Source organism: Calonectris borealis, chromosome 15 (genome assembly GCF_964195595.1).
Source record: "Calonectris borealis chromosome 15, bCalBor7.hap1.2, whole genome shotgun sequence".
In the NCBI taxonomy this organism is placed as follows: domain Eukaryota; kingdom Metazoa; phylum Chordata; class Aves; order Procellariiformes; family Procellariidae; genus Calonectris; species Calonectris borealis.
The window spans coordinates 18,581,772-18,650,956 of record NC_134326.1 but is presented as its reverse complement, the minus strand read 5'-3'; the positions used below and the strand labels follow the sequence as shown (position 1 = coordinate 18,650,956).

General features: G+C 43.2%; 3 protein-coding genes across 5 annotated transcripts in view; 2 read left to right on the top strand and 1 right to left on the bottom strand.

Annotated features, from left to right (window-relative positions):
- Positions 1–17,186: 17,186 nt before the first annotated feature.
- Positions 17,187–40,663, top strand: RAD50 (RAD50 double strand break repair protein). Its single transcript, XM_075164501.1, has 26 exons — positions 17,187–17,260; positions 18,323–18,499; positions 18,925–19,008; positions 19,250–19,401; positions 20,022–20,207; positions 20,356–20,560; positions 21,040–21,168; positions 21,923–22,088; positions 22,960–23,153; positions 23,719–23,925; positions 24,811–24,993; positions 25,197–25,354; positions 26,264–26,439; positions 27,119–27,356; positions 28,756–28,945; positions 29,880–30,006; positions 30,243–30,436; positions 30,743–30,853; positions 31,432–31,524; positions 31,605–31,718; positions 32,500–32,627; positions 33,455–33,679; positions 36,747–36,832; positions 37,246–37,388; positions 39,715–39,848; positions 40,184–40,663. Exons 2-26 carry the CDS (start codon positions 18,371–18,373, stop codon positions 40,368–40,370), a joined length of 3,939 nt encoding a protein of 1,312 aa, XP_075020602.1. The 5' UTR covers positions 17,187–17,260; positions 18,323–18,370; the 3' UTR covers positions 40,371–40,663.
- Positions 40,664–55,505: 14,842 nt separating this feature from the next.
- On the top strand, positions 55,506–57,882 carry IL4 (interleukin 4). Its single transcript, XM_075164855.1, has 4 exons — positions 55,506–55,637; positions 55,889–55,936; positions 57,404–57,535; positions 57,778–57,882. The coding sequence occupies exons 1-4, from the start codon at positions 55,506–55,508 to the stop codon at positions 57,880–57,882; spliced, it is 417 nt and encodes a 138-aa protein (XP_075020956.1).
- A 1,919-nt stretch (positions 57,883–59,801) lies between these two features.
- KIF3A (kinesin family member 3A) overlaps positions 59,802–69,185 on the bottom strand; it is a 21,488-nt gene continuing 12,104 nt past the window's right edge. For 2 of the 3 annotated variants that reach the window (XM_075164504.1, XM_075164503.1), the window contains 9 exons: positions 67,616–67,772; positions 66,539–66,719; positions 66,109–66,219; positions 65,266–65,391; positions 64,068–64,121; positions 63,854–63,922; positions 63,523–63,647; positions 62,848–62,994; positions 59,802–61,269 (listed from right to left, as the gene is read on the bottom strand). In XM_075164504.1, coding sequence (XP_075020605.1) covers positions 62,946–62,994; positions 63,523–63,647; positions 63,854–63,922; positions 64,068–64,121; positions 65,266–65,391; positions 66,109–66,219; positions 66,539–66,719; positions 67,616–67,772 — 872 coding nt within the window. In that variant the 3' untranslated portion in view covers positions 59,802–61,269; positions 62,848–62,945. Of the gene's footprint in view, positions 61,270–62,660; positions 62,995–63,522; positions 63,648–63,853; positions 63,923–64,067; positions 64,122–65,265; positions 65,392–66,108; positions 66,220–66,538; positions 66,720–67,615; positions 67,773–69,185 lie in introns of those variants that run through there. The other variant, XM_075164502.1, reaches the window with a different exon arrangement.

Here is a 69,185-nt window from a genome sequence, read left to right as displayed (position 1 = left end):
AAAGCCGTTTCTAAAAATAGACTAAATGAAGTAGACTAAAAAGAAGTATTTTTGCAGATGGACAAGCAAAAAACGTGAACAAATTTGTTCTTTCCTTTTTAACTGTCCTTCGTTTAAAAAGCTGATTCAGAAAATCACCCCGTGTGTGTTCTGCAGGAGATTTACAAAAACATAGAACAAGAATATTTGCTGTCCTTGGCTACTTTTATATCACAGCATATTTTTCTTTGACTCAACATTTGATTGTTTTTAATAGCATTTTATATCTCACAATAACACTTAATATCTTTAACACCACTTTATATCTTATAATAGCTACATTTAAAGTCATTGTTCTTAAATACAAATAGAGTATTTTAGGAGATAAGAATTTTAAAGCTATCTCAATTTCCAGTGACTAAATTTATGAAAAAGTTAATTTTATTTTAAAAAAGGAGTTCTACTTACATCTATATTGTCTGGAGTTTCAATCCTCAGATTCTGAAAAATAATATATTAATTAAGCCTTTCAAATATCACCTTCATTAACACTAATAAAAATAAAATGTCACTTAAATAGATTGTTTGACTTTCAAAGAAGTTAAATATTCAAGAACAAGAGGATTCAGTAGATCAGATTTTAGATTAGTAAAGTGGAAATTGAACTTACCTGCGTGTCCTTTGTCATTGACTCATACATTTGCTGCAGTAATGTCAGTAATTCAGCCATGCTGCTCATCTGGGGAGCAGCAGAGATGCCTGCAGCCAGCAAAAGAAGGTAGAGATGGGTCTTCATCCTCCTGATGTGCTTAGAGAACCTGTAAGAGCTTCTGGACCAGTCCTCTACCATTTTATGGTCTCTCTACGAGGAAATAACAGATAAGGTTGATTTTTGAAACTGACAGAAAAAAGGCCATTTGTTGAGACTTTCTGGAAGAGAAAGGTTCCAGTAAATTTGGTGTTTAACCTTGGGGCACACTCCTTCCCTAATCATCATTTCCACAGAAGTACATAATAAAGACGTAAGGATGTGGCCTTTCAATATTAAAATCAGTAAGACATAGAATGACCCAAAGCATGACCAGGCAGTGCTGCCTCCACGGCACTTCTCTAGAAATCGGAGCGTCTCTGATAACAGCGTGCAATCTTCTGATACGCAATAGAGAGAAGATTGTGGTGTAAGAAAAAAAACACAAACTCCCACAGAAAATATGTGGATGACTGCTTAGAAAGGGAAAATGACAGAGTTTGTACAACACTTGTGGCAAAATTTTGTCAAAATGCAGGTATTCTGTAAGAATTAATTAATTTACAGCAGGAGAAGCCACTGCCCTGGAGCACGGGCTGGAGCGGGAGGGTGGCCCTGGGGATGGGCACAGCAAAGTGGCTCCTTTTGGGTGGGGAAGGAGGGATGCAGGATGCTCTGAGCGTGTCAGCCCAGACCCCGCGGGCGCAGTTGGGGCCAGGGAGTTGGTTTTGTGCTGGGATGGCGGTGCCCTCGCTGCCCCCCTCGCCGGCTGCGAGCACCGGGTTTGCGAGGGTTGCATCAAAGGTCTTAATTCCTTGAAAGCGTTACAGGTTGTTACCTGGCCAAATTAGCCAACTCAGTGACTTGTGTTTCCCTCTTTCCTGGAAGCTGGGAAAAGCCCTTTTCTATTCCTATTTAAAAAGAATGGTGTCATTTTTCATAAAGTGCTATCATTTACTTTCTGCTTGTGGGTTCCTGCGAGGGCAGCATCCGTGGCGGCAGGCGGTCCAGCCCCGTTTCTGCTGGGCAGGAGCAGATCTGCTGGCTCCACTCTGCATGGCCCAGTGGCTCGTGGCCTGGTGGCTTGCAGCTCGATGCCACCGCAGTTATGAGTAAGCGCCTTAGTATCTCAGTACTTTGAATTGGGGAAGTCAAAAGTCAGTAGTGGTTGTGTGGCTTAGCTCAAGCTAACCTGCAAGCTGATTGCTGCCCACTTCACTACACCCAGTTTGTCATCTCTAACAGGAATAGTGGTTTTTTTCACGCTGTATGCTTATCTGTAGAGCTTTCTCATCACACGGCTCCGAGGACTGTATCCTTGCAGGAACATGGACTCTGCACCAGTGCATTGCTGAGAGCTCTGTGGAGAACCTGCCTGGTGCTACCAGTCACCCTCGGGCTGAATTTGTAAGTCACGCAGCCGAAAATATTAAGCCCCGTTCTTGGTCTGCTATGTTTTTGGTGTTTTACAGCTTGTTTTTCTTGGTATCCCACGAACTCATACTGATTTTTCAAGCAAAGCCATCTTTGGCTGGCACCTGGGCTGTACCTGCCAGCCAGGCTGAGGTTTGACCCCACCGCTGGAGACCTCCATGGACAACTTGGTTTTGAATTGCTGTGGGACCTCAAGACTGGTTGGGAAATTTTGCTTGTTCACCTTTTCCATACCGCAGCAGTTCCTGTCCCCGCTGCGAGGGATCGCCCACGGAGCCTACGTGCCGGGGCCGCCCGTCGCAGGCAGCACATCTGTCTCCACTTCTGCTCCTGGCTGGCACAACTGCCGACAGATTGTATGTCTCAGGCCTTTCCTTTTCCCTCCTCTTTCACACTTGGGATTTTCAACCACTTCTGCAGAATCCTAGCGCTGTCCCAGAAGCTTCTATGAACTGTATGATTTATTTTTTCTCCGGCTTGGCAAATTTTCATTTTTTGTGTTCAGGAGATAATTCCCAGTTCCCAAGAATTATAGGGTAATTTTGTTGCCCATATCAGTAATGTAAACTGGTCTTTCAGCAGGCCTTTGGCTAGCTCCCAAAGGAATGAGACTGGTTCGTCACCATTGTATGACCACTCTGTCTTATTGCGACGTACTCCAAAATCGTTAGACTTTGCAATGCAGGGGATTTTCTTTTCCTTTTTTTTCCCTCTTCTGCTTGAGATAACAGAACTGCTCAAGTGCTAGTTTTTCTCTCTAAGCTGGCTTGGTGTCCCTACACAAACTGTAGTCACATCTTCCAGCCTCAGGTTCATTATTTTTCAGATGATTTGGGGTTTTTTACATGTGAATGCAGCGTTAAGAAGCTGAAGGACAATGTAAGAACAAAATAGGGGAATGTAAGCAACAGGTCCTGACCTTCTCAATGCTCTACACCTTTGATCCCTATAGCTCTAGAATTTGTCTGATCTGTGAGTATGGGCAGAGCGAAGGCACCACAAACACTGGCAGAATTGGTAAGAATAAGAATAAGAATAAGAATAAGAATAAGAATAAGAATAAGAATAAGAATAAGAATAAAAAAGAATAAGCAAAGAAAATATTTCTGAAGAAACTCTGGAGGCTGGAGAAAAAGACAATAAATGGAAATCCAAACTGTTGGATTAATCCAAAGTGACTCAGTTTGAATTTGGAATGATCAGGAGTATGGAAGTGAATAAATAATGTAATTAATTAGTGAATTCATGAATTCTGATACTAACGAAATAGGTATTTCAGTGGGAGTCAGGGTGTGACAAGCAATGTTGATGTTATGGCTGATTTAGGAATATTGTTGAAAACAGAATCAGATGATGCCACAAATGTGAAAACAAAGCTATCCTGAAAGCTGTGCAAGCTGCTGCTGATGCCAGAGCTGCCAGCTGGGATCATCACTTCTCTGCATCGAGAAATGGCGATTCCCGCGGGTACGTGCCTGCATTAACAGGCTTGGCAGGCGTGGTGAATGCCATGTATGAATTGAGCAAGTCCGTCTGCCATCGCAGCGTGCTCACCCAGCCCGTAACGGGCAGGCTAATGCTTAAGACTTGCTTAAGCATGAACTTTTCTGAACCTGCACGTGGCTCAGTTGCATTGCCAGCAGCTGGGTGGCTGTGGGAGCTGCTCACCGCTTGCTGCCTGGTCCCCAGCGCAGGATTGATCCTCTGGCTGTAGCAGTGCCAGGAAGCCCCTGCAGAAACCACGGCAGCTTGAAACACTGCAGTGCCCAGAGGAGGTGGACCTAAAGTGGCACACAGGAACTAGCGAGCTATCCTACGCTACTGTCGTCTTCGTATCTTTTTGCTGGCATCATTAGCTGGAAGCTGCAACTTTTGCAGTAGCTGGTTTTGCTCCTTTATCTAGATAAGCATGAAGTTACGATGTTCAGATAAGGCTTCTTTACTGGTGCGAGTACGTAATGCAGCATGGATATGGTGCAGGGGCTTGTGCCTCTCTAGCCTGCCAGGCTCAAGAAAATGGACATTTCTGAAAATCAGGGAACAGACTTCATTTCCTAGCCCGTCTTTCCCCTGAAGATGGCAATGGCTGCTCGAAGCCACCTGCGCTCCTCTGCCGGGACAGGTCCCAGGGGAGGAGGAGGACTCAGCGGAGCAGCGCTGCAGGGTGCAGGTAGCGCTCCGGGTGCTTCGGGGTAGGGAGCCCGCTGCGATCCCCCCCACCTCCTGCCCTGAGGTGTCAGGAGCAAGGGGGGTCCGAGGGGTGTCCAAGGGGTGTCTGAGGGGTGTCCTCTGGTGCCCCAGCACTGCTGGCCAGGGCTCCCAGCCCACAGGCGCTGTTGGGGGGATGTGCTACAAAATGGTGTGTGGGTGTTTCGGTGTTAAATGGGATGAATGTGGGGGGGTAAATGGAGCCCTAGGGCAGAGTGACATTTGTGACAGACTCTGCGTTGTGTCCTTTTCCTCCCTTACCTGAAAGGGCAGGCTAGACGTATGAGGAGATCATGGGGCTTTGGAGACCATATCTTGTTTTTTAAATCCTCCTTATAAACAGGCAGCTTTTGACTAATGTAATCTCGCACATGGAAACTACATTTCATCAGTTAACCTCATTAGTAAATGCTATGTCTCATTTGTTAAAGATAAGTATTTCCTGGGCATCCCTGAAGCGGCTGCAATGTCCCACCTGAGCAGATGCTCTATGGTCTCGTATGGATTTCAGCTGCAGCCAGTGCCACGTATTTGGCCACATAAAAAGCTGCAACCGTGGTGTGTGGGAACCCCCCCGACTCGTTCTTCTCTCTGCTCCCGGGAAAGCAGTGCCGCTCAGGACCGCAGGGTTTGCCTCCTCCTGAGCTGGATCCAGCCCAGAGACAAGTAGGTGACTTGGTGGGGCCAGGAGGGCTCCCTGCCACCCACTGTCGTTTCTATTAGAGTACGAATATGCTTTTACTAACCTGCAGAAATGCTCTGAAATGCTTTCTCTCAGTGGTTATGTTTCAATATTTTGTGCGGGGGGCTTAGTTTAAAGCAACCCAGCTGAAATGGAGTTTTCTCTTATCCTGGCAAATTTTCTGACCCCAAACTGACCCATCTCCTGGGGTTGTAGAGACTGTTTTACCTGTAGTTACACTCTCCCCTCTTCCAGACAGCAATAGAGAAAAGCCAGGTGAGTGCAAAAAAGCAGGTCACTAGCAGGGGGCCTTGAGTCATATTCACAGTATTTAGGGAATGAATACGTAGCTATTTGCTGCCTTCCGCCAGTGCATGCCCCTTGTTAGGGTGGCTGGTACAGCGAGGTACGTATGCATGTCCAAAACCAGGCAGGGATGCTCCAGCAGCGAGCAGAAATCCTGCTTCATGCAATGGAAATAAAAGATAAACCCCTGGACTTTGTTCTTGCTATAAGAGCATCCCAAAGTCGTGCTGCTCATAGTGCAGTCCCTGGAGCACCTCTGCTACAGAAACTGCTCTGGTGCTTTTTCAAAGGCCAGTCCCAAGCCAGGGAAATTGAGAAATTTTGTAAAGACTGGTCTTGACCTAAATTACACAAAGTAAAATTTTTTCTTAGGAAACAGGCTGTTAGGAGGAATGTTGTTTACAGTTCTGTAACAGTCTGTGACTGGGAGTGACTGCTTTCTGGAAAGAACATGCGCAATATCTGACCAGTTTTTGGGGGAGAAAGGTTTTAACTCCACTTGGGGAGATCGGAGCCTGCCAAGCAGAGGTGGACTGGGTCAGGGATACACTGGGAATGATGCCCTGGCTGGTTTTTGCAGTGTTAGTTTAAACCTAGTATATAAGGTTTATTAAGTATGTACTAATTACTTGATGTACCTAATTTATTAAGTATGTATTACCAAATATGCCACAAAAGCAGAAAGGATTTTAAATGCAAGAACTAACCAAGGCTTTTGTTTCCGCAGATTTTCCCTTTTTCACACAAAGTGATCTGTAGCAGGAAACACCTGGTTTGCCAGTCTCCTCGGTGGTGCTAAAAACACCTGGAAGAAAGGAGAAAATGTTGGCCAGATGACCTTGACTTATTTATTTGCAGTCCACTATTGCTGCTTCTTAAAGGCGAGCCAGGGCAGAAGTTGCTCAGGTGGGCGAGGAGAGCAGCACAGTTCCTACCTAGCACCAGACACTGCCAACAGTGGGACACTGTCAGATGCCACCCTAAGCCCAGCTTGACCAAGCTGTTGCACAATGTGGGACACTTCCTACAGAGAAAATGAAAGGCAGAAGAGAAGAGGAAAGCCAGGGAAAGGAAGATGACCCAGAGGAGCCAGCTGTTGCTCACGACTCAGCCAAAACGAATGGAAATGCGGTTGTCATCTGCTGCTTGCTCTCTGCCCCAGTCTGCAGCAAAGGCATGATCACGGGCCGGCCCAGGCTGCACTAGAAAGCTTTTCCTCATCATGGGCAATGCCAGTGGGAATGGTAGCTAGAATAGTTAAAAAAAAAGGCTAAACCCTTGTCCTGTAACTCCCTGAAGTGACGAGGCAGAGGAGCAGTGCCGAGGGAGCGGTGGGATGCTCACCTCTTTGGGTCTCAGCAATTCCTTCTGGCAGTTTTAACATCTCTTCTGGTTTCTAAAATTCTTTGGCTTCCCCAGCCAGAAAATCAAACTGGTAGGAGCTCAGAAACCTGTGATTATAGTTCTTTCAGCTTAAACAATTCAGTATATTTGTCTGCAGTTTTTTGTTTCTTTGTTTTCTGGTTTTTATCGTCGAAGCGAGGCGCTGGGTTTCAGTTCCCACCTGCAGGTTCAGTTACACCCTGCAGAAGGAGTCTGCCTCGGCGCGGGGTGCCCTCTGCAGCCAGTGAGAGACCCTCCCAAAACCAGACTTTGCCCGAGTTTGATTTTTTTTTGCCTATATTTCTTGAAAATGAAAGCCTTAAGGCTTTTCCTCTTCACTCGCAGCAGTGAACAGCATTGTGTATGTTGAATGTGAATTTGAGAGGTTGCACAGCCAGCCTCGCAACTTCCTCTGCCCTTTCGTGTGCAGCCTTTCCCTCCCAGGACTCCTAAGAACCTCATTCCTGTGTCTTATGAGTCTGGTTTGAGACAGCACCTTTTCTTTCTCTTCTGAAATGACCTTTCAATAGGTTGGGCAGATTGCAAACGGATGATGCACCACGCTGGCAGCAGAGTCCCTCTGCACACTGAAAATCCATTTCTCCCACTCAGGGTGTTTTAAAAATGCTCCCAAAGACTGAATTGTCTTATAATCCTGACACTAGTATTCCTGAAGAGCAAATAGCATGAAATGAGAATTACAGGTGCTCCAAACTCTGTTAACCTGTACTAATGCAGGAAGTAAAGTGCTTCCAGAAGAGCAAAATGGAAAGAAAACAGATTTCCCTGTGCTCTGCCCTGCCTGGACGGACCCACCGCGAGGTGATGTGAGGAACAGTGAAAGAATACGCTTGCAGGTATGAATCAGCTCAGCTGATGAATGAGCTGATGAATGAGCTCAGCTGATGCATGAGCTCAGCTTACGCAAGGTCGCATGAAACTATGCTGTAATTAGAGCTCTCTTCTGCTTAATTAGTTAATTAAGCTCCAGTGTAGTCTTTTAAGCAGTCAGTAGTATTTCTCTGTGCTTGCCTTGTGAGTTTTAACCTGGTATGGGTGAGCAATACCGTCTCCACCTGTAGGTACATCACATTATGGCTGACACTTTTAACAGCTTTTAGCATGCTTTGGAAGGAAAGGTGAGTTTTTAGGATGACCTGTAGTAACGTTACAGTCATTCAGCAATGGTTGGTTGGAAGGGGGTTTTTTGTTTGTTTAGATTAAGATAATATCGTTTCTGCAAACGTTGCGGTAAAACACCGACTCTGCTGCTATTTTTCAGTTTTATGCAGAAAGCTGGAATGAACCATAAATTAAAAGAAAAAGCTGATGCTCTCTGCCTTGCATCAATTTTAGCAGTCGTGCATGATTTACAGTTACTTGTGAAAGCTGTTGTTCAAGTACTTAATACCTCCTCTGTACGGGTCAGGTTTCCCAGCTTATTGCGTCTCCAAGGATGCGCTGTGCCTCCTCAGGAGCTGCGTCAGAGGAGCGCTGTTTAGAGAAGTACCTTCTCGTGTTCGGTTCTTTCAAAATTCACCGTTTCGCTGCTGCCTGCTCTTGCTAAACCTCCGGCAGTGACTAACGGCATGGGCATTGGCTGGTGGGACGCTGTCCTTTGCGTTTCCTTTTTACCGCTGTATTTATTTGCTCCAGCTAAGGTTTATTAGTTTCACAACCCAATTAGCCACTATCACACTGCTAATAACAGTGTCTGATTTCATCCTAGCTTTTCTTAGTCACCAAGAGGGCAATCACTTTGCTGTGCACCCTTTCATTTCTTTACTTGTCACGTCTTGTCTGTCTGTTATGATCTTCACAAACCTTCTGGTTCCTTGGACATATTTATGCTGAATTACTTATTCATGTGGTTTACTTCATTGGCAAGGGTCTGTGACTTCCCAAAAATACATATATGCTAAGTATCTTTGACTTAAAACTTACACAATGCCTAGCTCGGTGAATCCACTGCATTTCATTTGGAAACCAATGTACACTTCCATACATTAGCAAAAGTATCATTTTCCTCTGACACTTCAGATTCTAGAAAAATGTAATATCTTTATTTAAGAAAAGTAACTCACAAATACATTCTTCATTTCATGAAAAATATAGCTTGAGGGGCTCCTGAGGAAAAAAACAAATCCAGCCTAAATTAGACATCCTTCGCTACTACTGTTATTTCCTTTGTTACAATTATCATTACCAGATTTCTACTGCAATAACTCCTGAGAGACTGGCTCAAGGTCTGATTTTGGCTTGGCACTGAGCCGACAAACACGAATTCCTCACTCTTTGCTCCAAAGTTTGACGATAATGTGGGTTGAAAATAAATTTGGAGTAATATTAAAATAAATATGATCTGCTGTCACAATAAATATATTAAATAAAGAAAGAATGTGTAGCGTGCAGGTATACTGTACTGCAATTATGTTGTAGAATTTCAGGAAAACACGCTGATTTCAAACTTAATTATGCACATATTTAAAAGATAGCCTTTTCTCATTTTTCTTCTCCTGCCTTCAGAAAATAAAGATTCTGACAACTTTGTAAATGTCTACAGGAGAGCACATTAATGGATCTGCCTTCTAATCTGTATTTTTTTAATTTCACTCACATAGTTTTATTCAAGCCTTGACATATACTCTAATTATTATAGTGCACAATACCCACAATAGAATTAATAATTTTAAGTTCTTTTATTCATTATCACTTTGAACATTATGACTCTGTACAAATATAAAAGCTCTCTATAAATAAAATAAATATGTTAATAGCTGCAATAAGATATAAATATCTGATAATACAAATAAAAAACATTCATGTTAATGTTGTGTCGTGACGCTCTGTGGCAGCTTTGCAGTATTCTGTCAGAACCGGCTCTAGTGTTGGGTAAAAGACGTCTCCGACTAGCTGGGTTGCCAGCACCCATCAGCAGGGCTTCTAGCATTTCTCGTGCAGCTTTTGAAAGAACCTCTCGTAGTGCTTCAGGGCGTTCTGCGGGGACATCTCCGCCATCGGACAGGAACCGTCTTTCTCAGGTTTCTAGAATAAAAATAATAACAGGTAATAGTGATAATAAGGGAGAGAATAAAAAGAGCATATTGCTGCAGAGTTGTCAGTGGTTGTTCAAGGCGATATTTAATCAGACGGAATGAGAGATCTGCACGAATGAACAGAAAGACGACTTTTGAGAATCAGGAATACTTCCTCCTGGCTGACTTTGCTTACTGAGATGTGGCTTAGGGCCTTTTCTTATTAATCTCCTGGCTAATGACAAGTCCAGGATTTGTCTAAGGGTGATGTGATGCATCTTTTAGAAAACCGTAACTTCCATCCAGACTCTATGAATTTCAGGTAAGTATTTTCCACAAAACCATTGCTGAGCGGCAGCCATAATGCTCAACAGTGCCAAATCAAGAGAGTATGGAGATAGTATATGAATTTTGCTATTGACTTCAGTTGACCAGGATGCTGAGTTGCTTAATTTCATATGTTTTGAAAACAAAGGAGCAGTCCATTCACAGTAATTTCACATTTTTTCACCTGTTTATTACAAATAACTGATGAGGAACTTACCGTACGTGCTTTATTTAAAGCTGATATTATGCGGTTCATGATTTTCTCCATCAGAGAAATGTGCGTTCTCATTTGATCATTCGTAGAGTAAACTTTCACCCGTTCTATGGTTCTTTTAAGGTGACAGGGAACATGGCTGCACTAAAAAAAAATACCAAAAACCAGCAAAATTATATTCTGCCAAATGAGTTAAGTTTTATCTTTCATTAAATTCAATAACTAACTGCATGCACAGCAGAAACAGAAATTACCTATTGTCTACTGTATTTCTGTACACTTAGGGAAAGGGATACTTTCCTACGTTTTCCAGGATTTGATAAAAATCTATAGCAGGAGATAAAAAAGTATTTAACATCATAAAAAATCATTATAAAGGAAAAACAGAGAAAAGAGTTGTAGAAGAGGATTAAAATCTGTGGGGATTGCGGTTTTATCAAAATCACACTGAGTAGCCCGAGGAGATTAGATCTGCTAATTGCCTTTTAGAGCTACCATCTCCATGCAGAAGGACAGAAGCACTGTACTCTTCTATCTATAAAGTGCTGCTCTTCACCTTCTTTAAAGTTGCAAACTCTAAATATTTTTCCTCTAAATATAATGCCTCCCAACAACAGGCTGCCTGTTCTTATTTATTTTTCATGAACCTTTTTTCAGTTCATAGAGCCTGAGAAATCAGCAGACCACAGGCTGAAAACCACTCATCAACAAGGCTGTGTGCGATAACTTGTCATGCCTGCAAATTGCTTCCTTCGGAGACAAACTCCATTATGCTTTATAACACTCAACTCGTCTGTTTGCCGAGAGGTAAGGACATTTTAGCGTTTCCAGTACTAACTGTACTCACCACCTTCTGCTCTAAATGACAGCAGGTCACATTCAGGGTCTGCACCTCATATAGTAATGTCGAGAACAGCCTCAGTATTAAGCTCTCTGCGAGAGCTCCTGAGATTGACCTCAGTAGGAGTATAACCAAGTCTCAGAGACCCTGGTCTCAGAATTGGTTATTTATTTCTGTAACTTTTTGCATACAAGGAACTTAACTGAATTTGATAGAGCTGCTCATGAACATACTGTTAGAACGTGTATTCCCTTTTTGTGAGATTCGGTCTTTTTTAGTAGTCTAACTCTCTCTTTCTCTCAAGATCTGCTACAAAGCATCATCATCTTCCAAATGATTAACAACAGCAGTAATAAAGAAGCTTTAAAAGTCTTACCTGAAATTTCCTGGCAGGTACTGGAAGAAAGATCTAAAATTTTAAAAAAGAGAATAGTGTTAGAAGGTATTTCTCTTCTGAGTGACTGCCACATTGTTAAGCATCTCTAACTACATATCGTCTTCATCAGGCTTTCTATTTCTGAACTTCCTTTGGGGAAACAATTGCAGCACCAGCTTCTGAGGAGAGGTTGACATGCAGTGCCTTCAGCATCTCAAGTTTAACAAACAAAACACAGGACACACAAACTAGAGCTGAAACTAGCCCAGACTCAATTTTATACTTCCATCAAAAGAACTGTAGAAAATGAAGAAGAAAAGATAATGACCCACCTCCTTGCTTGCTAGATCCACTAGAGCCTTTAATTTTGCTTGAAATTCTTCTGTTGCACTGCCCATTGAGCCAGATAAGCAGCAACTCAATAAGAAGATATAGAGCAACAGCATTTTCGCCTCCAGGAAAGCTATGTTTGATTTATGTCTTTTTAACACCACACGCTGCCTATATATACTCATGTACACCTTGAATATTAAATTGAAGGGAAAGTTTTCTCATATAGGAAAAGGCACAAGAACATAGTGTGAATTATTATAGGCACTGTGGGATGCCTCAGTGGGGACAGGTTGGGGGTTTCCTTCCCTCTGACATCAAATAAGGGGAAAATACCTTTGTAGATAAGAGATGTCATTTTCTTACACGATATCAAAAACTCATCACAGGAAATAGGAGTATTCCTTGTATAACACACATCTTTATGTGGTTCTATTCTTACTTTTGCATCATGTAATCAGATAGATGGAGATCTGGAAACCTAAATAGTTCTTACATTCCACTCAGTAATATGACATCCTTTGTCCCATAGGATTTTCTAACACAATCAGCAGTTCTAAGTATAGTAAAAAATAATAGCAAATTCTTAGACATACACAGACCCTAACAATTTGACTTCTTTAGCCTTCCTCCTTCGCCTTTGCTGTTCTGTGAAATTCAGCATGTAATACATAGCTGGGAAAAGCATGGGTTTAATCAGCAACAGCCAAATAGTAAAAGCATGGTGGGCATTAATGGCAGAAATTAGCAGTCCTGGCATCAAGTCTGAATTTGAAGAAGTCCTTCAATGTTAGTGGAAAATCTCTATGTACTGAAAAATACTGAAGTGCGTATAAATAGCTAAAAAATACTTTCAGATGCCTGGCAAGTGCTTGTGAGAGGGTAACAGTCACTCATTAAAAGGTTACAATTTTCCAGCAAAATCAGAGAAATCACTCAACAATATGAGAAGAGTCATCTGGTTTTCCATAGCTTGAGAGTCACAGAAACAAAGGAGACCTTGTGCACAGCAAATAATTAATTTCTCAATACATAATTTAATAACAGATCTGTTTAAGTCTTGTTGAAAATGTTGCTAAACTAAACTTTTAAATATTTTTTAATATTAAAATACCTATTCTTGACCTAAAATTTAGCAAGACAAGTATAACTAGAGGTTAAAAAAACCCTCTTGAAAGGAACTTTTGATCTAAATGAAAAAGCTCCTGAAAAAGCTTTTAACACTAGGCTCATAGAGCATGCTATTGTCAGAGCACATCCAAAGGAACACAAGAGGCCCCCGGATGAAAATGTTTGGATCCTGGAAGAGCACAAGGGGAATAACACAACAGATACTTACATTCCTCCGTAGAAATCAGCATTTGACTACTCTTAGAGACAGAACGCTGAGTAAGATGACTTTTGCCTGACGTGGTATGGCCACTCTTTCCTAAAGGGAAAGGGATAAAAAGCGTCTATGATAAACTAGGCAGAAGAAAAGCAGATCTTCTGAAAGGTTTCCCTTTCCCACAGTGTGGGAACCATTTTGTTATATTTCACAAATAGTGATAGTTTTATTAAAAATTATTAGTACGGAAATTAGCATGTGTGTCATATCATATGCTAATAGAGTATATATTTTATTATATTTAACAAGAATTAAAGGAGTAAATGTTTATTCTTGTTATACTGACCAATAATCTAATTTTTTTGGGCTGTCATCAGCATCTGAATTGCCAGCAATGTCTTAGCCGGTTTTGAAATAATGAAAAATTTTGCCCCAAACTGATCACACCCATGGTGACATACCTCCTAGGTATGATTTGAGAGAGAAACAAGATGCGCATGTTTTTTTAATAACAGAAGACTTCTGTCCATCGTCCATGGATAGAACCATGGCAGTTCTTTGTATCACAGTATCAATGAGTCTTGCAGAATTTGAATAAAGAAAGAGTTGTGACATTATGGAAGGTAGGTGGGAGTAGAATGGAAAAAATGTATGAAGGCAACATAGGATAAGTGTCTCCCAGTAAAATGCCATGCACCCAACTGTAGAAGAAACAAATGAGATCAAAATGTAAGGTTCCATTTCCCAGCTGAGTGCAAATATCTTGTCTGTCAGATTTCGCGTCCGCACTTACCCTGTAGGGTAGAGTGAAATCAGAACTGACAGTACATAGGAATTAAAAAAAAAAATCAAGTAAATGAAGATATCACAGTGGTTAAAAAAGTGTCAGTGAAGGATGGGCAGTTGGAGTAAAAGTACTGATATAAGATATTGTGAGCTAGGCGGTGCAGTGAGTGAAGAGCACCTTCTGAAACCATGGGGTGGACTGCAAAGAAATGAGAAGGAAGACAAAACAATTTGGCTGGGCCAGCAGCTCAGTCTTGCTGGCGGAGTCAGGCATCTGTGGCATTCCTCCAGGCCTGACTTGGAGCTGAACTGAGTTTGCAAATCAGGGGATGATAAAATCTACATCCCTCAATTCTCTATGAAGTGGTGCAAAGTCACACATAAAAAGCAACTCGGACTAGTGAAGGCTGGCTCTTCTGATGTGTTGGCCTTTAGAACAAGTTTGGAAAGAAACACATGTTAAAGACATAGAAGTAAAATGGTAGAATAAGACAAAAGACATTGATTGCTATAGATGGATCATGCCAGAGTGACCAGATATCCTTGCTTGATGAGCGTTCATCCTATAAGAAGACAAGGATCCTAGGTATCTGGGGTTTAGTAAAGCACTGTATCAAACGATAACGTATTGGTTAATCTGGAGAAGATGTGAAAGTATTAAGGCAGATGAATAGTTTACTGGGCTATGGTAAGAGTTGTGTTGAAAAGGAAAGTTATCAGGCTGAAGTAGGTAACTAATAAATGGCCTCAAGATGTAGTCTCTGTCAGAAAATCAGCAATATTAAGAGTTTATGTTTTCACGGGTACACAGAAAAGGATAGATAATGGTTGAGGACTTAACCAGAAGCAGCTGAAGTTTTTTGTATTGCAGGGAAAGTGGTTATTTCCCCTTTCCCTATTTTCTTCAGAGTAAGAAATAACTTACACATTTTGAAGTGATTTGAACTTCTACTTCCTCGTCCTAGAGAACATCGGCAGGAACAACAGCTCTTGCAGCAGTTTCTGTCATTATATCCGATAACACACATGCATATTATCCATTGATTTCCTGTTTAACTGTTTCAGTTCTGTTATTTCGTGCTAGTTTTGTAACTACTTGTTTTGCTGTTGAAAGCAAGATCTGTATTATACTACCTACCAAATGGTATAAAACACGCACCCTTGCTAAAGGTATTATGTCTGTTTTCATTTTTTCTTGTTTCCTCTTATTTTTCTCTAAAAAAAAAATTCAGACTTAGCACTGTGGCTTACAAAGTGTATAAAACAGGCAGACTTAGTGGCAAAAAACTGCATGGAATTTCGACTACATTATTTAGTAATCTCCCTTCAGATACATATAGGAGGCATTTCTGAATGCTTTCTGATTGTGTTTGGTAATGAGGTAATACTGTTTCTTTACAAACAGCTTATATTCTATTTCCGACAATTTTTGCAGGCAGGTGTAAAATATGGAAAAGAACACTATATGCCGTTAAGTAAAACACTTCTACTTAATGAGAGGCCACCTGTCTGGGTTTCATACTCCGTGCATCAGGACGGTATTTGAATGATCACAATGACCTGTATTAAATCTCTAAAAGAGGACGCTGAAGTACGAGGGCTAATGCCTCACAACAGCTGCCCTGTGCAAGAGAAGCTGTTCTCCGTGGGAGGACGTGGCGGTGGGTCCTCACACATTTCATCTACTCTAACAGCACTTCTCTGTATGCCCAATGCTTTTTTGAGTCCTGCTAAGATGTTAACTTCAAAAATATCTTATATCACTTAGTTTAGTCATCCTTTCCCTATTTTTCATATGGATTTGAAGGGAAGTTCCCCTCAAATTAAACCTAAATGGAGCAATCCTACAATCAGATATATGACTACACTTTATCCTCTTCCTGCACCGAGCACAGAGATTGATGTGGAATTTCTGCAGTTTGTATTCTAGATTTCCTATTAAGGAAGGTGAATTACCAGATCACATAACACTTCAGACTTGTAAACCATTTCCTGACTCTCATCTGCCGCTGCGAGAGAGGGATGCATCACACTTACACTACCGACAGCGTCATGGTGAACCACCGCTCACCCACAGCCCCGAGGACTCATGCTATTGCTGGAAATACTTGAGCATACACAGTTGCTAACCGGACTGGCATTGCTACAGCTAGCCAGGTAGCTGTCGCAGCTCCGATGATGCTGTGCCACCTTTTTGCATGCCAGTCGTTGATCCTGTGCTGGCTCTGATTCAACAGCGCGTAACGGGCAGAATGAGCAGACATCAAAGCCAGCATCGGAAACGTGGTTTCTGAGCCAAAAGCACCAAGCTGGATTGCTGCGGGGATCCGCAGATTTGCCTTAAAAGCGGGTCTGAGCCATACAGCCTCACGCTCCCCACAACTCAGTTGCCCCCGGGTCTCTTCATCACTTAACCAGGCTGTTGGAAAAAGGGGCTTGTCTGTGGGATGATCCACTGTCACTCAGCTCCGTCTGATGACGGGGCTGGAGGAATTTGTCATCCCACAGGCGACCTGTCTGCTGTGAGGGCGAGGGCTGGAGCTGGAGTTTTCCACTGCCACAGCTGCCGTACCAGCACTGCGGGGGCACCAAGCCATGGCAGCAGGCTGGAAACATTATTTTGAAACCCTCTGAAATTATTGTTTTACAATCGTTTTGTGTTTTTAATAAAAGCACTAATGCCTTCTCTATGGGGGTGAAAATTGCTGGGTGCCACTGTGGGTCCCCAGGACAGGGCAGGCAAGAGAGGTTGGGGGAAAGGGGCCATGGGGACAAGGAGAGGGGCTGTGGGGATGACGAGAGGGGCCGTGGGGACGAGGAGAGGGGCGGTGGGGATGAGGAGAGGGGCCATGGGGACGAGGAGAGGGGCGGTGGGGATGACGAGAGGGGCTGTGGGGATGACGAGAGGGGCCGTGGGGACGAGGAGAAGGGCCGTGGGGACGAGGAGAGGGGCCATGGGGACGAAGAGAGGGGCGGTGGGGATGAGGAGAGGGGCCGTGCGAAGAGCTGCAGCGGGGTTTCCTCATCGTTGCCCCCTTCCCTCCTCGCCCCACACGGCCTGTGGAAGAAGAGGGGGCGGCGGCCCAGGTGAAGCGACGCGTTCGGGCCTATCTCAGGGGCCGCGGGGCAGCCCCGGACCGCGGCTGCGGGCCGCCGGGCTCGGCGGGGGGCAGTAGCGAGCGCGGGCCGGGGCGGGCTGCCGGGCGGAGCCCGCCATTGCCGGGGCGTGGCGGCGGCGGCCGCGGTGGCTGCCGGGGCGCGCGGGACCGCGGCGGTGAGCGGAGGTGAGCGGGCTGGGGGAGCGGGGTAGGCGGCGGCGGGCAGGGCAAGGGCCGCCTCCGCTGCGGCGGTGCCATCGTCTCTCCCTGGAAAATGTCCACCCCCGCTGCAGCGCGGGGCTCCGGGCGGGAAACTCCCGCTGCCCACCTCTGCCCCGGCAGCGGGGTTTCTCCAGGAAATGCTCTTTCTCGCCCGGTGCCCTCACCGCTGCCTCCTGCCTTCAACCGCAGCGGTGGCCTGGCGGGGCCGAGCCCCGCTGGGCCTCCCCTGAGGCGCCTCGGGGGGCCCGGGAGGTGCCTGGGCTCGGCCGTGCACGGCGGAGGGCGGGGGGGGCCGGGGAGGGCCCTGAGGGGAGGGTGGGAGCGCACTGAGCAATGCGCTTTCGGCCATATGAGACACAGCTGAAATACACAAATATATACGTGTTTACCATGGGTCAGTGAGGGGCCTTAGGGTAGGAGTTGCCTCCACCAGTTACCCCAGCCCTGCGACAGGGGCAGCTCCCACGCGTGGACAGGCCCGTGGGCCCCGCCTGCCCCTGCAGCTATGGCCGTAAAGTCTCCTGCTTTTTTTCTTCCCCCCTCCATATCAGGACAAAGGTGCTGCTGGATGTCCCATGCAAATTTGAATGCGGCCCTGTGAGAAATAGAGGCGGTAGCGAAGCTCGCACAGTGTTGGGTATTGCAGTACAACAGTGGTTTTTTAAAGGGAAAAAATATTGGTGCCTCTGTTGTGTTTGGGGCATTCTGAAAGCATGTGCGGGGGTTTTGTGATGTGGAATAAAGCGCATTTCTCGTATATTTCAAGGGTTGGTTTTGGACATTGTTTTTGATTTAATGATAAATAGCATGGCAGTTCTCTTAACTTGCAGTGGATTAGCTTCTCAGCTTAAAACAAATGAGAGTTTTGCCTTCGTACGTTCTGTATCTTGAGCCATAACTGAAGAGCCTTAGCTGTGTTTTTAAAGATGTTCATAATATTTTGTGCTTGTATAGATGTGTTGTCAGCTTCCAGTGATATACTGTGATTTTTGCCTTCTGGATTTTTCACGAAGCTTTATTTTACAGGATTTATAACATTTACACTTCTGACTTTGGAAGAGAAGTTCTGCAGAAATGTCGAAGATTGAGAAAATGAGTATTCTTGGAGTGAGGAGTTTTGGGGTAGAGGATAAAGACAAACAAATTATCACTTTCTTTAATCCGTTAACTATTTTAGTGGGACCAAATGGTGCAGGAAAAACGGTAAGACTTATTATTTGTTTGGTTTTGCACTGTAAATAGCTCTGAAAGCCCTCAAAATACAAATAATGATCTCTACAGAAAAGTATTGATAATATTGCAAAAATCCTGCTGTTTACTATAAATAAACAGTAAAATAAACTGTAAAATACTGTGGTGTTTAGCATTATTAGAGATCTGCTTCCATGCCTGGATTTTGCAGAGCACAGGTTGGTATTTTTCATAGGAGAGTGATCCAGATCCTGATGCAAACGGATTTTGCAAAGTACCATATTCTCATGATACTCAAAAAATAAAATGTTATTTCTTTCTCCTCGCATATTTAACTAATTTGTAAATATTTGGGCCGTTACTGTGTTTTTGCCTGTAGTCCATCTTGTTTACTCTAAATTGCCATTATAACTGTATACTTATTTCTGTTTTCTTAGACTATCATTGAATGTCTTAAATATATATCCACTGGAGATTTTCCTCCTGGCACCAAAGGAAACTCATTTGTTCACGATCCAAAGGTAAAAGTCATAGTGACTAGATTTTATGTGTGTTTACTCCTAAGTCAAATACTTAACTGCACTCAGTGTTGTGATGAGAAAGGGGATGCTCGAGTTCTAGACAGACATGAGCTGACCGTATTGTTTCAGGAAAAACAAAGAGCTGGGGGAGATTAGAAGATTACCCACAGCTGGAGAGGCACGTTTTCATGTGGATGTTGAGAAGAATTTCCCTTATTCAGTTTTTTTGTTTCTACTAAAGGTTGCCAATGAAACAGATGTTAGAGCTCAGATTCGATTGCAGTTTCGAGATGTAAACGGAGAGCTCTTAGCTGTCCAGCGATCCATGGTCTGTACCCAGAAAGGCAAGAAAACAGAATTTAAAACACTTGAAGGTGTCATTACTAGAACAAAGTAAGTTTTTTTTCTTACTTTGGCATGAAGATCCGTTTGGGTTTTGTATATTTTTATGTATAAGACAAGAGGAAACTTCATAATGTATTCCTTGAAGTAGCTACCAATGCTCTTAGATTAAAGCTGTGTAGTTTCATCACTTTATCTATTAGTTGATTCAAAAATCCTACAATTGATAGCCACTACTTTAATAACTACTTATATCTATTAACTTGCATTTACTTGATAATTGTATTAATAATGATAGGGTTTGAAAGTAGCATTGTGTGGAGTATGTAGGTTTTACTTCCTTTAGCACCATTTTCAGTTTCAGATCATTGTTGGCCCGTGTTTAACTCCGATCTCCACTATTTAAGAAGTGTATTCACTTAACTTCGTTCAGGATCGTTTTTGCTCCCTCTGGTGGTTCTGCATAGTTCTAACACGTTTAACAGTCTTGACTACAATATTGACAGTGTTAAATGCATGTCTTGAACATGGTAAATATACGGTTAAAAGTTGTTACTCATTAAGTTTTTGAATTGATATGTTACAATGATCTTATACTGTTAAAAATGCAGTTTACTTTTAAAAGGATTTGCTGGTAACTTTTGGGGGGATTTTCTTTATCTTCTACATAGGCATGGTGAGAAGGTCAGTCTGAGTTCCAAGTGTGCAGAAATTGATCGAGAGATGATCAGCGCCCTTGGTGTTTCCAAATCGGTGATTAACAATGTCATTTTCTGCCACCAAGAAGAATCCAACTGGCCATTAAGTGAAGGGAAGGCCCTGAAACAAAAATTTGATGAGATCTTTTCAGCAACAAGGTTTTTTTCTTTACTGTAATTAAATAAAAAATAAGTAAGAAATGTCTTCTCTAATAATGTAGGTGTTAATGAAAATGTCTAAGGCATTGTTTCATACATCAGTATTGCTATATTGCCAATAGGATCTGAAATTTTGGTTTTTTTAAAGGTATATTAAAGCACTGGAAACTCTCCGTCAGGTACGACTGAAACAAAGCTTGAAAGTAAAAGAGTGTCAGACAGAACTGAAATACCTAAAACAGAATAAAGAAAAAGCACAGGAGATCCAGGATCATCTTAGCAATAGAGAAGCTCAGCTGGCTGCTTCTAAGGAGAATGTAAAATCTATTGAGAGTCAACTTGATCCTCTAAAGGTAATTTGCATGATGATTATGTTAAGACTTTAATACAAAACAATATATAAGTACTAAAGAACACAGAAGAATGTGAAAGCTGGACAAACTTCTTGATTAAAATCTTACATTTTTATGTTGTGTTACCTAATCCTTTGCTCTGAAGCAGAATCAAGCATACCTCAACAAACCTGGCAGATGCTGGTCTAATCTGTAAACAGTCATTGGAGGTTTAAGAACATAGTTTGTGAAATTCTTGCAGCAGCATTGGTTTTTTGTAGCTTAATTTAAAATCTCTCTTTCTCCAATTTAACAGGTAACTAAAACTATTATAAACTGTATCTAAAAAACTCAACTAAAACTTAAAGCCCCCTATTTTTAAAAAATACTATATAAAGCTGAACGTTTCACACTTAGACTAACTATATTGTATAGAACAATTGACTATGGGATTCATAAGCTGGTGAGATATTTTACTTACAGCATTCTTTCCTTTGCAGAGTTCTCTGGCAGCCGTTGAACAGAATCTCATAAAAGTAATGAGGCTAGACAACGACATAAAAGCGCTGGAGAGCAGGAGGAGGCAGATGGAGAAAGATAATCAAGATCTGCAACAGAAGATGGAAAAGGTTGCCTTTTAAATTCCGTGCTGCCGTATTTTCTGCTGAAGAATCATTCTCTTTTGCTACCCAGTGAACTAAGTATATCTTTATTATGCATCAGATGTTGGTGAAGAACATTTTCATAGCCCCTGTAGCTCGCTTGATATTATCAGATAATGCAAATATGGCTCAATAAAGCTGTATTAGTTTCTGTGTAATTTGGGTTAAATTGCTTTTTGTAACTTTTCCTTCCAACATAGACTAGCTTGCTGGGAAGGCAAATACTGACAAAAGTTTTCATAAAAGTGATAATTACTGGTAACAATGCCCTGCAGTGTAACAGAATCTACCTCTTGCTGTATGTTGATGATAGCCAGCACTTGTTTTGACCAGTATGGGGTGGCTCCTTGCGTTAATACTACTCGTCTCCCTGAAGACTTTTCTTTCTTTCTCTTAAAATAAGAAATAATCGTCAGTCTTCTGTGTGATTGTGACAAGGCATTTAAAACTATTTTGAAAAATGGAAAGAAATTCCTTAGTGGTAAAAATTTAGATTTATTTATTTAATCAGCCTAAGAAAAATAGATTTTCCAGTTTTGCTTGTGGCATATTTCATTTTTCTTAATATATGTCTTAATACAGAAATTCTGTGTGGGAGGTGTTTATGTCTTATTTCTTGAATTCTGTTATGGTAAAAACTATACTTTTTTAAAACATCATTAATTGGCTTATAAATTTAGTTAAAAAGCTAACTTTATTCTGTATTGTATTTGGTGTACAGGTTTTTCAAGGAACAGATGAACAACTAAGAGATAGATACCAGAACCACCAGAGAACAGTGAAGGAGAAGGAGAAGAGATTATCAGACTGTAAGCGTGAATTAGATAGAGCCACTAAAGAATGCCAGAGATTTAACAGTGAGAAATCAGAACTACTTATTGAACGAGGTATTTTAGACTTCATCTATAACCTTGTATTTATTTTTTAATGTAATTAAGATCTGAAGTGGAACTGATAATAATTGAAGGGATTTAAACTGAACAAAACCCCTAAAATGTGTATGAGTTTGGGGTCAACTGCACAGTATGGTATGAGACTCTCACAGGTGGACAGGTCTTGGCATTCTCCCTCTGGAGTTTCTAATGTGCACTTTTTGTTTTGAGGTATTACAACATGTAATACCTTTATTCTTAAGAGGACCGTTCTTTATAGAAATATTACAAATAGGTGATTTATGGTGACATAGATCAATGTCAGCCTAGCAGTTTACAACATAGTTGTTTTCACTGTCTGAGCTTGTACTTTCTTTAGGTGACGAAAATGCCTGCTAACCAGATGTGATTGTATAAGTGTGTTTTAACGAAGAAAAACGTGAAAGCTGAATGCTTGGCATGCTTAGTCTCGAGTGGGGGCTGGGGACTAGTCAGAGGGCTTTAGGATAATATTCTTTCATATATCGTGTATTCTCTTTTAGATGTACTACGGGAATTTCAGTAAAGCTGTAGTAGTTGAGACACAAAATATATGCTTACATAAAGTGTGTTTGGGCTTTGTTTGTTTATATTTATCAGAATAATATTTTTAGTGTTTTAAGAGGCTTTCTTTTAAATTCTTGATTTATTTAGTTAATAAAAAATTAGTTACCTGAAATAGGAATCTCTCAAGCTAAAGCTTGTTTTTACTCTGGAGCTTTTGGTGTTGTTTAAAAATACTTCGGTTTCAAAGACTTTAAGAAAATAGTTGCAGCTGATTTTGAGTCCTGAATGTATCTTCTGCCTCGGTTTTTGAGCATTTATGTCACGTTTTCTTTTTGTGAAGGTCGTCTTCAACTACAAGCAGATCGTCACCAAGAACACATCACAACGAGGGATTCATTAATTCAGTCTTTGGCAGCACAGCTGGAATTAGATGGTTTTGAGCGAGCACCTTTTAATGAAAGGCACATTACCAATTTCCATAGGTTGTTGAAGGAGAGACAGGAAAGAGATACAGAAGCTGCAAATCATTTGATGGTAAGAATTTTGTTGTTTTAGTAGTGTAGTTAGTATTGGTTATTAGTGTGTTATTGGTCCATATGTGTCTTTATGGTCTTGGGGGAGGAAAACTGAAGCCATTTTTTTCTTTTAGAATTCTTTGTTCTGGGTTGCCTTGAATCTTTCCATGGAAATTACTTTTGGAACTAAGAGTGGTCATCAAGTGATCTGAATTGTCAAAGCTATTGAACAGGCAGTTCTTCAGATAGGTTTTTCTCAGCAGCCCTCTCATGCAGGTGGATCACTGACAAGCTAAAAAGCCTGAGGAAGAATTACAGTGGGCAACTGGTTTAAAAATAAGCAACTTTTTGTTGAAGTCATCTTTAAAATGGAGTTGCTCTCACAGAACACTACTGGTATGATGCATCTGCATTTTCCTATCGAAACATTTCAGCAGAAAATTTTTGACAAGTTCTAGTTATCTAAGTATTTCAATGTCTTGTATTACAGTGGTGAATATTTGCTAGCTAATGTGAAGAAGTTTTTTTAAATGTTGTTTTCCTATGGAAAAAATAATGAGTATATTATTGCTGACTTCTTTCAGAGAGAATTTGCACGAAAAGAAGCAATGAAACAAAAACAGATAGATGAAATAAGAGACAAGAAAACTGGTTTAGAAAGAACCATTGACCTGAAATCAGACATTCAAAATAAGAAACAAGTTGAGCTGAAGAATGTAAAATACGAATTGCAGCAGTTGGAGGGGTTTTCAGACAGAATTCTGGAGTTGGATCAGGACATTGTCAAGACAGTAAGTTAATGTAATTGAAAAATTTATAGAAGTTTGAAGTAAAAAATTTTGGCTTTATCATTAAAAAAAACCTAAACAAAAAACCCTCTTGATGTTTACTCCATCTGCTGCATTTTTGCCCTTTTGATACCCTCTCTATGCTTTGTCCGTTTAGATGGTGCGCACTTTGGGGCAGGGACTATTCACTGTGGTTTTGTACAGTGCATGCATAGGATATACTGCTTCTGCTTGGTGAGTTATAAATAGGGTAATAACCACAGCTAGTGGTTATCGTAAGCTTAGTCAGTCGTAAATTATTGGGCCAGAAAAATACGACCTGAAGTGCTACACTACCTACATTTTTCCAGACGACTTGTCTGTGAGATGGGCTAGTTGGTTATAAGCATTTTATCCAATGAAGTATTATACAGTTGCAAGCATTTTATGTCCCAGTTGAACAGCTGATTGTGCCTTTGTAACCAAATATTTTGTGTTTGTTAGTGGTGTATGGATTCAGTGCTTGACAGTTTTTCTTCTAGCCTCCTCACTAGGATAATTTCACATTTAATGTACAGTAGATGCTAAAATACAGAGAATCAAACTAAATATGAGTGAGCTTCCTGAAGTTGAATCATGTGGTCATGGCTTATGGTAAAAGCATGAGCAACTTAGGGCAGTACTACATTTCAGAACAGTGCATCTTGTATCTGCATTACTTTCCCCATGCCAACATCACAGCCTTTGTACTTTTTCATGTATTCTTTACAAATCTTGTGAGCGTCATTCCTGTAACAGCTAATGGTACTGCTGCCAGGCAGCTTAAGAGCTTTCTTCTGTTTCCTTTACTTAGAACTTTATTGATTAGCGTAATTATTTAAGTGTTCTGGGCTTTTATTTTTTGTTTAGGAACATGAGCTTGAGAAGGCTGAGAGGAACAGCAATGTAGAAACACTCGAACTGGAAGTTCAAACTCTACAAAATGAGAAAACAAACCTGGACAAAGCTCTTAGGAAGTTGGATCAAGAAATGGAACAGTTGAATCTACATACCACGACAATTACCCAAATGGACATGCTGAAGAAAGACAAAGTAATTTTTTTATCATCATCTCATAAGAGAAGGACATGAAATTAATACAGTCCTTTCAAGATTTATGTATTTTTCAGGTGTTTATCAATAATCATATCTAAAGCTTCTGTCTGATTTCATAAAGCCATTAACTTCATGAACGCATTTAGTGACATAAACTTGAACATATGAAAAAATTAATTTAAAATGCTTTATTTCCGCAGGCAGACAAAGAGGAGCAGATTAGAAAAGTAAAATCAAGACATTCTGATGAACTGACATCACTGTTGGGATACTTTCCGAATAAAAACCAACTTGAAGACTGGCTTCATGATCAAAATAAAAAGATTAATCAGACAAGGGATAATCTTGCTGGCCTTAAGTAGGTATTAATTTAATTGATTATGTGTCCGTAAGTATTTATGTAATTGTGAATTTAAATGTTGGAAAGTTTACTGTGCTTAACATACTTGTTACTTTAATTCATTATTGTTTATTTAGGTATCTGCAAAATCAAAGAAAGCATCCTGCAGAATTTTTGTAATGTACAGCTGATACAGTTTGTGCTAGTTAATAAAATCACAACATTTGTAGTATGTCAAAGGCAGCACTAAAAGCAGATAGCAAAATACTGTTCTGGAACATCCTTAATTGTTTATACTAATCCTAGCTGAATGAATGTGCTTGGGGGGTGGAAATTGGTGGTCTTCTGTCTGTCTTATAAGTCACAGAGTGGTTAGTGACTGTATCACAAGTTCATGTTGATCACCTGTTCCTGATTTCATTTGATTATATAAAACAATTTGTTAGAAAGAGTAGGTAACATCAGCACACTATGCAGTGATACACATTAAACTTCCACAAAACAAAAAACCCAAAATTTTAAGTATAAGAATATTGCATAATTCAAAAGTATGGAACATGAGTAGAAGGATGCTAACGTTCTTTGCTTAAGAGATTCAGTAATATCTCATAAGCAATAATTGCTGTAGGGGAAGAAAGTTGATATTGTATTATTCTATAAAGTTTTGTATGGCTTTGTCACTAGAAAGGAGTTTCTCATCAGTAAGCATCTAGAAAACAACAGGGAATTAAAATGAAACACTTTATGCTGTACTTAGATTAATAAAAAGTTGATGCTGTAGATTTCCTAAAAAATCATTAAAGAAGAACTGGTGAACAGCTCTGTAATACCAATTTCAGATTAACTTCCCATGTTTTTGTTTTTGCTTAAACAGTTTGAAATTCTTCATTTTTTTGTAATAAAAGAGTTTATGCATTGATGTTTCAGCAAACGACTCGCATCTGTAGAGTATCATAAAACTTATGTCAGTAACGAGCTAAGAAAAAAAGAAGAGCAATTGTCCCATCATGAAGCAAAACTTTTTGATGTTTGTGGAAGCCAAGATTTTGACAGTGATCTGAACAAACTTCAAGATGAAATTGAAAAAAGTTCAAAACAGCGAGGTAAATTTATCTAAAGCTTGTTTTAAATGTAAGCCACAGATATTGAGACAGTCTGTTGCTTGTGCAAGACAATCGGCACAGAAACTGACTTAAGGGAGATTATTACTGAATCTTATTATTTTTTAACGAATTTTCCTTATCTTTACTACTATTTCTGTTTTACACTTAAGCAGGATCAGTTGTTTGAATTATTTCAGTTAATTCTCTTATTATGTGTAAATGAAGTATCTCTTTGACTTACTGCCTATGTAGATTATGACCTCCTCAAAGCTAAGGAAGTGTTTGAGTGCGTGGATCTGCCAGGTGTGAAGACAAGTGCAGAACCAGCCGTTCGGTGTGGGTTTGGCCCATAGGGCCTACTACTAACTGAAATAAAGTATTTCTGAAGGAAGTACTCACTTCCACTGTTAATTACAGAGGGATGAGCATGGTTTAATAAAAGAGACTCGAAGAATAATTCAGGTTGACGAGGACTTCAGGACGTGATCTAGGGCAACCTGCTGAAAGCAGGGGCAGCACTGAATCCAGACCAGGTCGCTTAGGGCCATTTCAGTTTCCTATCTTTGTGATTTTGTGGGTTATAATTTTGTCGCATTTATGGTAAATACATATCTAGTTTAGATCTGATTATGCACTGTTTATATTTTTATATAAAGTCTTTTGTTTCTTTTTAAACCAGCTGTGCTTGCTGGAGCGACTGCAGTTTATTCACAGTTCATTACACAATTGACAGAGGAGAACCAGTCATGTTGTCCAGTTTGTCAAAGAATTTTTCAAACAGAGGCCGAACTGCAAGATGTAATTAGTGATCTGCAGTCTAAGCTGCGTCTTGCTCCAGACAAACTGAAGTCAACAGAGTCTGAGCTTAAAAGAAAAGAGAAAAAACGTGATGAAATGATGAGTCTTAAACCACTTCGGTAAAGTACTTAAACCATATTGTTGCAAGCTGTTTCCTTTCAAATGCCTGTTTTTTGATTATTAGAAAGTATGTAGACATCAAGGAAGCTTTATTTTAGGGCTAGTTGATTCATTAAAACATCTCATTGTTGAGACAAGTATTTTGCTAGCATTTGTTCTCTGCTCATTTGGACTTTAATATTTAAACTATTTTATATTTTTGGTATTTCTGGTCCTTTGGGGTTTCTTGTGAGAGTGAAGCAGAAAAAGTGGTTATATACGTATTTTTCTACTGATTATTTACACTATACAGGCACAGTTCCCCTCCTTGTTATTTATCATTGTAATTTAACATGGACAGGCTGTTTTTGTTGTTAATGAAATGTTTTCATACCACGTCACCTTAAATATGTTTCTTAAAAATGCTGAAATGGAGGTTTGTCTAGACAGAATGGGAACTGAACAGCCTTTAGTAATATCTTGATTTATATGTCCTTTAACAAGACTTTTGTTGCTGGCAGTTTTGTATGAATTATGATGTTCTAGAAAGGCATCTCTGGGTTTTATAGTGGATTACCAATGCCATTTCTGTTTCCTTGAGGTTCAGTTATGTGCAGTTCCATCATTTGGGAATGCATCTCTGTGTCTAATGCTGATAACCCATATTAGATTGGACTGAATTTATTCCTTCATTTTAGTTATTTAGAAAACCCTTTTATGTTGGTGTTTTTTTGAACTTGCAAGGCAATACAAAGTGTAGGTAATATTAACAAATTCCGAAAAGGTGCCTACAGTATTTTCCAATTTCTAGGCTGAATTTGTCTGTATTTTTAAAGCTATGAAAATACTAGACAGGCTGTTTTGTTGTTGCTTCCCTTTTCTCTTCCTGTTGCCTCCTTCCAAAACATAAACAAATAACACTAGCCCTAAAGAGTTTTTGTCAGAGTCCTGGTGTTTTTTTTTTTCCTTAGCATATGAACAGCATTTAAAGTAAGAGTATGCAGGTTTCCTGCCAGTAGGTGAAGAGGCTCTAGTCTCAAGAAATCTGCAGGTTGTTGTTCTGAGAGAATTTGGAGAATATGTTAGAGTGTAGACCTTTCCTTCACAAGAGGGCACTCTTGTACAGTGGATTTAGACCCTCTCATGAGCACTTGCTGTAATTAAGTTGAAAACCAAAAGAGATTTTGTTTGCTTGTTTGTTTCATCTCACCTGTCTAAAATGAGGGATGTATTACCTTAGCTGAGCATATAACATAAGCTCAATGGAACGTGGGCAAGGTTAAGGGGATACTATTTTGCCTTCCACTAATTTAGTCTTCCACTATTAAATCATATCACAGATTTTGTGATCTTGAATGTCTTGAATTTATGCTGCTGTTTTTGACAAAGGAAATTTTATGGATTTGTGTTTTATTTAAGGCGAACCGTAGTTGAACTCCAAGATAGGGACATACCAGACTTGAGGAACAAGATACAGAATGCAAACAGGGATTTAACAGGCCTGAAGGGTGAGATAGAAGAACAGGATTCAGCCTTGCAGACAGCTTTGTCTAAGGAGGAAAGTGCCAAGGCGCGTTTACAGGATATAACACTAATGGAAAGGTACCAGGTATGCTTCGGTAATTTCTTTTAGCATATATAAAATGATACTCACTTGCTAGCATCTAAGTATGTAGGTAGTCAATAATACGACAAAACTTTGAGGTCTTAAGCCTTTTCAAGCAAAGTAAAAATACTTTAAAAGACAGCATAGTGTAAGTGATCTTGGTACTAATAAAACTGAAGTTTTATGTAATAATTTTTGCTTTTGAGGACCGCAGAGTCCCTTGAGTTCTGATTCAATTCTGTGCTATGGTAACTGGGAAAAGAGGTGTAATCCAGAACTTGAGCATGAACACAAGTACACCAAAGTGTTTCTCAGTCCTCCTAGTCAGGCTTCTGTCATTATTGTTCAGCATGTTCTCAGCATCTACTCTGTGTACTTTCTGAAATCTTGTCACATAGGCTTCCTTGTGCTGTGCCATCTGAATATATAGTAAAGGGGAATTGATATCCTACACTTTTTATTATTCTGATGCAGGAGACTGTTTTGAACAGTCTTCAAGCCTTTATTACCAACACAAAATCCTTGCTCGACTGAGAACTACAAGAGGGACAATTATGTAGAGAACCAGGGGCCAGGCAAAGGACTGAGAAAATTTCACGGGTGGGAGGTGGCAGCAGCTCCTGAGGCTCCAACAAGTCTGTTGCCGCAGAGACAGGTAGCACATGTAACTGTTCTGAGGTGGCCGGGGGATGTCAAAAGCCCATCCATCTGTATTGACTGATTTCCTCCTACAATTAGGAATTCCAGTTTCTAGCAGCCTGTGGGCTGAGATAACCTTACTGCTAATGATGTGACACTGTTCTAGCAGAGGAGGTAAATTTGAAGGTCTCGTGTCATGTGTGCCACAAGCCCCAAGCTTGTTCTTGTGTGCCAAAGATAAAAAATACATTGTTAAACACTAATACAATAATAATAGTACTTTTCCTCATACTTTCAGACTGATATTAGGGATGTTGAACGAAAAATTGCTCAGCAGGAGGCTAAGCTGCTAGGGGTCGATTTAAGTAGAACTGTTCTACAAGTAAGCAAAGAAAAACAAGAGAAAAAACACTTGTGGGATACAGGTAGGTCATACAAAACTGATACTTCATTTTTATATTGAAAATAATGTTCTAAACTTGCTGCCATTAAAAAATTAAACTTTAGTTTACTTATTTTACATTCTGAAATAACTGTATTCTCATGGTTTGTTGTTTTGGTTTTTGGGGTCATACTAGCTTAATTTAGAGTTAAATTTTCATAAGGAAGACAATAAATGTTTTTAATAACAGATGGACTCTGTGTTTGTTTTCATCTGCAGTTACTGGTAAAATTGAGTTAAATCAAAAGCTCAAGCAAGACCAGCAAAATCAGATTCAGCAGCTAAAGAGTACAGTTAATGAGCTTAAAGCAGAGAAACTTCAGATTTCCAGCAGCATGCAGCGTCGTCGACAACTGGAGGAGCAAACAGTGGAATTAACTACTGAGTTTCAGTCCTTATGCAGGGAGATCAAGGTAGGAAATACTCTTAATTATTTAACCCTTAGCTTTGTTGTCCTGGGAAAAAAATTATAATCTTGTTATGTTTAACATTGTCTGTAATCCTAGCAAATAAGGTGTATTTTTAAATGTTTGTCCTGTGCTGCTATTGCATATCTTTGGGAACTTCCAGAACTTTAATAATACATGTTTTCACATCTATTTTTCAATACACATAAAGAAAAGAAAGAAGTAACCACATGATGTTTTTTACCACTTGAAAAAGTGTTGATCTTTAACAGAATGAGAAAATAAAAAGGACTTTCTCCAACTGCTTTTCAGGAAGCAAAAGAACAGGTATTTCCTTTGGATGCAACTTTAGAAAAACTGCAGCAGGAGAAGGAGGATCTAATGAATAAAAGGACTCTAAGTAATAAAGAAACACAAGAGAAGGTTTGTTTGCTTTTGACATAGCTGGGAGATAGAATTATATATTGTTTTTCAGGCATGGATGGAAGCTATGGTAATGAGGTCGCTTTTAGGAAAACAGCAGTGACTTTAGCTAATGCTTTAGATTGGTGGAACTTTTAGGGAAGAAAAGGAACGTAACCAAGTCAGGGGATAAACTCAGTTGTAATTAACCTTTGGCAGTCTTGTCAAAAGGCTTCTAGGGACATACGGCAATGTTTAGTGACCAATGGTATTAAAAGCCCTTCCTAATAGATGTATGAGAGAAATAGCAAGGATGACTGTAACCTGTCCTTGCCAAGAGACAAACCTGTTTTACTCAGGTGAAGTGGCCCTCTTGTGTAAGCACTAATGAGTGATTTACCATGTGCTTTGGAAAACATTTTCATGGTAATAAGGAGTATCTGGGTTTCAAAAGCTGAAGGCTTTATTAGTAAACTAAAGGGAGTTATGATAAGGAATTCTACTTAGACAATAGTGTTGTGCAGTATCTAATCTTTGATACAGAGCATACCAGTTCTTGGACATAAGACCGCATTTCATTTGAAATCTTTCCCCTGCAGATAAATGGCATAAAAGAGAAAGTCAAAGATATAAACAAGTATGTGAAAGAAATTGAAAACTATATTCAACAAGGAAAAGACGACTATAAAAAGGTAACCGAAAAAACAGTCAATAAAAAGTTGACATTAAAAGCACTTTTGTGTTTAAATCATATACCATTTTATTTCTTTAGCAAAAGGAGTCTGAACTTGAAGAAGTAAATTCTCAGTTAGCTGCCTGTGAGAAACGGAAGGAAATGATAAGTAAAGAGATGGAAATGATTCGACAAGATATTGACACTCAAAAGGTAGATGCATTGTTTTACAGCAAAATATATTTTGCATAGTTGAATTAATTTCTGGTTTTGGTTTAAGTCTGCCTAGGTCCGTAGTGGTACAAAATTTGTCTCCTCCTGATTTACTTAATCAGTTGTTAGTCAGAATAGCTGCTATACATGCATTAGGCTGAAAAATGTCTTGCGATTTGTATATGCAAAAGTAGATGCAGTTTAGAAAATGTCTATCTCTAACTGTCATTTTGTGGTATTTCCAAAAGGGGTAAGCATTTTCAAAAGTATCTTTGTGTAATACCTGCCTTCTGAAGTAAGACTGCTGTAAGGTGTTTCTAATTGCAGGTACCAAAAGTTGCTAGTTACTCCAGATTTTGTCGAGTACTTTAAATTCTTGTGTATATATTTCAAATACTGTTTACATTCTTTATAAGAAAGATGTCTTTCCTCATTCTACCCCACCACTTACTTGTAGAACTGAGATGGGGAATTTTGTTAAATCTCGTCCTAAATTACTTGCCCCGTTTGAAACATTAATTAATATTCGTGCACAGGGTCACACTTGTGTTCGCCTGACAATACATACTGTAAGTATTACTTCAGGTTGAAATATGAAATAATATGCTGGTTTCCATTATACCCTGTTTCTAGCACAAGATAATTTCTCACTATGATAATTTTCATTGTTGTCAATTATTTATGCTTGCAGCATGTTTTAGAGTTGTGCAGAACTCATACTTTGTAATTGAGAATCAGTATACTGAAACATTATACAACTTCTTGCTTTCTGTGGAGATAGATACAGGAAAGGTGGCTAGAGGATAATCTTACTTTGAGGAAACGGAATGAAGAGCTAAAAGAAGTTGAAGACAATGTAAAACACCTTGTGAAGGAGATGGGAGAAATGAAAGTCCCGCAAATGAAAAAGTAAGCATCTTCAAAACAGAATGGCATGTTTTGCACAAGAATTCACTGAATATCTGAATGTAATACTCACTGTGTTTCAGTGTGTTTCCTGGTCCACCTTTCTCCCCATTCATGTAGACCACTTCCTCCTTCAAACTCATGTTTGCATAATATCCCCATGACGACAAAATAAATGACTCAGTGAAATTATATAGTGCTTCTAGCTAGAAATACATATATGTGTACATGTGCATATACCTGTTCCAGTCTAATCCATTTTTTTTAATGACTTCCACTGTTAAATCCACATTTAAAAAAGAATTCATGTCTCTGGATAAGAATATTTAGTTTTCATTTTCAGTCTGCTCACTTAGGTCTCAGCAGCAAGTTTTGTATTTATTTCAGTAGTTTAATATTAATTGCTTAGATAATAGACACTTTTGAAAAGGAATTAGCCCTATGCTGGTTCTTATGTGTGAACCATTTATTTAGCTTTTCAGAGGTTACCCAATTAATTAATCTTATTTTGCTCAGTATCCTAATTTAATTCCACCTATGAAATTAATTATTTTCTATGTTTCTACATATAGCACTTTGGCATTTGATCTTGATAACTTGCTTCTCCCACTCAGAATAGTGATTTGAATATGTTCTTAACAAACTTAAAATTATAGTACTGATGTAACTGAAATTAAGACATTATTGAAATAAAAATATTTAACTGTTACAGACTTTATAGATACAATATAATGAGCTACTGTCTAACATAAACTCAAAATTAGATCCCTGACTAAAAAATTGTGAAACACTAAATACAGAAGACTTGTATATCAATTATGGTTTCACAGTGAACAAAAACATTTAGAGGAGAAAATAGAATCTCTGAAAAGAAACCATCATGTTGCTCTTGGCCGACAACGTGGATTTGAGGAAGAGATTGTTCGGTTTAAAAAGGAACTTCGAGAGTCACAATTCAGAGATGCAGAGGAAAAATACAGGGATATGATGATCGTTATGAGAACAACAGAGCTGGTGAATAAAGATCTGGACCTTTATTACAAGGCTCTTGATAAGTAAGTATTCTCATATGAGGGTAATTCTTAAATGTTTTAGGCTTTATTACTATTGATAGCCTTGATGCAAAAGCAGCTTTCAATTTCAGACTTCCTGGGGTAACTTAGACATAATAAATTGATATCATTCTTTGAGGTGTATAATTATTTCTCTTTATAAAATCAGATATTTAAATATTAAGACAACGTAACAAGATACAAATTTCCTACATCCTACCAATCCTGTGCTGTTTGTAGTATATTTTAATTAATTTACTTAAAAAATTGTAAGTTAATGTATATGATGTACATACAGTTAATGTATTGACAGTAATAATTGGAATTTAATATAGTCATAGGTAAGTCCAGTGATCATTACAATTTTATTCCCAATTCTCTGTAGGACCCTTTTTGAGTTACGGTTGTAGGTGTTAGGACTCATATTTGCAATGTAACAATTCAAGTTGAGAGATAGTAGTGAGTGAACCCAACACATCACCCACCTGTGCCTTCTGTGCTGAATTCTTGGTGCGAAATAATCTTTTGCTGCGTTGCCTGTGGAGCTTACAGAATGTCCAGACAATAAACACATTCAACTTTGTTTTTCATATGAAAACATGTGGAAGAGCCAGTGGAGCTGCAAGCTGTTCCTCTGACCCTATTTGTCTATAGCTTTTTCCCCCTACTTGAAGGCATTTTTAGGAAGCTTTTGTAAGTGTGTCTCCCAAAATTGCTGATGGTTTTCCTTTCTTCCTGTAATTTTGGTTTTGTTTTCGTTTGGGTTTTTTTGAGGGAAGTAGAGAAAAGTATTAGAGGATACGCAGTGGGAAAATGTGTTTCTTAAAAGTCTCTCTCACATGTTCTCTCAAAATACATAAACTCCACAGTACGAGTTTAGGAGAGGTGAAATCTGTGTTTAAATTCTTCATTATTAACCCAGATCTTTCTTGCATAGTCTCTCGTACTACTTTCATTTCTAAAGCAGTATGTTTTAGCATCTTCTGGTCATATCTTAACATGAATAAGATATGCCAGGTAGATTTCTTGTTCCCCATGATCATCATCTCAGGTAAACAATTGTGTTTTCATTAAAGAATATTACAAGAGAGAGGTGTTTTTTCTCCTTTTCCAGTGTGGGTGGTTTTGTGCTTATATTAGAGAAGGCAAGATCAAAAGAAGCATGTCTTGCATTTGATGGAAAGTGTAGTAAACTTTGTGATTGTTTCTGCTTCCTCTGGAAGCTTGTTTTCTAGTCTTGGACTGACTGGCCAAAAATAGCATCTCAAAATTTGTAAACAGATACAAAATAAAACATATGGCTCCCTAAAAAACCCTGTACGTTCAATTGTAATGATGGAATTGCAACTTGATGGACAATGGGGAAGGATCTTGGAATCGGTGGATATGTTTCAGGAAATACGAAACTGGTGCTCAGTGACAGAAAGATAAATTGAATATTAGGAACAAAAAAGAGAAAGAATGTAAATGTATAAATTCACCCATGTCTTGAATATAGTATGGAATTTTGGTCCCCTGTATTAAAAGGGGTCTAGTAGTGCTGGAAAAAGGAGCACAGAAGAGCAGTAATGTGGTTGAGGGTACAACATAATATGGTCAAGAGGAGAAACTAAATAGATGAGAACTTTCCAAGGTGAGAAGACAGGTCTCAATGGTTATTAAACACAGTGGTCTAGAGGAACCCTGTTTTAAGCAGTTTTAATGATAAAATAAATGTGTTTAATATTAGAATGTAAGCTAATCCAAAATTTATCTTGTAAAGATTTAAATTGTTCAGAGCATGTATAATTCTTCCCTTTCAGCTTAAATGAAATGCACTCCAAGAATTTCCCTTTTAGAATTCAGAATCTTTTTGTATGGTATCAAATGATCTATTGTTTCTATTTAAGGCAAAACAGGAAATCAGTCTTGTAATTTCAAGAAAAATAGATAAGCATCACTTATTGGTAATCGTCTGAAAAATCGGTGAGACGAAATGTTAACTCTAATGGCCAGAGATTGAAAGCTGTATTTGTAGCTGGGAAAACCAACATTTTGGGTGTTCTGTGCTATCAGCTGATCTTTCTTGACTTAATATTTAGAGGTTTATGATAAATATTGATGAGGAATGCATTCTTTGGTTTAATTAAGTAAATAGTTGAAAACACTTTCTTCTTTCTTCAGACTTAACAAATCCTGTTAGAGTTGATACTTTTATGTTCCCCAGAACAGATGGAAATAATTCCTATAAGAGGGGAGGTAGGAAAAGTATATGTGAAAGTCCATTTCAGAAGTATTTCCACCATATTTTATTTCCACCATATTTTTTTGAAAGAAGATATTGGCATAAATTGAGCAAGCATTTTTTTCATTACAGAACACTTTTTCTTTAAAAAGCCAAGTTAGAAATGTAGCATCCTGTCCTTTCTTGAATGTTTTCATAAGGAATCATTTATTATTGAACTGAAGTCATGTTGATATATTAACCGGCAAAATTAAATTGAAAATTATTAACGACATCCTATGTTACACTTGCTGCTGAAGAGAAAGGTAGCTCTAGTTATAAGGTCTGTTTGGGTAATTAAACATTACATTCTCGAAACAGAATTCTCTGCTCTGAGGACACTTCACAGGCTCTCCTTTCCTACTGAGACCCAGTTATTTGCACTGTTGGGGGGGAACTGTGCCAATGGGTAACACTACTATCGTTATGGAAGACTTAACATCAGATTCATCTTCTTGGTGTCAGATTTAAAATATACCTCACACATAAATTATACCTCACACATAAATTATAAATCCTTAAAAAAAGTCAGGTAAACTTGCTTTCTGTTTAGTGACTGACTGCAAATCTTTGTCTTCATTATTCTCTTACTTCTTGAGACTGAGCCGTTTGTGAGAGTAGAATTATTTACAAAATAGAGTGTGTTTAATCTTTGGATACTTACGCATTCAAAATGAACTAGTACTACATTTTTAGTAAAAGTATTTAGGGAATGGAAAGGGACCTGCAGCCTTCCTTAAAGTTTCTGTAGTCCATAGCAGTCCATGGCTGCACCTATAACAATTTGCACTTTTTGTTGTTCTTTAGAGCAATAATGACATTTCATAGCATGAAGATGGAAGAAATCAACAAAATAATTCGTGACCTTTGGCGAAGCACCTACAGAGGACAAGGTACGTAATTTTTTGTAGTTTTGCCCATATGTATGCATGTGATATTGAGCACTGCATTACTGAAAAGCGTTTGTTCAAAATATTGAAAATAGTTGTCGCCATTCTAAAGGCTACATCTGTTGGTCACCACTATAATCTTCTTTATTACACGTTATGTAGCTAATTACAGGATAAATAGAGGTAATTTTCCCTTTTCTACGTTTTCCAAAGTTACGGTTTCCTTGAGACAGGGGAACTGCGTGAGTTCATTCCTTCAATTTTGGAAAAATTACTTTCAAAGACATATCTATTAATGGCAGTTCTGAAGAGAATTTTTGATGGTTACTGCATATTATACCTCTCAACTCCGTTTAATCCTATGATATTTTTAAAGATTTTTGATAATGTAAAAACTGTCTCCTTCCCATTTTCAGATATTGAATATATAGAAATTCGTTCTGATGCAGATGAGAATGTCTCGGCCTCTGATAAAAGAAGAAGTTACAATTACAGAGTGGTAATGATAAAGGGAGATACAGCATTGGATATGCGAGGAAGATGTAGTGCTGGGCAAAAGGTAATAGCATTTTCTAGTACGCAGTAAACAGGATTCTGAAAACTGACTCAGGTGAATGCAAGAGAGTAACGCGTTCTGAAGTGACCCTGAAGAACAGGTGGCTCCAACTAATTTACAATTCTGTACAACTTTCCTTCACTGTATCTGGATTTTGCTGACAGTATGCAATATATGATTCTGAACATCTGAACCCTATTTTGGGGTGCCAAAATCCATTGTTGCAGTTGGGGACTGGTCTGAGTCCTTGCAGGAGTGAAGGGTTCAACTTCCCTCTCTCCTCAAATTCAAATCCTCACAGTCTCTTGTTAGTTACCACTAAGGTTCCCATAGCTTTAGGTCTATTGACTTGCTCCCATATTTTTTTCTTCCAGAGGGCTGGCCCTTGGTGGTCTTTTCACGACTGTGTCTACCTCTAAGTATGATAAGTTTCTCCAAGTTATGCTACTCTCCCCTACTGCTGAATATAACCTTTCGTTTCATGTCACCAAATACCATACCATGCCATACTTTCAGGCATTGCATTTCATTCTGTCCTATCTGTGTCGGCTGTCAGCTCTGCACTTTGGCCATTCAGCTGTCTCGGTACTTTAATAACGCACACTGGCCAAGTGGCCTGATATCACACCTGCCTTGACAGTACCAGTGATCAGAGCTTCATCATAGTTAACCACACCTCTTCCACGTGTTGGGGCTTGAGTTGTTGTTTCCGCCTGTCTGTTACGTTATGACAGAGCATCTAAAATATTCCTAAGCAAGAGAAAAGAACCAGCCTTGTTCATCTGTCTCCAAAATCACCATCTATACCGATTTCTTTTTTTAATTTTTTTTTTTTTTTAAATAGCTGTGGTATGGAAAAAAACTATAGTACTTGTAGCCATTTGACACTTGGCATATTGGTTACACAGCTTGGGCAACTAAAGCTACTTGCAGTAGGATACTCTGCTTCTTCCTTAGATGAACCATTTCCACCGGAACAAGCGATCTTCCTAAATGCAGAGATAGTAGAAAGGGACAAAAATGCAGCCAGGGCTGCTCTTACTTCTTCCCTGCTGGAACACTTTCTGCCCATCCTCTGTGCCTGCTGCACTGTAAATAGAAGACCTAGAGAGCTCACCCCGACACTTAAGGCTCTCTATGCAAGGTGCCAGTGACAACCGAGCCCGAGGACACTGCAATTGTATGAGGGAGATGCATTCTCCTTCCTCTTCTGCGGTGGGAGCTGGAGCTTTCTGCAGTAGCTGAAAGGGCTATGATGGCAACAGATTTAGATCTCTTCGATGTTGAGGAAGAATTGCCATTATCTGGAGTAATGAACTGCCTACTTCTGTACCTCCAGAGTAGCAGTTCCCACCATGTTGCTTACTCCAGCAGAGTCTCATTGGCAGCCAGGCCTTTTCCACGACCCGATGGTACAGACAGTAGTAGAAAATGAAATCAAGGAATGGAACAAAATGATACACTGTATTTTTAAGTGCATACAGCAGTAGAATCATGAAAGGGTATTTCATGAGAAGATGAATACTGTATTGTTGCTTTAATATGAAAAATGCTGTCAAATTAATTCCCACCTAAGTGTAGATGTGTACTGCGTTTTGAAAATTCCATACTAATTTTGGGGGAAATCCAAATCTTATAAAACAGCAGTATAGGCAAAAAATGTGTCCTCTCCTAGGATGTTACGTTAGAGTCCTATGTAAATGAGACTGAAACTGGTTCACAGTTTCTTAGCTTATATTCTGAGAATTCTTTGATCATGAACTGTGATGCCAGCAGTTGTGATAATTGGAAAGTATTTTTGGCAGCAGAGTTTCCATCGAGTGTTCTGTAGTTTTCACTAGTACAGGAGATCTAATAATAATATGATTAGGCATTTTAATACAAAACTAACGTGTAAGGTGGTAAATCCTACTGTTATCGGTTTTAGAAAGTAGTCAGGAGTTCAATAACTCGAACTTAGTGATGCGCGTACAAATTTCCACTATCCCTGCTGCGGTAGGGTGGGGCTTGAACAGAGTATAGGGGTAATGCAGATGGCAATGTCGTAGCATCTTTACCTCAGATTGGAATTCTTACTTCCAGTATCTCCTGAATTTTGAGTATTTTTTCAACAGTACTTTGTAGAATGGATCTTTCAATTCAAACTTGAAGTTTTAATGTAGTTTTTCAGTAACTAATTAGTTATTGTCATTTTGTGAACTATCAGTGCATTGTTATGTAAACTTTAGTCATCGATTGTTAATTAAAAATAGCATGTTCCATGTAGTTCCTCTACAAAAACTTTGAAGAGTGAGATTTTGGTGTTAGTTTTTGTGGTTTTTTTCCTTAGGTGCTTGCTTCTCTTATTATTCGTCTTGCTCTAGCAGAAACATTCTGTCTCAACTGTGGCATATTGGCACTAGATGAGCCTACTACCAATCTTGATCGAGAAAACATAGAGTCTCTTGCACATGCCCTGGTGGAGTAAGTGATCTCATCCTGTGAAGCTTAAAGATGGATATTTTTCAAATGTTAATAGTGGTTGGCAGAAGTGAATTGTATTTTAAGCTAGCATATCTTTGTTGGCATCTGCAGATCTAGTTTTAGATTCCCTCTCCTTTATCTGGAAAAAAAAAAAACTTAAATAATTTCAGGGTTTTTTTATGGGGGTAAAAAGAGTTGCTAAAGAGCATTAGATTGCTTGACGGTTCATGTTATTCGTTATCAATAATTAAATATTTTTGTGCTATATATTTACAAGTTCTTTAAAAATAGAATGTGATTTAGATAAATATACACTAAATAATATCTCTTTGTAGGATAATAAAAAGCCGCTCACAACAGCGTAACTTTCAGCTTCTGGTGATAACTCACGATGAAGATTTTGTTGAACTTCTGGGTCGTTCTGAATACGTGGAAACATTCTACAGGATAAAGAAGAACATTGACCAGTGCTCTGAGATCATGAAATGCAGTGTCAGCTCCCTAGGCTCATACGTTCATTAGAATTTCAAGTAATTACGTATTATAGACTGGCTTAGCTGCCTAATTTCTTAGAGCTCAAGTGAAGGCATCTGAATATATAGTTCCTTCGTATCATATACTATTGAAGATTTGTAACAATTTTAGCTAGAGTGTAAAGCTATTAGACTTTTAAACTTCGTGTCTTTCTACATATTTCTGTGCCTGGGTTTAAGAATCACCATGATTTGGAAGAATTTAAAGGAATACAACACAGTTAAGTTTTAGATGTATTTTATGCTTTAAAAGTGAAATAAAGTTGTGATGTGCTTTGTGTACGTCCTGACAGATTCTTTGGAACAGCTGCAGCTCTGTCGATAGAATAGGACTTGCTCTCCATCACCGCATTATGGCAAGTTCAGGATTGATTTGTCTCTCTCTAGTCAAGGTGTGTTCATAGCTACGCACCTAGTCTACACAAAATTCAGAAGATTCAAAGAGAACTTTTACTACTTTCTCTACAAGGTAACGTTACTCTGGCTGTTCAAAGACAGAATCTTCACAAAGTATAACAGCTTTCTTTAGAATAAAGGCAAATCCCATCTCTAACTAGATGAATGAGTGAGTGGATGACAGAAGCGTATTTTAACCATATTGTCTTTGCTTAGTGTCATTTACCTCTCTGCTGCTTTAAGATGATGACATTTATGAGAGTTATGTCATACTCTGATTCTCCATGAGATACAGTCAAGTTCTGTGAAAATGATACAAAAATGCCTCCGAGAGCTAATTTATATGGAGACTGAGCTTTGCCTGGACCACTCGAGTTTTTCCTGAAGCTCTTTTCCTGGGTACAGCAACACCCAATGGGAGAACGCAGGCCAAGGGGAGCCTACCACTCCATGACAACGGAAAGCCAACAGGGATGGCACGCTTCAAAATGCGAAGGACCTGATCATCACAAGTCCTGAGATTTCAGACAAGGGTTCCTCAGTGACATGCCTTGCCACCTCAGAAGCCACGCAGGCCCAGGGAATGCAATTTCTGGGTCTCTGTTTCTTCATAACCAAGTAAGGGAGCACCTCTTCTACCTTGAACTCTGGGTGCAAGTCCCCAAACAAAGCTGGACTTACAACTCTTCAAATCCTTGCAGCCAGCAGTGATCGGCTGAACCTCCTTAGCAGACAGAGTATGACCAAAGCTCAGTTTCAGAGGAAGAATCTTTAAACCACCATGAAAAAAAAAAAGTTAATCTCAGTAACATCAGGACGTTTGTCTTTGGCACATACGCAAATGAGGCTGAGAACGTTGCACTCTGCCTGCCTCCTCCTTCGAGATGCAGGAATCCCTTCGTTTCACAAGGGTGAAGAGCAGTTTCCAAAAGTGGGTGAGGACAGGGGTAGGAGTGTGGGCAAAGCCGGCAGTGCAGCGGGGCCCGGGGCTGGTTAAGCACCACGGACAGAGGCAGCCCCGGGACGCGCCCCGGCGCCCGGAGGCCTTTGCCCGAGGGGACGGCGAAGCGTGGCCCTGCCTGCCCACAGGGCCTGTGCTGTGGCTCCTGGCTCTGCTGAGCCCCTCACCTTAATTCATCCCACCACCGACACCACCTGCTAAAGGGTGTAGACAACATCTGCACCAAAAAAGACAAAACCCAACAGTACCGCGGATCTGATTCTTCATCTCAGTGTTCTTCAGCCTTCTACGTGGCCAGAGAGTTAAGCGGACTTGGCAGTAGGTGCCTTAAAGGGTACTGCCAGAAACTGGCATTTCCACTTGAATTTTCTGAAACTGCAAGTCACTAGAGTCAGGGTGGCCCCAGTCATTGGGAAACCACTCAGAGATAAGCAAATGAATGGGACTTCCTAGCAATTACACTCTTTCACCAATCCCCTGAAAAAGCAATTAACACCAAACTGGGGAGGGGGGGGAGGAGAAGGCAAAGGAAAATGCTACTAACATGCATTACGTTTGCAGTTTTAAATAAGAAGCTTCACTGACTCTAGTACTACTTCCTGAAGGGGAATTTTCTTAAAGATATAATCAACAGAAAAAAAAATGACTTTGAATTTTCAAATTTTCCTGTACTACCTGTTTGGTTTAGCATGACACATACATCCCAGCTCATGAAGAATTACATGATCTTCAGAAGCAACTCCCCAACCTTTGTGAATTCTGTGCTTTTTTCCCCCCAAGTTAAAGCCATGGTTTGCAATTCCTCTGTAAAGTAGTTTGGGCACATTTTTGCTTAAATCATCCTTTCTCTGTTCACCAGCTGCAAAGTTTATCCTCACACACACACTTTGGAGATGAAACTTTTTGCCAGAACTTGCAAAAATTACAGAAAATGCAGTGGGAAACTAACCTTTCCTATGTCAAGAGGTAGTACTAAAACGACAAAAAATAATCCACATAATGATTTTTTTCCACACCTTTCATTTGAATAATCCTTAGGCTCCTCAATAGCTAACCGTGTGGAAAAAAGACTCCACCAGCCCCACGGTTTTGATACGGACCTGGAAACAAAAAAAACGTGCTCATGTGAATCGAGGGTAGGAAAAACTTCAAACACCTCCATGATCTGCTGCTGCTCATGGGCACCTCGGGGAGAGCGAGGACAGAAACGGGCCCCCGCTGCGACCGGCCGTGGAGCGGGCTTCGCTGCCGCCTCTCCTGCTGCACCCACAGGAAACAGGGCTGCTGCGGATGGGTGCAGTCAGCCACCCCCAGCGCCACGTCAAGGGGATCCCTGCTCCGCCGCGGCTTCCTGCCTCGCCGCACGCTGCTGCGGAGCCGCTGCGCAGCAGCTGCCTGGGGTCCCGGCCAGGCTCGGCCTCCCCCGCAGCCGTGTCCTGCGGGTGGAGGACTGACGGTGAGGTGGCAAGAGGAGCAGAATATTGGGGGGGAGGGGTTGTCGCCCTTACTGACACTCATGATGCTACACAAAGTTCAACGCCGTCTATAGTACGGAACCAAGCAGAGACATTTTAAGGCAAGCGAGGCACAGATTTATTGGGGTAACTCCTGGGCAGGTGACAAAGCGGTGCAGGAACTGGCTCGCCAGTTGCCGTTTTGACTGGAGCTGTGACGGATTCCCAGCAGAGAAACCTCAGCGCAGGAGAGCGGCTCCGCAGCGCCCGTCCTCCACGCAGCGATGCGCGCACCTTCACAAGGCAGGCACAGCCACAGGCAGACACTCGCTCAGATATACCATGATTTGAGAGCCAAAAATGACAACTAAAAATAATTTAAAATGCTTTCACAGAACTATCAGTGAGTGTGATTTCATAGCCAAGCAGGCACCCAGCACCCCTCCGAGAGCACCAAATGCCTCCCATGCCTGTCCAGGCGAATGTTGGCAGCTCAGCCCAGGAAAGGGTGAGTTGGCTATGGATCCCTTCCAAGGATTTGGGTCTGACTGCAGCCTCAGCCCTGGCGAATGCTTTTAGAGCCAGGAATCTGCGGTTGATTGAGGGCTCCAGCATGCACTGCTTAAGCAAATTACTTTCCTCCCACCTCTATGCCACATCATTTATTTCTTCAGCAACATAACTTATTTTCGGTTTATCTGCACTTAGTAAGCAAGGTGGCAACTACTTTCACTAGAAAAAAATTAAAGAGAGGCCTTAAAGACATCCCTGTCTGAACGGTCTTGTTTCTAAGTGGAATTTATATTAGCAATGGAAAACCAATACTTTGATTTTCTGGTGCTTCCTTCAATATTACTTACACAGTACAACACACTGCTGCCTGCTTACAGACTGCTACAAAGACACCTGCTTGGGCCAAAGCACTTTGGGTGTTTAAAACTTCAGAGAAGATGAATTTTTTTAAATTTTTTTTGTTTTTTGGCAACCAAAACTGCGTTCTGACCTGCCTGAAGTAACAAAGTGACATACAGAACATGTAACTTGCTACTTCCAGGAGCAACTTCTCCATAAAGTTTCCAAAGGTGGAGGTCCAGTTTTCCTCCTGCATGCCATGTTTTAGGCAAAAAGCTTTTGCATGCCCTAAAACCAAAAAAAACCCAAATAGATGTGATTATCTACAAATAAACGCTACAAACCAAACCAATAAATATAGATGATGCTTTCAAAAGCTTAATCATTTAATGTCTCCATGTAACTTCGTTAGCATTTAAATGTCACACTAAATATCATTTCTAATCTATTTCAGTATGACGGTTTGTTTACTACCCCCCCGGGGCAAGCTGCCAGGAGCCAGCACTTATTCTCTACTTACTGCAAGATTACACCTTCGGGAAATGTGATGCAATTTGCAAATTCTCCTTCATCCGGTTTCATCCTACTCCGTGTAATTTGATTTATGCAGAAAAAATAAATTGCTGTAGCTGTAAGCACACCTTTCCCTCCAGCTGCACCAGCTGAAGGAAGCAGGTTGGCTCCAGCGCCCGGCCGGGCTGCGGTGCCATCCCAGCAGCGGGTCTGAAACACTGACAGTTTGTAAACTCAACCACTGATTCAAGAGATATTGCATGTGCTGATGCTAGACGGTACGTGGTGACCCACATTTGGGGTTTTTTCATGTTATAAAATGTTTTAACTAACTTCTCCACCATCTTCTGAAAGTAAGGAAGAGCACGTTCCTTACTTCTTCGATGAGGATTTCATAAAAGGCAAAGCTGGAATAGTATTGGAAACAAGAAAATGGTTGGTAGGGTTGTCCAAAATCAGGCCCTCAAAAATGATAGAAAAGACCTGAAGTTGTTTATATCACCTCAATTATAGCATCCGCTGGACCATGAGTTCTGACACTGCTTCTTAATTGCATGATCCCGTCCTGTCCCTCCACAAAACCTGCGACTTGGTGCAGCTGGGACTGCGTGGGGGTGAACTCGCCTGCCTCCCTTTGCTAAAACAGCCAGGAAGAGCCGTTCCGAGCGCACTAGGGAACTGCGGGGGGAAAAAGGCGGCCGTGCGCTGGGAATCGCCCGGAAGAACGGGTGCCCTGCCTGCCCTGCCGGGGCCCTCTCCCCATCCCGAGCTGGGGATGGCCACATGCAGCTGGTGGGAAACCTCCCGCTCCTCCCGCTGCCACGGCCCGGTACTGAGACAAAGATACCGTCTGTTTAACTGGAAAGGCACAAATTCAGCCCATCTAAAATGATGGACCGTAGTTCCCCCATTTCCTACAGAGCCAGGAAAGAGAAGGGGACACTGCCCCAGGGAGCTGCGGCCCCTGTAAATCCGACTTACCCATCGGCCATACCTGTTTCTTTCCATTCATTTCCATCGATTCCATCCACATCCACTGATGTCGTCCCGTGCCGGTGGTGGCTGCGGCTCCAGCCTACCCTGCTGCTCTTCTTTTGCGTGTGATGATTCTGGGCAACCAACCTTGGCTTCGGGGCTGGGAAAAAAAAAGAAAAAAGAAAAAAAACTCACAGCTTTGGCCACAGGACAAAGCAAAATTTCTGGTTTCAGTTGCACTGAGGGTCTCTTCAGCTGGTTCCTCTCTTTTCTGGTGTCATCATCCAGAGATGCAGCTATGGAAATGTCCGACTGGCACCAGCCCAGGGTGCGCCTCCACCCCCCGGCCTCTCCTCCACGTGGGGGCAAGAGGAGCCCAATGGGGAAAATTGCAACACCTAAATTAACCACTTTTGGATCATTTTTCTGAATTGGTTGGGGACCAACTTGGGAGTGGCTTAAATCAGGGATGAAGAGTGTGGGGTGCGAGTGCGAGGCAGGGCAGCCCCCCCAGCTGCTGGCCCTCCGGGACCCGCCTGCGTTCTGCCTCTGGCCACAGCTGGAAGCAAAACCAGCTCCTTCGTGACGAGGAGACCCAGTTCAGGCTGGGTTCACGTGCCTGGGGTCCTTGGGGAAGGGCAGCTCAGCCGGCAGCGCCAGTCTCACCGCCAGCGAGCAGAGTAATGCACAGGCAGAAATTTCCCTTATTATTTCACAATCACCGCTGCGTTTAATGCTCAGAGCAGCCGAAGATGCCCTGAACGAGCGATTTCGGTTCCCTTCAGGCCAATGACACTCCCGAAGGGCTGCGATCCCCTCTCCCGCGCCCCCTCTCGCCGGAGCCCCCGGCTCGACACCATTTCTCAGAACTGGGCTCTGCTTTCTAGCTATCATTTTCCACCCACACGAGCCGAATTGATACGTGTCAGCTTTTCCCATCATCAGGTTCATGTTACTGTATCAATAGTTTGGGGGAATGATTTTATCTGCCTTTGGAGGAGGTGACACACGCTTTCTGCGCGGAGTTTGCAAAATGGGGTGTTTCCAGCCAAGGGGCTCCCAGCCCCTGCAGCCCCCCGCGGCCCCGCGATCCCCCCCCGCCGCTGCCGGACCCCACGCCAGGGCACAGGGCTTGGAACCGCAGCCGTCTTCCCTGGGGCCACGGTGCATCCCACTCCGGCATCCTGCTCCGGCACCTCAGCTCAAGGGACCCAGGGACACTGGCTTTGGGACAGACGGACACACACACACTGTACTGTGCTGCCCGGGGTACACGCCAGCGCCTACGCCTTCCTCCCAATGCCTGCGATGGGAAACGTCCAGGCTCCCGTCTGGCTCTGACCCAGCCTTTTGATTTAGCAGGAAATTCAATATGATTGGGAATTGTCACCATCTTTTTTTCCAGGAAAACCGATTTTTTCAGGCTAATAAAAGCAATGCAAGTGGAGTGCTGCAGCCCGGTCCTGCCATTGTAATGTTAGATCTTCCAATACAAAAAGAACGCAGTGAAATGGGAAAGGATTTGTTTGAAATGCAAAGTTCAGCGCTTCCTCAGGCTATGCAACACCTTGACTTTACTGAAAAAAAAAAAGAAAGGCTAAAGTTTAAAAGTTTCTACATTTTTTAAATGAATTTAACAGTTGTTTACAACTATTCACAAGCCCCTAACCAGCTACCAGGTGAAGTCTGGGGCTCCTCTGGATGGGGTTTGCTGGAGCCAGGTCAGCATGAGCAGAGCCATGAGGTACCGCTGGCACCCAGCCGCTTCACCTGGGCTTGCAGCAGCGCTTGGGAAAAGGCATTTAAGAATTTGGGGAAGAAATGAGCCATTTTGGCGAGACAACTTTTTTCCCCACAAAATTCCTCACTAACAGCACAGTTCAGCCGTGGTGGGAAATAATTGCGGGTTCGTGTCTGCTCTTCTGCTCAAGGATGAGGTGGTTTGAATCCCTGAGTTACTGTTGGTTTTCTGATGTCCTCTGGGATGGCGTGGGGCAACGTGGGATGGCGTGGGGCAACGTGGGATGGTGTGGGACAACGTGGGATGGTGTGGGACAGCGTGGGATGGTGTGGGACAGCGTGGGATGGTGTGGGACAGCATGGGATGGTGTGGGACAACGTGGGATGGTGTGGGACAGCATGGGATGGCGTGGGACAACGTGGGATGGTGTGGGACAGCGTGGGATGGTGTGGGACAACGTGGGATGGTGTGGGACAGCATGGGATGGTGTGGGACAGTGTGGGATGGTGTGGGATGGTGTGGGATGGCATGGGATGGTGTAGGACAGTGTGGGATCGCCTGGGACATCATGGCCCACAGACATGGCACCGCACGGGGCTGAAAGGCTCTGTGCCGAGCCGGGCGCTGCAGGAGCCGTCCTCGCAGGATGGGATACGTGCTACAGAGCTGAGCAAGTCCTAGTTAAAACCCAAACACCCACACGCCAGAAAACCCCCTCAGCTACTTCTTCCTTTACATGCAAGAGCTTTTTTTTGTCTTTGCAGATGTTTAACATCTTGATAAAAGTTTTGAGGTTTTCTTTTCTTTCAAATCTGACTCTGGCTACTTGAGCTTGCTGGAGCTGCTGCCATTATGGCCAAACAACGTGAAGTTTTTTCTGACACACAGTTGAGCTGTTCCTCTCCGACAGCAGCCGCACGCCATTTCCTTCTCCGAAGGGTTGCTGTCACCACCGGCAATGACCAAGCTGCAGCGTAGGGCACTGTTGTCCCAGCATGTCCGCAGGGCCACCAAGGTGCCACATGTCAACGGGAAAGACAGCAAGCGGGGTGCCCTGGAAGGCAGCGCCAGGCACCGGGGTGCTCCCACCCACATCCCGTGATGGTGGTGTCCCCGGGGCAGGTGGGTGCCGGGCCGGCTGCAGGACCCTGTGTGGGTCATGTTCAAGTGCAAAAGCAAATGTCTGCTTTCGTGTCACTTCGGCTCCTGGATTTCTAACCTGAGGGTGACGCCGACCCCGGGCTGCAGCCGCAGCACCTGGGCACAGACCTGCCTGGGCGCACGGCTGGGAAACGCTTCCAAATTCAACCAGACACTTGCTGGGGCCGTGCCATCCCCCATGAGACATTGACACCCAGGGCAGGAGCCGGGAGCCCGGCAGGCGTCCAGCCACATGCATCCCGGAGCCGGTCCTTCTGCGTAACTCTTTGTCTTTTGAGACAAGGAAAGCTTGGGCAGATATGTCTCCGCGCATAAGATCATGGCTTGACTTTACTCGAGTCTTGCAATGCGCTTGGTTAAGTCATGCACGCGTTCATGGTTTTCCACATGCAGCACGTTACAAACACGCTCGATAGTAAATAGATCCTCAAACATCAAAGAGAAATTCTCAACTTCTCATCCCAATATCTCTTCATCTATCAATTAGGTGATTAAAATCTGCATGGTAGCTGAATAGCAGATAATGATGTTGGTTAAGGGCGAAAAGTCTTCGCTGTCATTACATAATGCCCTTCTTTGGGGCGAATGGCACTTCCCACCGCCTCGCCTGATCAGCACAGGAAGACACCTATATTTGGCAGTCAATGGAGACTATAAAAAAGGTGCTCTGCCAGGCAGCGAGGCAGAGAGACCCTGGCCAGCCAGCCCAGCGCACGGGAAGCGCTCGGACGGCAGCGACAGGATGCTCCCCTCGCTGAAGGCTGCTTTTGCTCTCCTCTCCCTGCTCGAGCTCATTTCTTCCAGACCACTGACGACTACCTCTCCCAAACTAAAGCTGTCAGAGATCACCCACCGCATCCAACAGCTCAACTCAGGAGTGCAGGTAAATGCTGCTACACCTCCTGGCTTTTCTTTGCTTACAGCCCAGAGGAACATTATTGATGATGATGATGATGATGATGATGATGATGATGATGATGTTCCTTGGTGCTTTGGGCACCCCAGTCCATTTCAGCTTAGGCTTTGGGTGCTCAGCACTTGACGTGGTGGCACAAGTTTTCCACCTGACATTGGGCACATTGCAGAGAAAAGTGCTGAGGAGCAGGACAACCTCCCCCAAACCTCCCTGTCCAACACGCAGAGCTGTGTCGGGGTGACTGGGACAGCTTGGTGATGGGGACATGGTGGCCCGGCACAGTGTGAGCTGCTGGGGGGGTCCCTGCTCTGCACCGGTCCATAGCACCCACTGAGCACCCGCAGACCCTCCCACCCCTTCCCAAACAACTCCTTGCAAGTGCAAACCTGGGGCCCGTCTTCCCAGGAGCCTGTTCAGAAACCATTTGCTGAAACACGGATCTCGGTGGTGGTGGCGGCAGCACCCGGGGTGCATCCATGCTGTGTCCCACCAGAGAGGGATGGGGACACGGTGCCCCTTCCCAGGGGAGGGCGCAGCTGGCGGCTCCTCGGGGACGGTCTCATAACAACAGTCTCGTAATGACGGTCTCATAATGACGGCTCTCCCTTGTGTCGCTTCTCCAGGTCCCCTGCAATGACACCCGAGTGGCACAGGTCACCTTCACGGATCGAAAGGTAAAAGATGATGGAGAGATGCGAAAAACGCGTTTGTAATAAACACAGAGAGAGCCGGCGCCCTCCTCGCCGCGGTGCACAGCCCACGTAGCAGAGGTAGTTTTATGAGTCACTGAGCAAGAGCTGCTCAAGTGCCAGTCGCCGGGGGAGAGCACACGGCTCGATACCGGCTGCACCCAAGGACCTGCCCCCAGCGCCTCTGTCCCCCCCAGCTCCCCCCGACCCCGGCCCAGGGTCCGAGTCACCGCACGGGGCTGCATTACCGCCGCAAAATGAAAGCAGCTTAGGAAATCGCTGTGAAATCTCCCATCAACGCTTTGATAAGTAGCATCAACTTAAATGAACTGCTTGGTTCTAATCATGTTTTCCCCGCTGTGTTTACCAGCTGTCGGAGCAGGAGCTGCTGTGCCAGGCTGCCACGGCACTCACAAAAGTCACCAGGTGCAAGAAAGACTACGAGCCCTTCATCATCAACTTGCAGAGCCTGCACGGCAAGACGGTAAGCAGGAGCTGCAGCCTCCCCGCTGCGCGGCTCCGGCCCCCGGAGCGGCCGTGCCCCCCACGCCGGTGGCTCCGAGCAGGGGCCCTGCTCTGGTGCCGGCTCCCCAGACGTACCCACAGGACTGATCAAGCCGGTATTTTTCTTGCACTGGGTCAGACCTGAGCATTGCAGACCTGCGCAGTGCTGCAGGATAATTTGCCTCCAAGGGAAGAGGGTGAACGTCCCTGCCAGCCCCGGCCACCCCGGGCCAGTGGCCATGGGGGTGACACCGCTGGGCACAGGGGCCGGGTGCTTGTCCTGAGCGAAGGAGAAATTCCCAACCTCCCGGCCCAGCACCCTCACATTTAACTGAATTATTCACTGTGGGAGACAGAGGCAATGGAAACAAACCGTCTGCTTGGGCTGGTAGCCTGGCTACCAGCCATCTGAGCTGCTGAATCCTGCTGTCAGCTCTAACACTTTTATGCTTCTCCTTCCCCAGAACTGCTCCCTGAGCAACGAAAACGAGATCTACCTGCGCAACTTCTTGCCGGAGCTGGGGAACTTCACCCAGGGGATGTACAGGCGCCTGGCCAAGTCGGCGGCACAGTGAGACGGGCGCCGCTCCGGCGAGAGCTGCCGCTGCCAGCCCCGAGCCCAGGGACCTTCCTGCTGGTAGCCCTTAAAATAGGTTTTGCAGAGGTTTTTTTTGCTCCTCGTTGCACGCACTTCCTCAGCTCTGCCCCAGCCCTCCTAAACCCAATGCAATCCTAAAAGCAAGTCCCAGCGGGTACGCCGGGCACCCAGGATCGCCCAGCCGCCTGCCTGGGACTGGGCAATGGGAAACGTCCCCTCCCCAGCAGGCGCCTGGCATCTCCCAAGCTTTCCGTCCAAGTGCCGTGTGTCAGACGTTACTCAACCCCTGCAGGAGAGGTCTCGCCTGGACGACACTGCCCTTAGCGCTCCCTCGCAGCCCTGCGGCTCTTCCAGCCCGCACGAGGCGGGATGCGAGCCCTCGGGAGGGATGCAACCCCCTGGAAGGGATGCGAGCCCCTGGCAGGGCTGGCAGGAGGGTTTGCCTGGCCCGGAGGAGCTGGGCATCACACCTGGATGGGGCAGCCGAGGAGGCTGAGCTTTTAACTCGTTCACCTCCTGCAGCGCCTACCAAAACCAAAACCAAATTATCTGCTTCCTGTTCCTCTTAATGAAGGGAGGCTTCTTCATAATCGTCGTCTTTTCCTAAAGAGATCAAAATCTAGGTTGAAATGATGCATTTTTCGCTAACGAGTTACTACAGCAGCTCAGGGAGACGGCTCCCCGCGGGTGCCCGGCGGGAGCGGAGCCGGGGAAGTGCAGCGTCCGAGAGCGAAAGCCAGGAGGGGAAACAGCGGAGGGAGGGGGCTGCCTCGCCACCAGCCAGAACTGTTAACGTAACCTTTCATGTGTCTTTTATATTGTCAGTGGGCTTTTAAGTTATTAATAGTGAAGACCAGGAGAGTCTGTAGGATAACTTTGGATCTAATGGGTGCTCTTGGCATCATACTTCTAGAGTTTATTTATTATTATATTTTATTTAAATAACTTATTTTTATACTGCGTAATCTAAAGGTTCAAGACCAAGAAGTCCTGGCTGTTGAAAGCTTTTCTTCACTTGGGACCCAAAACAAAAAGGAAAAGCCAGTATTCAGAATAGGTGTTTTACTTTTAACTTATATAAGAGTAGTTCTGTGGAATACAGTCATATTTAAAATACTGCTACCTCATTCTTAGGGAACTATTATTGCCTAATTGCTTTTCCACGACAAGAAACGAATGTATGCTGATTTGTAATTTATTGTTCTTCCCTCTATTTAAAATATTTGTATTACAACAGAGTTAATATATTCAAATTACCATGTATTTGGATGTCTTCATTTTAATTTTTTTTCATTTCAACTTTGCACTGACGTTATAAAAGTGTCTCCGGGCTTAAGCAATAAACTACTGAATAACGAGCTCTTGGCACCAATGGTTTATGCTGTCGATTCCCCTCTTACCTTCAGCAGTTAATTAAGAGCATCGGGGGGTGCTGCCTCCTTGGTCCGTCGGCACAGGGGAAGGGGGTTGGGAAGGACGGCATTTCTTGGGGGAACATACAGCAAATCTCCCCAGTCTGCCATCGAGAGCAAGTTTTCAAGCAAGCAAAAGGCACCAATGAACCTACCCGGCTTGCGGCGTAGGAAAACACGGGCTGAAGGGAAGGGCTGGAGGAGCGGGGATGAGAGTCCTCATTTGGGAAGAGGGTCTTGTGCACAGGGCCATGATGAAGGGGAGCATGTCGGGGTGCAGACCGTGGTCTGGGGGGGCAGCAGGGCTGAAACGGGAGCCAGCGGGCGGCAAAGCGGCGCTGCACGCAGGGGAAGGCACCCTCGGCCGATGGGCGAGGGAAGGACGGGGCCAGCTCATGGGACGAGCGCCCACTTGGGTGCCAGCAGTGACAGATACACAGTTAGGAAATAAATGGGCAACCCGGCTGTTGGAAATTACTATAAATGCAGGGAGTTACTATAAATGCATGTGATGAGGTGTTAACTGCAGCCTTGGGATTTGATCTGGATAAACCACAGCATTATTAGCACCAGCACCATAGAATAGAATCATAGAATCATAGAATCATACAGGTTGGAAAAGACCTCTAAGATCATCGTGTCCAACCGTCAACCCAACACCACCATGCCCACTAAACCATGTCCCTAAGGGCCTCATCCACACGTCTTTTAAATACCTCCAGGGATGGTGACTCCACCACTTCCCTGGGCAGCCTGTTCCAAGGCCTGACCACTCTTTCAGTACGGAAATTTCTCCTAATTTCTCCTTTTTTTCAGTAAAGAAATTTCTCCTTTTCACCAGGCACGGCAGGCAACAGAAATGCATGAAAACTGCAGCACATCCCAGCCAAAGTTTACCCTGGGCAGCACGTGATGCCCAGGCAAACCCTCATGGCCCTTCCTCATGGCTGTCCTCACGGAATCGCTCCTGTTTGGGCCAAGGGAAGAGGGGGAAAACCAAGCCGGTGGCCGAGGCTTTCAGCAGAGCCCTGGGCTCGGTGGCTTTGGGGACGCCGGCACTGGGAGCCCAGGCAGGATCCTCGTGGGATGAGGAGATACTTCAAACCAGGGAGCAGGATGGGGAGAATGGCAGTGGAGAAAAAAACAAAGACACGTTCCTGAACCAAGCACCTTCCTTCAGTAGAGACAATGGCAGCAGGTTCACCCCCCGAACGATGGCTGAGATGAAGGTGCTGCTGGGGCTCTAGAAATGACCCTCCCGCCCAGCACAGGCAGAGACAGGGACCGCGCCAGGGCCGGAGCCGTCCCTCCAGCGAGTGATGGGGCCGTCACTGCCATCGGCTGCATCCCACCCTTGGGAAAGGACATGGGAATTTTTTCCTTCACTGGTGACTTTCCCATCGCCCAGTGATGCAGTTTTCCATCATGATTCAGCCCGAGTAGCTCAAAGGTTACATTTTTCTGTTAATTTAGCGTTTTCTGTTCATTTACTCCAGTTTTAAAGCTTTCCACCACGATCACTGGGGAAAACACTGTGTCTGCAGGACGGGACCACCACCTCCATCCCCTTCTCCAGCATCACTTTTAGGCAGGGAGCCTCCCACCACCACCCGGCCCAGAGCAGCGGGGCGGCTCCGGGCATCCCCGCGAGGAGCCCGGCCCCACGGCCACCACCCGCAGAGGCCACTGCCACCGGGGCACGGTCCCGCAGCCGGAGCGCGCTCGCTTATCTGTTCTCCATCGAGAGCGGTGCAGGTAGGAAACGGCGCAGCACTCCGCTGGCAAATCCCTCGCAAAGGTCTTTCTGAGTCAGTGGCTCTAACTTCATCTGGGGCATTTCGTAATAAGACAAACAAAATTACTCTCAGTCTGGCTGCTCCTGGATTAATTGAGCACTCGCAAACTCTTATCAAGCATCTGATGGCAAGTTGCTATTTGAGTTAGAAAAATACCTATTAGTTATTACAAAACTCCGAAGTTTCCCGGCTCAGCTAATTTCTCAGCGTGATTTCCTGCGGCAGCGCTGGTCGGTGGTGCCGGCAGAGCCCATCGCCTGAACCTCGCTCAGGCTGTTCCCCGAGCGGGGCAGGACGGGCCGGGGCAGCCTCCAGCTCGCCGAGACACCGGGCGCTGGAGCAAAGTCGCAAAACACCATTTTCCCATGCGAGCGCCGGCGCTCCCGGGCATCGATGCCGCAGGACCACCAGCTCCCTGTCCCTCGCCAACGTCCCTGCAAGGTGCCACGGGCAGGATCACGCTGTTTCGGGGGTCCCGTTTGGCCAGGAGGGCCCCCAGCTCTCCATAAACCCCCCGGCCCCGGGAGGTGGCGATGCCCCGCTCCTACCCAGGAGGTTTTTGTCCCTGCGGGCCCCAGGCAGGGCTCTGCCGCTTTCTGTTTCTCCCCCGGGCGCAGGTTAAGATAACCATAGACAGAAAATGGTATGCAGATGAAGGATGCTTTGCATGATTTGGAGATATTCAAATGAAAGGCAAGATGGAAGAGCTCGCAGGATAGTTAGAGAAAAAAAAGCAAAGCTCTGTTATTTGAGCGCGGTCAGATCCGTGGTCTCCCCAGTTCAGCCACTTTCACCGCACGGTGTAGAGAAAGTCTTGGGATACGGAGAAATGAAGAATCCCCAAACTGGGCAGTTTGCATACTTTCTTTTGTACGTGACCTGACTCCTACCACCGTTATCTTACGGTGGAAATTTCCTACGTTGAAACGTAATGCAAGATCAGAAGAAAATCTTGACTTTTACAAAAAAGACCTGTTGTCCTAATTGGATAGGAGCAACTTTGGAAAGTGCAGATAAGGGAAAAATAAGTTTTTCCTACAGGTTCAGCAATTTTACAGCCATAAATTGAGATGTTTCTTCCAGAAAAGCACACACAGGTATAGATCACCAAAATATCCAGAAACTGCGAGCTGAGGGGGTTCAGTCCTAGCAGGCCATGAGCATCCCGGTCCCGGTCCTGCTCACCTTCCTGGCGCTGTCAGCCTGCCAGGGCCGCACGACTACGCAGCTGCAGACCAACTTTCTGAAGGAGAGCATCAGGCTGCTGAGCGAGCTCCTGGAGATGAAGGTAGGGCTTGTTCGCACGGCTCAGCCTTTACCCGCTGATGGGAGGGACAGATTGTTTCACCGGGCTCGGCGAGAGCGATGCTGAGTCAAAGAAAGGTGCTGAGTGTGCCGCACCGAGGCACAGCGCTCCCGGGGAGCCGAGAGCGGGCGGACGGACGGATGGGTGTGTGTCTGCGTGCGCACGTGTCAGGATGGATCCGCGTTAGCGGTTTCTCTAGCCTGATTGCTCCTCTCCTTTGTGTCTTGATAAAGGTTTCCTGTGACAAGATGAACGTGACAAGTATTTTTGCAGGCGATAAGGTAAGAGAGAAAAAACTAACTTGTCCTTGTTCGAAAACAATCATATGGCCACGATGGGTACTGGGAGAGGCTGCCGGGGGCCAGAGGAGAGTACGGGGCAGCCAGGAGGCAGACCTGAAGCCCTGGGAGTCCTGCCCGTCCCGGTGCGGCACTGCACGGAAGCAAGGAGCCCACCGCAAGCCCCGAGCAGTGATGCTGGGCTGCCAGGCTGGTCCTCGCTGCTCCCAGTGCCCAGCACGGGTGCCCTCACCTTCCTGCACCCATCTCCACCTCCAGCCAAAGCAGCGTCGGCTGCTACCGGCCACCCCGGAGGCGAGAGGGGCGGGCAGGAATGGGCAGCGTGTGTTTTAGCAGCATACAGGGTTTTTCAAGCTTTTCAGAAAGGAAGAGAGGAACTTCTTTCCTTGCCTTGGAGCGGTGTGTCACCGTCTCACAGACACCCACACACGCCTATCGCGCAGCATCTCGAGCTCGGGTTAGACATACTATCCCTCTTTAGCCCCTTATCTGGGGAAAGGCTCTTCAGTTAGCAGAAGATTTAATAGCAGATAATAAAGCCTATTTCTGCTCTGAAAATTGCTGCCTAAGCCAAGCTCCCCGGCACCAGAGTTCCTGTTTTCACAGAAAGCCGATGCCCTCACCTCGCACTGCACGAGCGGGCGGCAGCCAAGGGGCACAGCAGACTCCTGCGGGGGCCTGGGGGCTGAGCACCCCCTCGGGGGGGTCCCCGCACCCCCTCTTGCCACAGGGACCGGCCCTGGGTGCAAGAAGAGATGCCCGGGATGCCGCAGGACCCAACACCCCCAGACCTGGCCGTGCTCATGGGGATGGGCTGGTCGCTTCGTTGGTGGTGCCATTTGGGTGAAAGCTGAGGAACTCTGAGCAGGCAGAGCTCTCAGCGACCTGCCCGCGCTCCTGCAGCGAGGCGGCACCGGGAATGCCCCCAGGGAAGACAATCGAATAGTTTTCTTAGTACCACCAGCATTTCATTTATTAGCTCCTCATCTTCCACATGTCGCTGCTACAGGGCTTTATCTACTCAAAGCACCTGATGGAGGCAACCTCTTCCCAAGGGCTTTTGTTACTCCCATAAAGCCTCTGCCCACCCAAACCAGCTTCGTTCCCGCGGGACCCCGCAGTGAGCAGCTCCCTGAGCGCAGGGTCTCACCCACAGGTCCCACGTTCGCGCCCACGCCGGGAGTACGATGCTCTAAGCGCATGGGTGCTCACTGCTGCGCCAAACTCTGCCACGACTTCTCGCCAGCGGCTGACGGCACCCTCCTCACCGGGGACGGGAACAGAGCCGTGTGTGCGCACACGCGGCTCGGAAGCTTTGACATCTCAAGCTGTACTTTGCACCTGCCATTTAGAACAGAAATGTATTATTTGCACTGTTTTAGTCTGCTGCTAATGAAGGAATGACTGTACAAAAGGGTTTCTAAAAAAGCCATGTGCGACTTTTTCCAGAACGACAATGATACGGAGATCTTGTGCAAAGCCACCACAGTCGCTTGGCAGAGCCGGAGCTGCCACAGGCACCTGGAGGGCATTTACCTCAACTTGTTCAATCTCGTCCTAAGCAGGAGCACAGCCCACAAGGTAAGGCAAGGCTCTCCCCTCGCCACCCGCCGCTCACAGCCCTCTGCCCCTGCAGCACCGACCGCACCGGGGCCGTGCAGCCCTCAGCCTTCAACCTTTCTGCACGTCCAGCTTCTCCCTCGGTTACCATTTTCGCTTTCACCCAGTCCTCTTCTGCACCACCGTTAGCGGCCAAGACCAGGCTGGAGAACCAGATCCCTCCTCCAGCAATCATCCTAATGGCCTTTTTTGTCCTCTTACAGGCACCATGTCCCGTGGCAGCAGGCAACACTACTTCACTGAATGATTTCCTCGTGGACTTACGCAGAGTCCTCCAACGATTAGTGAAAGACCAGAGCTTGAAGTGAAAAACAGAGTTTGGTTCTTTGTTTGTTGTTTTCTTTTTAAACTGTAATGACACTGTATTTTTCAAAGATTATTTATAATAATTCTTTAAATAAATGTATTTTTGGACTAGATTTGCTGGCATTGCACAAGATGTTTCTTGGCCAGAAACTGGAGAGCACAGGAACGCATTTGGGAGCTGGAAGGTGCCAGCTGGAGCATGGGGCACTGGGCTGCAGGGCCCAGCTGGCAGCATCTATGAGCCGGGGAGCCCCCAGCTCCCAGAGACCTGCTCAGCCCTCTCCCACCACCCCCAGCAGAAGTGCCGAGAGGCCCAAGAGGAGGCCATGGCTAGGACAGAGCACGAAGGCCAGTCCAGAAGCAATGGGGACCAGGCTGATGGCAAGAGAGGGAAACTGCAGAGCAGGGAAGAAAAGCTGGGTATTTTCTATCCACATTGCTGGAAAGGGGCAAGTTTGTGACTGGGTTGGAAACAAGGCACAGAGGGGCAGTGCTGACTCCAGAATGCTGAGCAGTGACAGGTTCCTAGGTGGAACTGGGGCTTTAAAAATATAGAAATAAGGGGGTTTAAAACCATGAAGTCAGAAGTTACTTTGCCATATAAGTTGCAAGAAATACATGGGGCTACAGTGAACAGAGTCCAGGCAAGAGTTGCCAAAACAATTTGTCCTGCTATGGGGTTAAGGCTTGTACTAACACAAGGAAAGCAGGTCTAAGCAGAGGAAAAAGCCCAAAACGGGGCCTGCTTCTGAAAGCCATGAACTCAGAAGTGTGTGCTAGAACTGCAAAGGGAGATGCCGGGTCCACAGGCAAGCAGGCCCTTAGCTCCCCCCTCACTTTATAGTCTATTTATAGCCTATATTTTATTATAACCATATATTTATATACATGCCAATTTATATATCACATAGCCCTTTGTGGCCGAGGAGTAAAGAGGCTCCAGCAGCAACAGCAGAGAAAGAAATAGCAACAAGGAGTAAAACTGCACTGTTGAAGGGATGACTCTGGCCTGCAGCAGACCTGGGTGGTAGTTAAAGTCTCTCTAGCAACAGGGCACTGGAGTCTTGCAGGTATTTAGGTGTCTACCATTTTGCAACTTACTTTGGCACAGCGTGGGAGAGCTTTGGAAAGTCCCAGGACTCTGCAGAGTTTGGCTCATGCATCAACTGAGTCACAGTACTCAGGGGAGCTGCAAAGTTAGCAGACCACAAAAAACCTGTTACCTACTGTATGAGCAGGCTGAAATGTCTTCCAGAGGAAGAAATGCACTGCAGACCAATAGAGTTTACGCAGCAAAGGAAACAGAGCTGAGCATTTCCAATTACTGCAGGTAAATTCACACCATCTGCACGAATACAGGGTGTGACAGGCTTGCCATGTAGCACAAGGACACTTAAAGCCCAAACAATGTGAAAAGCCTTCTCCGCATCAGCTGTACCACCTATGCAGTGCACATATGCAAGGAGAGGCAGAACACATGCAGCACCGACTATTTTGGTGGACAAAAAGCTGTTCTTGTAGTGCTCTGGCTCAGCTGGGCTCTCCTCCCCAAGGGCAGCTCAGGACAGCCCCAGCGGAGGACGGGCTTGAACAAGGGGCTCATCAGCTCCTTGGGGCACATCTCATGATCTGCATACTGGCCTCATCCCAGTGATCTTCTCTGGAGTCTTGCAAAGCATCCTCTTGTTTTGCCCTGTCTACCTTTTCCATAGGAACTTGTTGCCCACTGTCCTGGGGCTAGGCAATGAGGGTCCCCAAGCACCCCAAACTCACTTCTCTAACTTCTCCAGTACGTGCTGTATATTGCAGAGCTATACAACAACTATTTTATCTACCCTTCCTGACATATCTTCTGACTCAACTGAGTTAGAAAGATGCTGTATGTATAAAGTTATTTGAAAAACATTCACAGAGGTGGAACTAGGAATCAGGAATTTTATTTCATGGTATGAACATGCTCCAGGGACACAATACTGATATATACAGTGTAATGAATAAAGTTTAATCATAAAACAAAGAATAATCAGAAATAAACAGAGTTAGAAAACCAATAAATAGGAAGACAAATTATACAAACAGACTAGCAGTTTTTCCTATATACAGGACTGGCTAAGCAGAACTGTTGAAAGGTGAAAGCTGGACATGTGCAGACAGCATAAGTCAGTGAAAGGCACTAAGGACCATTTTCCCCTCCTCTTGAAGAAAGGATCAGGAACAAGTTAAATATGAAATAATTCATTTAAACAACATTAAACAACATAAAGCGTCAAAAACCTCAGTGTTAAGATCTATCTTCTGGTAGCGAGATGCAAAGAATGAGCACACACAATATATACATTATGGTAATATGATTTTTGATAAATACTATAGAGCACATACTGACCTGGGATGAGAATGGCTGTATTAAGCTCTTAAAAAACCCACACAAACCAAACCCCTTCCTCATTAAAACATGTTATGGACCCATTAGACATTCACAGATTGTCCAGGGCTACAGAGAGGGCCCATAGGGTAAACCTGCAAGCCAGACTCCCTAGTTTTAAAAGAAAGTTCCCAGAACTTCAACAAAACACACAAATTAAAAGGTAAGCCAAGCTGATAGAACATCATGACCATGATAGTGTTCCACTTAAAATAAAGTCCTCTTGTAAGAACAGATAATTTGTTCTCCAAGCCCCTGTAACAGGAGATTACAACCAGTTTCTCCAATCTGCCAATTACAAAGGTGTGCAAGCAATTATTTATCAAGTGTTTTCTCTGCCCCAAGGCTCACTTAAATACGTAGAGTACTATTGTTTTCAGCAGCAGGACTGTAACTTTAATTAAGTTGTAAAGCATATGCCTTTATAGTTAAGTTTTAAATATTTTAAATGGAGTGTCATGGTTCACAGTAGTATCTTTAAGCCACTGATGTCTGTCAGGTAAAAGAATTTGCAATGGTCTTTTTGAAAGCACAGTTCAGGAGAAACTTCTTTAAAAACAGATCCCTCAACAAATCTTAGCACAGACGACATAACACAAAGGGCAATACAACAGTTATCCCTGGTTCTCAGAAGTAGTACAGGCCAAAATTATGCATCTATCTGCTTGGAATGAGAACTGACATAAGGCCTAAGACAAAACAGCACTTAAACCATTTTCAGTCCATCTTGTTTGACGAGAAGCATGTAACACAAGATAACCCAACCCTATCCAAGCACATTCAAAGTAAGGTGAGCTCTTCAAGGGTAAAAACAACTACAGTTTAGATCACACAAAAATTCTGAGTATTTACCTCTTTAAAAGCTAGGCTAGAGAAAACAAATGCCAGATCTTGTAGGAACTTAGGTGACACTCCCTCCCCCCTCCCCAAAATAGAGCGCAGTATGTTCTTCCCCTCGGTCATGATCCTGAAAAACACATTTAAAAAAAACGGGGAAAGCTTACAACTCATTTAAAATAGCACTGAATATATCTCCAGAGCAAAATATGCCCTTAGAAGACCAGTTTTAACTATTACAGATCCTGTTACAGACCTGTTAAAGAGTCAAGGTACATCCAGTTAAGCATCACAATAGTAAGAAAGGGATATCAACTTTTAACTACTCTAAGTACTTCACAAGAACATTCTGGTAATTGCAAACATGGCTACTAGTAAGAACTCAGGAGACCTAAGGAGCTGTCTTGTTCTGTCATGCTTAAGGACTCAGTTTCTCCTATTAGTAATCACAGCTTTTTAAACCTCTAGGTAACACTAAGATTACACAGCAGTTACAGCTAATTACCACCACCCTGGCATGGGAACTGTTAAGATGCCTGCAGCTGATGTGCTCCAGTATGAGTTATAAAGCACACACAATCCAAACGAGATGCATTTTCTCTGTGACACAAAAGCAATGTATTAAAGTGATATGTGTCTATTAGCAGCATAAATATCAAAGAAAAAGAGCAGCCACCACAAACAAATGGTTATCATCAGAAACCAGAATTTTTTTCCTCTCAGAGCACAGTCAGAAACCCGAGATGATACAACCTACACAGGAACACAAACAGCATCAGCTATTTCACAGGATGTTACTGTTCTGGGAAAATTGGGCAATTCATGCCTGTTTTAATATAGAAGAGTCAAATTCACTGTCAGTTTAGAGCACTGGTCCAGTGCCCTTGTAGCCAGGGATAAGAAAACAGAGCCATAGTGCTCATAGTCCCAAGGCTGAAGCCAAGTCCTAGTATTATAGCATTCCCATTAAATAATCTCTGCTGTTCAGATTACAAAACAATTCACATATATTTAAAAAATTCTATCTCAAGCATAAAAAGCAGCCAAAGCAATGCTGCAACACAGCCTAAAAAGGAGGAAAAAAAGCTCTCTTTTGCCTTTGCATCAAAGGCCAGCAGATCACACACAAGTAGACAAAAATAAAAGCACTAGACACACTTGTTTTCTGTTGCACTTAAACAGAGCATGGTCCCTTCCCAGAAGTCTCAGACTTTAGTAGTTCATGTTTCCCCTACAACTACTTTCTTTGTACAGCAAGACAGCAAATGAAGGGAAAAGGACTGTGTATTTGATACACAATACGATCAGGTTAATAGCCACAGTGAGGAATATTTAAATAAAAGGGTTTGATGCTCTTAACTCAAAGGTTTGCAGCAACCACATTCAAACACAGATCAGTGCAACAGAGGACAATAGTGAAAGCTGCCAGTTATGTGCAAAGCAGGGCATAAATCAGATTTACCAGCCTTAGATTTTAGGATTTCATCAACCATTTTGAGCTAACATGTCTAGCACTTAACACACATCTAGAACCCTTATTTTCTATACATTTCAACAAGGACTGCCAACAATAGTTTCCCTGCACAACACGTTTAACACATGGAATTTCACAACCATCATATATACCAGTTTAATATTATGTTAATATAACATACAATATACGGGGCAACTAAGGAAAAATACATTTTTTTAAAATAAAGCTCCATACCAGCAAGGCATGGATTTTACAGCCATGTCAAACTGCCATCTCTTGAACTCCATCTTATACACTCACTGATTTTTACGGCAATTCTGAACAGGTCACACCTACTGCAGCAGAGAGTCAATGACGGCTCCTGGCTTTGCCGAACGTTTTCTGTTTGGAGAGCAGAAAGGAAAGGGAAAAATAACACCATACACCATCACTATGCTGTCTAGGAAAGACAGGGACCAGCCACATTTCAAGTCAAAACTACACAGTATTACTCCTCCACAAGCATTTGTCAAAACCAAACAAAAATGACCAAGAAAACCCATGCTGAAGTCTCCCCCAACAGCACATTACTTTCCAGTAATAACAGTATATGCACTGTCAATGTGTCATGTTAAACTGAACCACAGGACATAGTAAAATAAAGCAAGAAGCCAGAAGAAGGTAATGCATCAAAAGGGCATCAGAAAATCGCCAGACAAGTCCTTCTGGACAAGATTTCACTGTAGTAAAGAGATTTCAGCTTGGTTCTGTCACACTTGGCACTGGTAAACTTTTTATCATGCAAAATTTTAGCATTTTGTCTTCTCATTAAGCAAGTGTTTGAAGACTTACAGTAAGTTTGCATGCACAAACTTAAGCCTTCCCCTGGGTAAATCCCCCATTACATATAGATACTCCAAAGTTCTTCACCTTCTACCCGTCTTGGGCCTGGATCTTCCTTTTGAAGTCCTTGGCCTCTCTAGCTTCATCAGAGATTGCCTCAAGCTTTCTTCAGTGTAAGCTAAGTAAACATGGGAAAGGTCCACCTCAAAGGGCTAAAAAAAAACACCACACAAGACAAAAACATCGGAATCATTTTATACATTGATCAATGGTGCTTTTGTAACACTAGAAAGATTCGTCTCTCCAAAAGAAAAGAAAACTGAAATTGGACAGTTTCCATATAAATATGCAGTGGTAGGCACGGGCAGCAGAACTTAGACATATGCAGTTCAATACATGCTTATAAAGAGTCACTCACATCTTTTTCTTTTTTATCCAGGACAGGCGTCTGTTTCCTCATATTGTTTCCTGTATATGCAACACATTTCTTAAAGAAAGAAAGGTCTGTTAGTAAAATCTACTGTGCACAGTAAAACTGACTACAGCTTTATCAATTTACTTGCGGGCTCAGTTAAGCTCCTCAGAAGCTCATGCTAACATTAGCTTGTACACAAGCCAGTCGGCTAGCTTACCAGCTGCCATTCTCCAATGTCTTCGTTCCAATGAACGTAGTTTTCAATCATTTCCTAGAAAGAAATTAGAACAGTAATTGTTACAGACTTGCACAATCTACATTCCAGATGCATTTTCCAGAACATACATACCTAAAGGTTTGGACAAACTGCTTAAGAACAGCCTTGACCATGCTAAGTTTTTATCAGGATAGCCATACCATGTTCAAAAACCCCTATTTACACTCTGAAGTCTACAGAAGAGAAAAATACCACTCCCAAATTGTAGGCATTGGAGTTCCCACTAAAGCATGGGTTTCCTATTATGCCAATGCCATCAGGATAGCAATAAACACACATTGTAATATGGAAAAATGGAAGATTAAGGGAAATAGCTTTTATATTTTCTATTAAATAACGTGCAACATATTTAAGCTTATCATGGATTTTCTGAACATTGGGGTCACAAAGAAAATGAAAAGTGAAGAGTTACAAGTTCAGTCTTACTACTTTGTATTAATATCAGACATTAGCAACTACAACTTCAAAACCTCTTTTTTTTCCCCACTGTGCTTGAACAGACCCAGAGCATGGGCACACAGTGAATATACCAGTTAAATACATGGTGAATGTGATTTTATTTTTTTAAAACCATTAGGAAAACATGCTGCAAGAGAACTGAAATCAGTACATCCCTCTGCTTACAACCCCCACCACATTATACACTGCTTCCCTAAAACAGATTCCATAACCATGGAATTGTAGCCAAAGTTATTAAAACCCCTGAGAAATACCACAAAGCCATTCTGCATTTGTTATTCACATCATTGTGCTGGTTTTGGAGCCAAATGCACCTACTAACTCTGATCATCTTCCAATTGAACTTCAAACAGAAGTCCACCAGGTTACAAGAGTCACTTGACAAAAGCATCTTTTCCTACTTTAACATCACCTGGTTCTAACAACCCAGATAATGGCACAAACACATGAATGCAACCCAGTTGCACCTGCTGAGCTGAGCCACAGCAAACAAAGGCTCACAGCAATACGTACCACCTCATTTGTGCTATAACTTAGCAGACAAGTGTCAATCAGTTCACTGCCAATACCTCATGAAGAGAAAAGAAGCCAACTCATTCCATTTGTTGGACAGAAAAGCTAGAGAGCTTAGTGTGCATAGCACAATCCTATGTTACAGGCTTAGGTTCTTTGTCTTTACCTGGTAGTCCTGAGGAATGAAGTTGTCTATGATAAGCATCTGAAGACGAAGTTCCCTGCTCAGCTGCCGAATATTCTCTAGTAATCCTTCAATCTCTCTCTGATGCTCTTGTTGCAGATCTGCCATCTGAAGACAAACCAGGCATTTGAGAGGTGTCAGAGCTAGCTTAAGACATGGTAACAGCCTAAAAAAGAACAGTCTTCTGCCTATATGAGGTTTTTGGGAAACAAAAGAAAACTCTGGTTGTAAGTATTAGAATATTTATCTCTGAAGAATAAACCCTCTGAAATGTTCCAGCTCAGAGATGGCTGAAAATAGCATTAAGTTCTCAGTTTCATAAAAACGAAACTGGCCTTCTGCCAATCCAAGCTCTGCACCAGCTAAGAGCAGATGAAGAGTGTGCAGACAAGTTATATCCCTGGCAAGATTTCAAGGAAAAACTCTGATCCCAAAAACAAAAAGCACTTTTCATGAAGCAGGAACTCTAGATAGCAGCCAAAGGATGCGTTGATCCAGTGTGACTGAGGAAAAGACGAGGGCAACAGGCAGAAAGGACAGACAGCTAAGAGCAGAGGAGCATTTGGGCTGCTGCAAAGCAGGAGATTGGACTGCCAGCAAATAACTTTTACTTTGTTGCAGTGTTTTTCCTTGCGGTTCTGAATATCTCAGGGTCTCACACATACGCCCTCTCAGCCTGGCCTGGGGAAAAGCTCTACAACATGGACAGCACAGAAAGACATTTCTAAACATATGGCACTTCTTCCAGTGTTACAAAGCTGATGGCTTACCCTTCCCAGCTATAGTCCCTCACATGATCACAGGCTGAGGACTTCGGACACTAACCTCTGATTTTGCAGCCATAAGCATGGTCCAAACTTTCTTCAGCTTTTTGGTCTTCCCCTGTGCTTCTTCCTGGAGGCTGGTGTACTTCTCCTCAATGTCCAAGCGTTCTTGCTGTGTGTAACATTTACCACAGACATCCACACATTAACATAATCAAAGAAACTATCTGCTATAGTATGAACAAGAGAAACTACTTGAACAAAACAAAGCATTTGCCAAGGGCACGGAGACCTGGCTTAGCCAGGCTGGGTCAGACCCACAGTGATCGCATTGCCCTACAAGTGAGCGCTGCCAGCGCGTGGCCTCCAAAGTGGTTAGCTTCTGCTACGCTTTCAGAGTAAAGCCACATTTCATCCACGTGAGCAATGCCACGGCACACAACACTGTCCTGCCTATGCTATTTTCAGACAGCTACAACATATAACCCCACCTCCTTCTCCTCAAGCTCCTTGCGAAGCTGTTCTGCTCTCTTCCTTCGTTCTTCCAGTTCCATATTTGATTCTTCTAGAAGCTTCTCTTGCTCCTCTGCTTTTGCCAGCAAGTCCACTCCTCCCACAATCACCTTCTTCTCCAATGCAGACAGTTTCTCCAACAGGGACTGGTGCTCTTGTCTAGAGAGACAGGTAAGTGTAAAACTTCCTATCCTACAGTGGTCGCAAGGCAGCAGGTCCAGCTCAGTTTTACAGCCCAGACAGCATTCACAGGGCTGGAAAAACTTGTCTTGCTGCCAATGGTTTAAGCGGGGGTGAGGCAGTGCAAGTGAATGCAGGGAGTTCCCTGAGCTCCAGCTCCCCTCGCTTTCTCGCAAGCAAAACCAGGTCAGCAGAGAAGTCTCTCCCGCTGCAAGTCCCTTCTGTGAGGGGCTGCAAGGCACCAGCGATATTACCAGGCTACCCAAGGCACCCCCTCCCCAAGGGCCCTGCCAGCACAGCAATGCCCAGAGGCAGCTGCAGAAATGGAAGCGAGTGAAGAGAGATCAAGGCAGGGCAGCCGAGATGCAAACCAGGAATGCTGGCTGCTGTTGGAGCAGCCTCTGACTGCAGGACTGTCCTATTTGCATTTGCCAATGTGATCTCAGCAGCTTTTCAGCTCCGGAGTAGAGAACCCCTACACCCAAAATGACATGCTCGTGACAGCGTGCTGCAGGAAGCCTGGCTTGCTACACAGCTATTGCCCACTGACCAAGCAGTACAGCAGTACTGCTGCTCTTCACAGGTTTCCAGGGTTTGGAGGATTCATTTATGCTTCGAGGCTACCTTGCACTACTAGATAAAGTTAAGAGAAGAAAGAAGTGGCAAATGGATAAAGTTTGTCTTTTCCATCTGCTCTAAAGTCTGAAAGCAGAGTAAGCTCCTCTTTCACTTTGATAATAGCAAGAGCTGATGTTCAGTTTATACAAAGTTCGACAGGCACCTCATCATGCATCTCCAGATATCCATAACCAAGTGGTAGATTAAGGAAGGAAAGACCACATGACCACACAAACTGCTCAGAGCAGGGTACTCACTGAGCTTTAAGCAAGTCTTTTTCTCTCTTCTCCAGTTCAGCTCTGGCTTTATTTCTTTCTTCTTCTTCCATATCAAGCTTAGTTTCAAGAGCTTTTCTCTCTTCTTCAATCTTTGCTTGCATCTCTACCATCTTATCAGGGGAAACTTTTTTTTTGCCTTTGGAAGAGATAGGGGAAACAAATTAGTTCACAGAAAAATAAGACAGCCTCTGTATCACAGCATTTTTTTCCAAGTTCAGATTCAATACTTGCATTTAACAAAAATTAATTTAATTAGATGTCAGCTCCAAGCTGGGCACAACTCAGTCTTTCAAATCCCATTTAACATTGACCAGTTGTCACAGGTTCCTACAGAGAAGGAACGCTATATAACTAACTCTATAACATAATGCCCCCAAAATAGAAAACATACGAAGAACACTGGAGAAGGAACATTGCCTAACGAGAAGCCTGAGCTGGAAACTCAGATGTTCTTATATGTAGATTAGGCCAAATGAAGGAAAACAGAAGACTGCCTTGACCTACAGCTACAAGAGCTAAGCTACCAAGAGTTACATACTCAAATTTCAGATTAGCATCCCCACCACACCCCTTGTTCATTGTTCTCCTTACAGGCTTACCTATTACAAAGTGAGCATGGAGATATTTTAAGAATGCACTACTATGAAAATACAGAGACCAGAGAAATTCAGAACAGCCCTATGAAAAACAGGCAATTACAGAAACTTTTTGACAGTATTCGATCTATGAAACAGTGACTACCCACAGATTTAAAAGTACTGAGGTTTGCTGCGACTTATCACTGTTACTACTACTACAGCAAACCAGGTACATTTCATAGAGGGTTACAAAGGAAGTGGCCAGAGCAAATCATAAAACCTATCGGCCTGAAGAGTTGGTCCCAAACACCTGTGATTTTGAAACAAAGTGTGAGGCTGCTGCTCTTGGAAGTCACTCTGCAAGTCTTTCATTGTAATCCCAAGAGTGCCTAAGGCAGGTGAACAGATTGATCCTTGGGGGTTATTTGGAGTGAGAGAGAGAGCCCTGCCTATGGGCATTTCCTCAAATCCACAAGTCTCCCACAAGTCCTAAATCGCCCTTTATTCACTACACGCAAATCCTTCATTTTCTTGTTTTGCTCTTCTCCAGACATAAAGGAAAAAGCCCTGTAGAATCCAGATGCCTAGAAACTAACAGAAGCCGTTGACAGTCAAGGGACTGGTTTTCACAGTGACATAATGCATATGGTCAGAACATGCTCAAGAAAGTTGTTGTTCAATGAAAGACTTCCCTTCCCTCCAGTCTTCATGGCATTCAGCTTTATTTATATTCATATATGATCTCTACCAGACAGACAAAATGCACTGTATTTGTAAACATGCACGCACACACGTACATATGCATATACATGTTTGTTCATGCACACAAGAGAATTAATTAGTTTTGTGGCAAGGTAAGGACTTCAGCACTACAGCAAAAAATGTCTTAGTTTCCATCTGCTAAACTTAGGAATCAGATAAGCACTTATTTCTAGATCTGCGGTGAAAAAGTCTCTCACTAATTAGTCTGA

Bases quoted from the DNA above. Each gene is read 5' to 3' on its own strand.
- RAD50 (XM_075164501.1), top strand. From the start codon at position 18,371: ATGTCGAAGATTGAGAAAATGAGTATTCTTGGAGTGAGGAGTTTTGGG. The intron at 19,402-20,021 runs GTAAGTTTTTTT...TCTTCTACATAG, and splicing joins GGTGTCATTACTAGAACAAA to GCATGGTGAGAAGGTCAGTC. The intron at 20,208-20,355 runs GTTTTTTTCTTT...GTTTTTTTAAAG, and splicing joins GAGATCTTTTCAGCAACAAG to GTATATTAAAGCACTGGAAA.
- IL4 (XM_075164855.1), top strand. From the start codon at position 55,506: ATGAGCATCCCGGTCCCGGTCCTGCTCACCTTCCTGGCGCTGTCAGCC. The intron at 55,937-57,403 runs GTAAGAGAGAAA...GACTTTTTCCAG, and splicing joins GTATTTTTGCAGGCGATAAG to AACGACAATGATACGGAGAT. The intron at 57,536-57,777 runs GTAAGGCAAGGC...GTCCTCTTACAG, and splicing joins GCAGGAGCACAGCCCACAAG to GCACCATGTCCCGTGGCAGC.